The 72,089-nt window shown below is 39.9% G+C and overlaps 1 protein-coding gene across 4 annotated transcripts; it reads right to left on the minus strand.

Moving 5' to 3' along the window:
* Nucleotides 1–16,448: 16,448 nt before the first annotated feature.
* Nucleotides 16,449–47,729, minus strand: LOC148028623 (double-stranded RNA-binding protein 7-like). 4 transcript variants are annotated; one of them, XM_087687423.1, is made up of 6 exons: nt 47,454–47,729; nt 19,863–20,060; nt 18,218–18,479; nt 17,893–18,118; nt 17,315–17,757; nt 16,449–17,159 (listed from the first exon to the last, which is right to left on the minus strand). In XM_087687423.1, exons 3-5 carry the CDS (start codon nt 18,458–18,460, stop codon nt 17,336–17,338), a joined length of 891 nt encoding a protein of 296 aa, XP_087543549.1. In that variant the 5' UTR covers nt 18,461–18,479; nt 19,863–20,060; nt 47,454–47,729; the 3' UTR covers nt 16,449–17,159; nt 17,315–17,335. The 4 variants fall into 4 exon arrangements, with proteins under 4 accessions (XP_087543549.1, XP_087543550.1, XP_087543547.1 ...); XM_087687424.1 differs by lacking the exon at nt 19,863–20,060 and having other exon boundaries at nt 18,218–18,493; XM_087687421.1 differs by lacking the exons at nt 19,863–20,060; nt 47,454–47,729 and adding an exon at nt 19,282–19,851.
* Nucleotides 47,730–72,089: the final 24,360 nt, after the last annotated feature.

Consider the following 72,089-nt stretch of genomic DNA (forward strand, 5'->3'; position numbering starts at 1 on the left):
TCAAGATGATGGTCTCTCTCTTTTTCACTCCCTCTCTAATCAAGCATATTGATTGAGTATTGAATTTATACTTGTTTTCACCAATCAATATCCCTTCTTGCCATCACAATAAATAATCCATAAATGTGTAAGTTTTAATAATGAGTTTTTATTTTTTAACCAATGTTTAATGAGGTTGCTAGAGCAATGTATAAAGAAAAATGTTAGTAACTGTTTGGAATGGATGCAAATGTAAACATGTTTATACACCAACCCATGCTTACCAAAGAGAGCTTGTATATCATAATTGGAAGTAGAATTTTTTCAATATCCCCATAGTGTGACCTAGCAAAGCAAAGAGTATGTTGATTCTTAGAGAACATGCATTTTATTTTGTTGAGAAAATATAGATATACCTCCTTTGGTTAGCTATGATAAAATTTATGATAATCTTTTACTATCAATGTCTCTCAGTTTGTGGAACAATAGTACACTTGTTGCCAAAGGTTAATGTAATACAAATCTAGATCCGGATTACTTGCAAAATTTATTTTTTATTGAGATATATATATATATATATATATCGGTATAAAGAGAGAACTATTTGTTGCAACACCTTTTATAATACAATATAATACAAATTCTATAAATCTAGAGTGCTAGCACAGATTATTTTTGGGTTGGAAGAGAGAGAGAGAGAGAGAGAGAAAGAAAGTGGTGGTGAAGGTAGTGATGGTGGTGGTGGTGGTGGTGGTGGAGCTAGTAGTGGTAGTGGTGGTGGTGGAAGTAGAAGTAGAGATGGATACATCTAAGGATGGAATAAGTGAACTATATGGAACAAGAATAGAGGGGTTGCCAAAAAAAGCTCACTCAAAAAACTAACTTCTTGCCCTTCCCCACTGCCTTAAATGCGGGCAGCACATGACACATTTGATAATCTCTCTCTATCCACTAAAATTGAAAATTTGAAAGGAGTAAAAGCTCGCATAAAAGGAAAGAGTCATGGTATCTAGTGGGATATCTTTTTCTTTGTCATAGATTGGACTCTAAAGCCACATAATAAAATTCAATAGTATGGTAATCGTCTTAACCATTATGGTCTGACCCTTGCATAGCTCTCCCACACCTTTGAGGAGAATAAGGATGATGTCAATACCTGCCAAACCTCTCATCCAGGCACCCTCTTTTCAAAGAACAAGATTAGTATATATGCACACACGCGTGTATGCACACATGTACACACACACACACACACACACTCTCTCTCTCTCTCTCTCTCTCTCTCTCTCTCTCTCTCTCTCTCTCTCTCTCTCTCTCTCTCAAGGTTGGACATGGAAGCGGCTTTGAAGTCCTCACTAAGTCACTTTTTGTGATGCTAATTCATTGCGATGTTGATGTGCTTGTGGCTTTGGCTGCTGCAAATTAGTGTGGATCATGCTTTTTAAACAAGCTTCTTAGAGCATGGGCAAAAGACGGTGAAGCCTCTATTTTTTGGGCATTATCCTCCTCAAGCAAGGCAAGTGTGAAGAGGGGATTCTCTATTGATTAGGCAAGGGGCACTCCATCTAGGCACAGAGGTCCTCAAGTTGGTGGCCGTATCCTAGAGCACACCTCCATCAATAACATCATAGGCTCTATCTTTGATCGAATGTACTCCCTCGATGCATGCAACCAAATGTATTCCATGAGGACCATCATCCGCAGGTCATGATTCAAGAAGGCTTCAATTTCCTTGGCACCTCAAATTGGTCTGACCACCTTTCATGGCTTGGATTCTTTTGACACATAGTGCATTTCCCAGTGCTCCTCTATGCTTATGCTTCAAATCACACAACTAATCCTAAAATTAATTGTTAATGTGCCTAGGAAAATTCACATTGTTGAGAAGCACATGAGTTGATAAAAATTTTTAGGTGTCCTACTATCACTCGATGAGTCAAAGAAGGTGTGACATCTAGATGTGGTTGCAATGATGTCGGTGAGTAACATTGAGTGGCGCTATCATATTTTCTTACTATGTGTTGATCTTGATATTATTAGTGCTTGAAGTGATATTGCATTATTGTAGACGCTTGATGTTAACAAGCATTTTACTTATGCTCCTATGTGTTTGAGAACGATTCCAACTTTTATCCCTCATGAGTCATTGCATGAAATGATCTTTTACAAAGTGGTTGGGACAACCATCCTCATTGAATGGATCTTGGCTGAGTTGATCTAACACCCAAAGCTTCAATCATGCATGCAATAAGAAATGGACGATGTGGTTGGTGATGATAACACAACTATACTAGAGATGGATCAGGCTAGCCTACCCTGCTGGGTTGGGCAGTGGGTTTGTAAGGCCTTGGGCCACATCACGATATAGCTATGGGTGGCCTACCTCTTGCCATTGTTAATATTGTCACTTGAGGAGAAGCAATACTAATGGGTACAATGAAATGTGAATAATGCACTAATTCTAGGGTTGGTTAGATCTAAACCAACACATATTAAGGTTGATGTCATGATTCATACAATGAAATATGTCATAAGAATAATAGAAACATGATAATAATAGAAACATGCTTCATTTAATATAATATGCTTCACATCACAATGTAGCAATGGGTGGCCCTCCACTCTACACGTAGCCACTACAAGTGCAGGCATTGGGACTAGTGGAGGCACAACCACAACAAATGCAACCATTGGAAGCACAACAATTTCAGCCCTAACTATATAGGGAAGAAGAGGGGAAAGTTTGAGAAGAAGGCCACCAACATAAAGCAAGACTTCCAATACATAAGCAAGAGCTTGCTTGATAGTATGGAGTGAAACCAAAAAGAGAGAGCAAAGTAGTAAGAAAGACAAGTTGATGAAATGCTTTCATTGTAGGCACGACAAGTACAATGGGCCAAGGCTTAAGTGCAAGCAACTAAGGTTCAATTGCAAGTTCTGCAGAACTCCATGAAGACTTTCTCAAATACCCTTGGTGCCTTGCTTTTGTAAATAGGCACACCACCTTCCTAGTTAGACCACTTGGCCTCATTTTCTCATATGGTGATTTTTTATTTTCAAGTCCAAATTAGAAAAATCTTTGTAGCTTTTGTCCCCATCAATGTCAAGTTTCTCTACATTATAGTGCAAAAACTTGTCATGATTTTCATTCGATCTTGAATGAGACACCACTTCTTTGCATAACCTTTGACTTTAATCACTAAGTTTGAAACGAGATGCAAAAGCACATTTTTAAGATACCTTGCTTTCCAACCTTCCCATGGTGATCCAAAAATCCATTGTTGTCAGATTAGTTGTTGATAATGCTTAGTACATGTAGACAAGTATCTAATTTTTGTCTATGCTCCTTTAAAGTACAAATTTTGAAATTATGTGATGTAGTTATATTGGTAGCGTTAATTAGAAGAGGCCTTACACAATTAGAATGTTATGTGATATGAAGTTATGCAAGAAAATTATATTGGACATGGACATCTTTTAGAACAACTCAACAAAATTAGAATGTTAAGTACATGTGATAATAAGGACATGATTGCAAAAAATGCTAGCATAAGAATACAATTTTTTGAAAGGCTCAAGGACAAACCTTACATAAGTCCAAAGTGAGGGACCTCTCTGAAAACTTAGAATGAACAAACATCAATGAGGATCATATATCACAAGTGAAGTATAGTTTGATGTTGTAAAAATACATGTGAGTGAAATGTATCTCATCTAGATATAAAGTCACAATTTCAACATTAATAGCATTTAATGGATCTATCCTCTCCAAAAGCTCCGCATTGCAATTAGCCAAGTCTTGATCCACCTCATTCTCAACTTGCATGCCATCTCAATAGCCATGTTGTGCATCCACACTACTATAATCTTAGGTACTTTCGTAACATCTAGGTTTTTAATTTTCCTATTCGATATTCTCTTGCATTCTTGAGTTTTCCAAATACTCTTTCAGTCACCATGTGAGAAAAAGACAAATGACAGTTATACTAAGACCACAATGGAAAACATGGTTCTCAAAGAAGGAATTAATAGCCATGGAAGATGGTAAAAGACACCATCTCTAATTATGTACTATCAAACTTTCTAGCACAGGTTGCAGAAAGAAGCATGCCAAGCGAAAGGAGCTATTTACAAGGCTCTTTTGTCATTAGCAAGGTGAGGAAACTCCAATGAAGATACCCCAATGGAGATAGAGGTTTAATAATAATGATAGCTTTAATAGTTGGTTTTATTGTTGTGCTAATGGTACCTTGTTTTCTTTTTATACTAATGGCACTTGAGAACCCTTAAGTAGAGTGCTTGTGCTTCCTCTTAGACTACAAGTGGATATTTTTCTTTCTTTTTATTTTTGTTCTCTTTCTCTTTTTTCTTTTCCATTACTCTAGTCCTCCTGGACCTTGTCATGAGCAATCTCAAAGACTATTTCATGTAGGCTTTCTCATGAGGTAACTCTTCATGGCTAGTCTAGTTTCTAGTTGAGTACTAGCCAAGAATGGGTGATAACACCTTGTAATTCTCATTCACGTCCTATAACAAGTTAAAGGAAATAAGCCAACAGCATGGTGACACAAAGAATAATTAGCCTAATCATTGCATACTTGTCACTTTGTGCATTCACATAAAAGAATAAGAGGTGGAGACCCTCTTCTTCCAATGCTCATGACTAATTGATAGCATGATGAGCAATCATAGCTAGTTGGCAATGGTGATGAAGGCAAGGTCTAATTCAGTGAACTTGGTCATGAAGCTCTTAAAGGAGGGAACCATGTCCTTATTGAGCTACACATAGGATGATGAGCAATCACAAATAGTTTCCAATGGTGATGAAGGTAGGGTCTACCTTAATGAACTTGGCCATGAAGCTCTTAAAGGACGGAACCATGCCCTTTTCGAGCTACACATACAATGGTTGGGACATTAGACAAACTCTTATCTTTCAAGAGTTTCAACCTCCTTAGTTGACTATCTCTCATATATATAGTCTTTCCATTCTCTCCTCAAAACTAATTGTGCATCCCTTCTTTAACTCCCAAAAGCAAAGAATGCAACTTGAGATATAGTGAACTTATTGTTTCATGTTTCTATGTTGTAGTGAGTGTTAGCTAGGGCTTGGCATAGCATATTTACGTTTGATAGTAATCTTTTGTATTACCCTTGGTTTTTACCTTAATCTTGAGTTGGCGATGTAGTCTCTTTGATGTGAATGGACTTTAAGCTTCATGAGATTAGTGGTTATTGGAAGTTCTTGATCAAGCAGGGCCTGAAGAGGGATAATCATTCTCTCTTTTTTTATCACGCTATAGTGAGATGATGAGATCTTGATAATAAAATCTATCTTGACAATTTGACTCACGTTTTTGCTTCATTTCTATGCTTTACTATAGCAATATTCTTTGTCTTTTGTCTCCATAATGCTATCATAAATACTTAGTGGTATTTTTTCACAGTTCTATGGTGTTATCTTTGAGTTATGCATTTGTTTCTTGAAGCAATAAGATTGTTCTCTACAATGCATGTTGCAGTAGTATGTTGTATTTCCTCATATAGATATGCAATCTTGTTATGTACTCTGTATGGACTAAGCGTTGTAACACTTTGGTGATCTTGCCATTATTTCCATGACCCTCTAGTTTCAAATTCAATTAAAAATATTTTTTAATGGTAGAAATTTGAATTTCTTATGAATCTTGAAGCAAGAAGATGTAGTTCAAAGGGTTAATTTGGCATTTATGTTTGTATTTCAGATAATTACCCCTATTCTTCAAAAATTGTCATCTTGACAAGGAGAAAATATAAAGAATTGCAAGAGTTATTTGCAAGGAATCAATAGTGGGAGCCATTGCAAGATGAAGGAGGAGAAGCAAGAGCGTTTGCAATCCCGGATGAGGCAAGAGATACAATCTATATAGAGGACAATCTCAGGTGCCATATTTATGGTTTGAGCCACCAAAGGCCTAAATTTAGGTTTTAAAATAACTTGATTAGCTATAGAAAGCCTCTTTATCTCCATGACGTATAATATATGTGTTTGATCTCCAATCTTCCTTTATAATGGATAATTAGCATATTAAATAATTATTACGAGAAATGTATGATCATTTTAGGTTTTTCCTGCACACAAATTTTCTATACACAAGACAAAAGACTCAACAAAATTAAGTGGATCTTACACCATATGGGGAACAAAGGGAGAAGCTTACTAGATTTTAGCAAAGCATTTGTGTGATGGAGAAGAAGAGGGAAAGAGCTCAAAGGATTCTAGTAGGGCTTCTACGTGATTACAGAAGAGAGAGGGGGGGACAAGCACCTTTGTCACACTCAACAGGATGGAGTCTTTGTGGGAGTTGTTTGTTTTCAAGGTGTCCCTATCCCTATTTGTATAGTACTCAGGGAGGGAGGGGAAATGGGCTTTGCATTGAGCATTCTAGCTAACATCATCAATCATGTAAGGGTAGGGGCTTCAATGCTAAAAGATGGTCTCACAGGAGACCACAATCCCTTTAGTTCATGGTTGCATATTGAGAGCATGGGGGCTATTTTAGTACAAGCCCACCAGCTTGAGCAGGGGGCAGGTTTGAGAGAAAAAAGCACAAGGCCTACTTGTAAGATAAGCAAGGGCTTTTTTCAACAATGAGATAGAGAAGAGAAAGATGAGTTTTTAATTATTGATTTGGCACAAGCATTAGATCTTTAAGCTCTAAATCAAGTCATAGAGGACGAGAGGATGCATTGGTTGTTGTTGATTTCGTCAATCCACGTATAAGGCCTAAACAAATTTGCATCATTCAAAAGGGGTCTGCTACCAGTCAATAAGCTTTTCTTTCAAAGGCCTTTAATTTTAGGCTTCAATCATTGGTTAGGCTCCCCTACCTCCCCAATTTAACCCAATTCAAACTTGGTACTAAAATATCTGAATATTTTGAAATTGAAGACAAATTGAATTGGTTAAAATGAAACTAGTTTATGAACATTGTGTTCATATTGTAGAACTAGTGAACTAGCAATTTTGAGAAGAAAAAAAGATTGCTTTCCATTCAATTTTCACATGGTTATTTGAAAGCAAAAATTTATCATAAAATTTCTAGAAAGATCATTCTATGTTGACTTGCCTAGGATTTTATTTTCAGCACAAAAAAAAGCAAAAAGATAGTAGGAAAATTGCTCAATTTAAATTCACCTGTTTATGCTTTTTCGACTATACGAGCACCATTTGAGCCCCATTTTCAATGTTTTTTTATGAAAAGTTGATGTATGACATATGAGTATGGGTATATGTGATGGTAATTGAACACATGTATGATAGCCACATCATTGGAACTCAATTTATGTGTATTTTCTTGAGCATTTTTTAATGCTTTCAATTTTGGATTTGAGTGGTTGATGCTTGAGACTTGTTCACGTGCTTGAATAGTGGCTTGGCACACTACATATTGTTGGTTTTTCTGAAAGTGTTGCTATCATAATGTTAAAAATGGCATAGACTAAAATTTTTTGTGACAAGTTGACTGAGGACAACCATAGTGTGTGGTCCTATCACAAAAAATAATAATAATTGGAAAAGGTCCATGAAACCTCATTAAGGTAAAAATGCATTACCTAAACTTCCTAAAGAGCCCATAGAGGAAAAAAAGAAGGCCTTTAAAGACTCGATAGGTAAAAACATTAAGGTTTTACATTGGATATCTATATACATTTTAGAGACATTAATCTTGCATATCAAGAAAGCTAGCACATATAAAGATGCTTGGAAGATCATTGAGAAAATGTATGGCACTTAAATAGAGGTTTTAAAATACAACTAAAGCAAAGATTACATGATGCATGGCATGGGAATCGAAGAATTAGTGATTATGTTGCAAAGTTAAAGCAAACTGTGAAGGATATTGCTTCAATAAATGCACCTATGGATAATGATGAGTTAGATTCTATTACTTTGAATGGACTTGGACTTGCATACAAGTTCCTTAATGCTTGTATTTTTGTGAGAGACAGCTCTATGCCTAACTTTGAGGAGTTGGTTGCTTTATCACTTACAAAAGAAATTAAGTTGGGTCTTAATGCATCTAGCAATGGAAAGAATACTAGTCAAGACAATGTCTTCTAGCATTAGGTCATGGTAGCTCATCCAAAGCTAGAGGATATTCATATGATCATGAAGATAGTTGTGCTTGTGGTTGTAGCTCTTTTGGCCATGGAGACTTTATCCCTAAAGGTAGGGGGAGATCCTTTTCTAGAGGTAGAGGATAGTCTAGTCCTCATAAAGATGGTGCTTGGTCATTATTCTGGACAATTTAGCCATTTAAAAAGGAATGCTATCATAAGAACAATGCTATGTCTAGAGGTCTGGAAGGATACAGTATGGTCACTATGTAGGTGGTTATGGAGTCACATGCTATGGTTCTAAAGGTGGTCCATCACCTAGAGGTCATCTTTTTGCTATGGAGCATGTGCTTGGTAGTATGACACATAGAGAGGATGATTGGTTTTTGGATTCCAGAGCTACAAACCATATGATGCATCATGTAAAATGATTTGATAAGAAGCAACAAATGCAAAGTGAAGAGTATGTGGCTACAAGGGATGATACATTGCATAAGATAACTCACATTGGTATAGTTTCTTTCGTGACTAGTGATAAGATAGAGAATAAGCTCGGAGATGTCTTGTATATACTTACCATCACTAAGAATTTGGCTTCAATTGGATCAAGGGCTATAAGTAAGGTTCAATAAATATTGTTGCTTCATTGAAGAATTTAGAAATGGAAAACCTTGCAGATTGATGGGTCATGGCCAAAAGAAAGGCGGGCTGTTTGCTTTGGATGGAGAAACTCCTATCATACAAAGTTCTATCTATGTGGAGATTGGACATGGACAAGACAAGGATATTGAGTTATGGCATAGAAGAATCGGGCATGTTAACTTGCAAAGGTTGAAACAAATGTAGTCTAGATAGGTTATTAATGGCCTTTCGTAGTTTTGGCTATGTCAACTATGATCATATAAGTGAGGCATGTCAATTTGACAAGCACTCTAGACTCTCATTTCCAACAACTGGGAGAATTAGCACATATCCTTTGGAAATGGCACATTTGGATATTTAAGGTCCATGTTACAATGTTTCTTTGATTAGGGAGATGTACCTTTTACATTACTTTTATTGATTCAGCAAGATGACATGGATTTATTTCTTTTGCAACTAATTGGTTATAAGCAATTTAGTTAGATGTTACACATAAGGATTCAATTTTAAATGAATAGCTATTCATTGTTGGCTATTGTTATTTTCCAACATGAAACTAATAATGGTTTCACTCAAAATAAATATAATTTGTTTTGTTTGATCATTATAGGCTTTAGTTTGGCAAATGCAACTACAATCTTCTTACATACAATCTTTCACAAGGTTAGAATTTGCATTTTCTCCTTTTTTTGTCCTTTCTGTCACATCATCTATAGTAAAGGAAAGAAAAGTGCACATCTTCTTGAAAGATGGGAGAATAATGCCCTCCCTCATAATTGTAAAGTGACAAAGAGACAAGTGCCAACTCTTCTACATACTTGCATACTGCTTGTATAACATGTTTATGTGTTCTTTTTTGTTACCACTATGCTTACATAAAGTTGTCTTAAACAAAATGCATTTACGTGGAAAAACTACACATCTCAAACTTCAATCAAGCAACTTTTTGGAGTTCTTTTTTCTATTTTTCAATATGCTCTTTATCAACGTGATGTTTAAAGTTATATGACAACTTTTTAACCAAATCTAAATAGCTCCAAAAAATTGTGAGTATTGTTCATCTATTGCATAGTTTAAATGAGACATTTCATTTTGCTTACATGTGGTTTAAAACATATTTTGATTTCTTCAAGCATAGAAATTGAGATGTAAAATTATATTCAATCATAGAATGGTATTGTTGTGATGAATACATATACATTTTTATGCTGATAGGATACATAGTAATAGACTCAATGCAAATATCGAATTGCTAGACCTCATTAAGGTCTTCCATAGAAAAGTACTTCCAAAAGAGGAGAGTGTGGGTGAGAACGATAAGATTAGGGAGGTGAACAAAAAAGGCTTGCTAATAATGATGTACTAGTGGATAGTTGGAGACAAGCTTGTGATAGTTGAAAATGATAAGAATATTAAGTGCTAAGAGAGATAAGAATTAGGTGGAGAATGAGAAAACTAAAGTATGGCCAAGATTAATTCTAAGCATGTGAGAGACTAATGATGCAAGCTTAGTTTAGCCAAGTACATTGCTCGCTTTGATACCATGCTGGAAATTTTTTGTATCCACACATGTTCATGAGCTTGATAACATAGCTATTGGGGATGATTCTTTAGATTTCTCATGATTGTGTGAAAGAGAGAATGGGTGTATGGAGAGAAAAGAGAGAGCAAGTCACACATTAGATGCAAAGAAGATGATAATCTTGTTGGTAGATAATGATTGAGTGTACTAAATAAAGATATTACAATGTAGGATAGAGCCTCTTTTATAGGCATAGAGAAGTGGGCTTTGCTTACATAAGAGGTGACTTCACAATTATATGGGAGTCCAACTAGCACCATACATGGGTATTTGTATATTCTCTCATGAGTCCAATACATCTTTCCATTTCCACCATATAGAGGAGGATTCACATGAGCCCATTAGAGGGACATATTTCAACAAGGTGAAATATGTTGTGCTCATGTACTCCTCCTCCTCTCTTCTTATCCTACCCTATTCTTCCTCTTCTTGTCTTCTCGGATGGTGGAAGGATCGATCATAGATATGGTTCTATTGCTCATGGTTGTGCTAGTCTTTACCTCTATTCTCTTTCCTCCTATTCCCTCCTACTTCCTCTAGTCTCCTCTTTGCCTCTCCACTTGCTCTTGAATCCTATTTCTCTAGACTTGCCTCCTTCTCTCTTTCTCTCTCAAGTGCTAAAAGGAGCTTGTTCCCCTTCTCAAGTTGACTCAAGTGCAAATTGCACTCAATTATGGGTGCCATCCAAATGCTAGCTTCCAAGTGAGAATCCAAGTGGTAGCATTTGTGTAAATTTTAGTGCCCCTTTCAAGTTACCTCTCTAAGGGTTGCTTATTTAATGGCCATTGAGTCTCTCTATTTTGAGTGGTGCTGGCTCTAATGGATTACCAAACTTACTTATATTCCCTTTAGCAAAAGTTTAGTTCATTACACTCATAAGGTAGTTTCTCTCCTTGCAAGTATTTACGATGGAATTCCTTTATTAGCTTAATGCACATTCCATCCTTTAATGTTCAATTGAGAAAGATCTCTCTAAATCTTTTTCAAATTTCACTCAAGATCCTTTCGAGTTACCCCCCTTAAGGTTTGCTTATTAATGGCCATCAAGCCTCTCTATTTTCAGTGTTTGCTAACTCTATTGGGTCACTCAATTTTGATTGTATTCCCTTTGACAAGATTTATGTAGTTCATTACACTTGCATGGTAGCTTCTCTCCTTCTAGTTAGTCGCAAGAGATGACATTCCTTTATTACCTTAGTGCACATTCTGTCCTTTACTGTTCAATTGAGAAAGATCTCTCTATCTCCTTTTCATATTTTGCACGGAACCTTTTGTTCTTATGTCTTCTCTCTTCCTCTTGAGTACTTTCAATACTCGAATGCAACCCAACGTGTACTATCTAAAGAGTTACTCAAGTCTCTTCTCTTGCACAAACCAATCCAATTCTTTTCCAAGCATAGACAAAAATGTCTAAGACATAAAGATTAATCATTATGCATAATCAATCTACTATAACAATTGTTAATTATTTAGCATACCCATAATCTTTACAACATTGGATTTATAATAATGTTTTTGGAGGATTTTAAAAATATTTTTCTTGAATATAAAATGTCTATGTAATCTAATCTACTCAAACAATAAACTATCTCTAAATTAGCTCATTTACCAATCCAATTTCTCACTCTAGCCAAGGGATTTCAAGTAAGCATGACAGGAAATTAAGAGATTAGATTCTCATCTCTCGATACCCCAATCTCAAGCGTGCAAGCCTCCCATTTCGCTCCATGTTGGGAATGTGAGCGTCTTAGAGTGCATGTGGTTCCATCTACATCTTGATATTGGAATCAAAATGTCGAGCTTCACACACAACATGCAGAATTCAGACAAAACTTCTATTGTTTCAAGAGCTTAAATGCTCTTAGACTTGACTGCCTTTTACATGTCGGTTCATATTTCAATATCAAAGCCATCTACTCTCTCATCGCTATTCCAAGTAAGCAAGAAAGTGAAGAAGAGTCCATAGTAGATTCACCTTCTCACCCCTCATGTGATGTAGTCCGAATTCTCTCGAAGGTTTGGCAATGGCCTTATGGTCCAAGCATGGTTCCTTTGATTTGTGTTGCTATACTCTATTGCAATTGAACTGCACCTCAAACATAGGATTACATACACTAGAATGAGCTTCTCTATTTCTTTTTTGACTATAATACATGGGTTTGGGAATCAGGGTCCCCTCCATAAGTTGGGCACTATCCTTATTTTTTGAGCTCTTAAATGGTCCCTTTTAATACGTGCATACTCACATTAGTTGGGCCACTTCCAATAGAGGTAAATAAAAGATTAGTGCCCATAATCTCTCAAGGCTATAGGTCTTCATATCAACTCCATGATATTTTTCAGTTTGCAGGGGAGTGAACGAAGCTCTTGGATTAATATTACAAATTGATGATGAAATCAAATTAATTGTATACCGTTGATAATTGTGCCAAGTTAATCCTTCAAAAATATTCCCAACATCTTACCCCTCTACTTGACTTATATCCTTCTTCGTGATTTGGACTTTGCCATTTGTAATTAACAACCCATGATTTGAAAAAGAGTGCTTATATGTGGCTTTTGTGAGGGATGTGTGGTGTCCTTGGGCACAAATTTTAGTGGTCGAGGGGCGCATTTTATGGACCACCTATGTCTTAGGAGATGCCAAACTAGCGACATACTCCTCTTCTCAATATTAATGTGAGGCATTGTGTTTAATCTTTGATTGTGTGAAGACTTGGAGAGAGAGAGAGAGAGAGAGAGAGAGCTAGGAGCACTAGTGGAGGTCCACCATTACAATATTGTCCTCCCATTGTTCATATGCTTTGTAACTCTTGTTTGTTACATCTGCATCTATGAAGTTGCTTGTCTATTGATGTGTCTTTGTTCATGTGTCATTGTGATCATTCTCTAATATGCTTATCACTTCTAATTAGTACATATTCTTGTACAAGCTACTTTGGCTCTAGCTTCTTGTTTTGTGAGAACAAATGTAGGAACTCATTTGTACATGATCCAATGTTGTCTAGTGAGATGGGTATTATAGATATTTTATGTATTTTTAAATTGTTATTATTGTGGGGATTTTGGCATTTAATGCTCACTGACCTAATGCATTTATGGTATTATTTATTACCTATATATTTGGTTCCCTCCTCAATTTGAATCACTGATTAGTTACACGGATTCTAGTGTCCACACAATTGGTGACTCATTCTTGTACATGATTGTCTCGCGTTTGGATATGGATTCCATTTCATGAGCATATCTCTAGGTTCTCCCTTTGCAGTGTTCTTTAGTTTTCTATCTCGCGTTGTGCAATCTATTACAACAATCTTCTATGCTTCCATCGCTACACCCACTACTAACATGATATCAGATGTCCATCTTTGGGCTTTGTGTGTTGTTTATGCTATGGATAGTCTACCCTCACAATTTTCTGGTATCGATATACCTTCATTTGTCCAGTACAGCCTGGGCGACTAGTTTTTATGGCTACTTTTAGCCTGTTTACAACCTTTAATTTTCTATGTTTTCATACCACAATACGCGTTCTCACTTTTTGCAACAACATTTGTGTTTTCAACATTTTGTACTCTTGCAAAATAGGCGACAATGTTTTCATCCTCTATCACTTTGTTAACTTTTCTCACTTTGATTCTCTTGGATTTTGCTAATGTCTTATGATCAACTCCTCTTGAAACTACATGTAAACTTATACTTGTAGTCTGTGTTGTGTTTAGATATTCTCTCTCTCTCTCTCTCTCTCTCTCTCTCTCTCCCTTGTATCTTCTCTTCCTATTCTCTCCAAATGACTCCTCTTTGTTGCTCTACAAATGACAAACTTCATGGCTCTGATTGCTTAACTTGGAATGTTGTTATGGAAGCATGGTTTACACGTTATGGAAGCATGGTTTACACAAAAGCAATTATGATATGAGGTTTCTAGAGATATTGAGTATCCTCAACCTCCCACTCACCTTCCAAATGATTGAGACTAGGACAGCCATGACAAAATTGTGCTTACATGGGATCTCGATGATGCCCATGCATTTTCTATTCTTCAATGTATCTCTAAAGAAGTTCTAGCGGTGTTCACTTGTAGGACAACTTCAATGATATAGGTGAAGCTTCAAATGTTGTATAAGGCTCCCTTGAGTGTGTGTAGTTACCCTCTATGGACATCTCCAACAAATAAAGTTCAAGCATAAGGATACTCAACTGACATTCTTGGTTTGTGCTACACAAGTATAGGATCATCTTTGGCACATGTAGTTCACCATTCCAAAGGCACATCTTGTGGAAAATATGCTTTATAAGCTCTCTCCAAAGTCTAATAGAGTCGCCAATGCTTTGTAGGCTAAGGCATCCTCGACGCTACTGAGCTTTACCCATATGTCTTGATGTTCCTCATGCATGAGACATCATTGTGGTTACAAGGGAGGCTCCCATCTCAATATGGTCCAATGGGGCATTTGCAACTTCTGAGGGGTGACAAGAAGTCAAAGGCCCAGTGCCACCACCGCGATAAGAAGGGATATTTGTGCAAGGATTGTAAAGAGTTAGTGGCTGTAAGGAGAAAGGAGTAGAAGAGGAGGGATACAGACTCCTACATCAAGCCATCCTCCTTCTCTGACTCCAACTCAAATCCTTTAGCTAAGGCTAAGGCCAAGGCACGAAAGTGATCCTCTTCTTCAAATCAAGAGTACTTAGTAGCCCCTCATGTTGCTTTCTAGTACAAGTGATACATGTATACAAGTGCATATGATTGTCCATGATGGGGTGTTACTTGACAAAGAGCAAATTTGGCTCCTTGTCTGAGTCCACATGAGAAAATACTTTGGTGTAGCTGAAGGCAAGGAATCCATGTTTATGTGTGATAGACATTGTTGATAGACACAAAGATTTAGTATGATTCTTTTCTATTTTCAAGAGCTAGTTTAATCAACATCGACAAAAGCTTCTCTCAAAGGCACCTTGGTGGATGCTTGATCATCCATTCCTTGGATATCCATGGTCCTATTCTTGGTCTTTGCCATATAGACTATCATGAGTCCTTACCATTGTACAATGTATTGTATCAAATCACCCATAATCTGAGAGAGGGCGTTATTAGTTTTGTTGACTTATGACTGAGTCTAGGCATGTGGTTTAGTGGGATGGGTTTTATAGATAAGGCATTCTTAATGTCATTATTATGTTGATTTCGGCATTTATGATTGACCAATCAACAATTAATGCTAGCCAACTTGATGCATTTATGACATTATTTATTGCCTATATATTGGCCTCCCTCCTTAGTCTGAATCACTCATCACTTGTATTATTCCAATGCAAGCCTAGTTTAAGAGGAGACGGTGCCAATGTTCACACAACCAATGACTCATACATAACAATCACATGTTTGGTGTATGGATTCCATTTCCTGAGAATATCCTCAAGTTCTCCTTTTTATTTATTTTTTTGTTCTCTCTTTTCTCTCTTGTTGTGCAGTCCATTAGAGGAGTCTTCTATGCTTCCAGCACTTTCCTGACTTCTGACAAAACCAATAACTTTACATCTAATTGAAAGTGTGGCTATGGGAGGATCCACTTCTACACTAGCGTGAACCAACTTTAGGTCTAGTTTCTTGTTATTTGAAAAGAGGTGTAGGAATTAATCTTTACAATGCTAACCAAGTCCACACCATGACAGAACACTAAGTTGACATGGCATGAGCCTTATATTGAAACCACAAATGCAAGTTTCTAAAATTATAATTTGAATATGAGACCGCTCCAATGAGGCTCTTGGGTTTAGGAGAGATTTGTTGTTGCATGTAGTGGAAATTAAGGAGTGATACAACTCACCAAATGGAGCTGTTCCAAGCTGATCCTGCTCTCAGGAGGATCCAACTGGTAACAGTTTTAAGAATTCGTTTGCCATCCTACCAAAACAAAGTGCTGCAATTGTTGAAAGTGCTGGATCAAGGTGCAGTTTCAAATAAGTGACCAGAAAAACACACAGCAATCCAAATGTCACACCATATGACCTAAACTGATTTTAACTGCCTGCTGAAAGGCTATGGGTTCCATAGTCAATTATCAATGTTGCATGTCAAAATTTTTCAACTAATGGCCTGAAGGCTGGCCAACCACAAATTGAGCCACAAAGCTGTCTTGGATAACCGAAGATGGCCCAGTCCAGGACCAAAAAATTGAATCAAATTCTGTGTAGTGTGAACATCTGAAGCACACAATCAACAGTGCATACAAAAAGATGTCCATGAAACATAAGTACCTACATCTTAATTCTCTAGCTGAGTTATAAATTGTAGTTATAAGCCCTGCAAAAAGAAACTAGTATCACAAAGCCCATTAAATGTTCAAGTAAACTAACTCAACTAGAAACCTGCAAAAGCCTCGAGTCCTCTTGTCATATGAAGTGGAATTTGTCCAAAAAATCCATCTTACATGACTGAGATTTCTTAATTGTAGACAACCAGGTAACCAGGTTCCCTAGAACTAAGCTCCTGATAAGTTTCTTCAACAATACAGCCCAGGAAATCCTTTAGCACATGCTTCATGTCGTTGCTTCAGCCAAAAGGTGCTATCTTCTCTAGAACTTACATACCAAATAGTTTCTTTAACAAGAAAATATGCAGATCCTTCACCTCATAGCTTGAGCTAAAAAGTGCTAGATTCTCTGGAACTAAGCTACTGGAATCTTGCTTTGACAGGTATACAAAGAAGCTGCTGTTGGATGTCCTTACTGAGGCCAATGCATGCTAGCCTCAAGTTCCTTCACAGTTGCTTTGACAAAAAAGCAGAAAAATATCTGTGGAACATGTTTCATATGGCCGAGAGCTGTTGTGCTTCCTCAAAATTCAGCTTAGAAACTGCAGAACAACGCAAACATTAAGCCCAAGATTAAGCATATAATCTGCAGCATACACTTAAGCTTTTTGACATGCAGAAGACTTAATAGAGAACATGATCAATATATAATAATCAGCATGCAGCTTATGACACACTAAAGGAAGATGCATCCAACCTTGCAAGGCAATCCAGCTATTTATGAGGGTTGGACAAGATTTTTTTCTTGTTCTACAGAAGATTGAAGCTGTTGTCCAGGTTGATTGTCCAAGCCCAATCCAGGTATCTCAACTGATGATGGAACTATCTCCAAAAATGCTGGCTTAACATCAGAAACATGTAAAGTTTCTTGCATATTAACACCACTTTCACCTGCAGCAGAAATACTGGATGAGGAAACAACATTGTTTCCATTCTTTTCCATGTTTGTGAATTCAAGGTTCTCATCCCTCTTGGTGTCTCCGTCCATTGTCTCTTGCTTGACCTTTAACATTTTTACAGAGGACTCTGCAGGGAGCACCTCACATAGTTTTCTTCTCTTTTTTTCACCTTCAACATCTGTTTCTGCACCTCCCTCCACGGCATCTTTAGTAACAGCAAAAACTGGAACTTCTGGAGCATCTGGAAAGTACAACCCACATATCAGCCAATCATACTAGTTGAAAATTTCGATGCTTTCTAATAGCCAAACATATCAGTATACAAGAAGTCTGCTTTCACTCTAATAATCAAACTTCTCCTCATGTGCATACATACATTGACTGTCTGCTTGAATAGATAGCATTGCAGATTTTGCTGCATTGATTTCTGCTTCTTTTTTACTTTTTGCTGGAGCTCCTTCATAGGACTTTCCAGCAACCTCCACTGTACATGTGAATACCTTTGCATTTGAATCACCAGTATTACATGTTCGATAAATAGGCAATGGAAGACTCAATTTCTGAGTATACTCTTGAAGTAGATTTTTACATAAACCAGAATCCTACAAAACATGAACTTGGTAAGAAAATTTTGGTAATAAAACACCCTCTTGACTAGAACACAAAGTAATGACAATATTATACAAAGGCAGTCTACTTACAATCAAACTGGGGACTACACTTCCATTTTGACCTTTTGCAAGAGATTCTAATGCTAGTTTTGCAGCTGCATGCTCAGCTTTCCTCAAACTTTTAAATCCAGGAGGTGACTCGTACTTGACATTATTAACTGTCAGAATAGCTTTGAACTGTGCCTTGTGAGGTGGCCCTTCTCTTATATACTCGTAAACTGGTGGCAAATAGCCAGCTTTAACAGCAAACTGCTGAAGCTGATTCTTAAACATTAGAGATTTTTGAAAGCACCTGTTTTAAACCACCTAATAAATTGAATCAATAAGGCTGAAATGACACAAAACAAACCCAACACTTTGCATCAAAAGGGCATGAAAGAAAGAAACTCTTATAGACTTAATATATTCTTATTATACATTGGGCACAGATCACTTATTAGTGTAGTGCTTTGTGCCTAGATGAGTGTAGTCCACTTTACTTACAAAGGTGTTTCCACTACTTATGATGGTTAGACTAGTGACTATGGTGAAATAAGAGAATGGTAGTTGTAGAGGGGAACCTGTAGCTAGATGAAAGCTTAAATGAAGGTGCAACCCTTTTTCCTGTTGGTAATATACGAAGAAAAGCAGCTAAAAAGAAATGTCACATCTTTGCATCATAAAGACTTATAAACTCATGTCTTTATTACTTAATGTCATTAAAGGATCCAACTTTGTTATCTAACAGCATACCCATAACCTTATTTCTTTTCAATAATACAAATGCACCCCAAAAAAAGATAAAAATGATCCAACACAGTCATCAGCAAAAGTCATCAAGCATTGCCCATAACCATATTTCTTTTTTAATAAAAAGAGGTAACTAGAGCTTCAATTCACTCAAATTTGCATAAATATGTGAGCATACAAGAAAGGATTGTTCTTTGGCTATATAATATGTACAGCAAGTAATACCAAAATACAAAAAGATCACAAGTCTAAAGTTAAGCCCCAAATCAGCTCTTGTATGCAGCAGCCATCTAAACTGCTGCTAAGACAGGTGGAAGAAGTGCTAGTAGGAAGAGTAGAAAGGTGAGAAGGGTGGAAACTATTACATGACACCCTAATGCAACACCCTGTGGTATATGGAAGCTGTGTAAAATCTGAAGCTTGCTGTCTCCAACCGATGCAGCCAATAACACTTGGTGGGAAGAGGTCTCTTGCTACTGTTGCATGCTCACCTGAGCAGCAAGCAGACTGGCTTCACACGCTTACCTGCCTTCCTTGATGTCACTACCAGATTAAATTTAACAGTTGTTCCAGCATTATAATTTTACTAATGTGCCCACATGCTTGCTTGTCAAGCCACACATATCAATTAACCAACCAAAGCACCCTTTCATCTGATCTTGTTAGCCTGCCTATTTTAGTCATGTCAGTCTGTCATCTCCTGGCTGTGAGCTCCTATTAGAGTCTGATGGACACATAGGAGCTCTAACAGTTTTAGGTGCATTTCCTTCAGTTGTTGCCTTCCTGTGCACATTTCTTGGTCAATTTCTCCTTTTCCCAGTCTGCCTCCACCTGCCAGACATAGTCCTTACCGATTGAGATTTTTCTGTGGTCACCTAACATTTCCTGGCATTTTGTTCAATGTGACCACATTAAATGCTGGTTGGCCAGCATTTAGGGCACTTACAAGTGCAGGTCAGACAGTTTTTGGCATTTATGGCTATTTATAGCCAGTCCCCCCTACTTGCCAGACACTCTCTCTCTCAGGTCTTCATTCCTTCATTTGCAAGTGCACATTCTCTCTCCAGTCTTCATTCCTTCATTTGCAGGTACACACTCTGACACTTCGTGCTTGTTGCTGCCATCATCTGTTAGGTGCCTCTCTCTGACAAAATGATAATGCACCTCAATGTGCTTAGTACGAGCATGAAAAACTGGATTCCTCACAACTGCCACGGCACTCTAAAGAAAATTAATAATCTCAATTTAAAAAAGTTTAAAAATAAAAGATACTTGCTATAGTCTTGCTACAGTTTGCGTGTTAAACACCTCATCAATCTGAGGCTTGCAACGTGCTTATCCAAATGTTAAATATCATTGGGTGAAAACACTATATAGAAGTTAAACTACTCAGTAGAAATCACGTCTAAAAACATGTTTTATTACACGATACTATCTTCAAGAGAGGAACCGTTGATGGACCCATGAACAATGACGAAAATATTGGCGTTAATAGAGATTATGTTAAACGAGTAGTGAGAGGGAAAAACCTACCCACTACGTGACAAAGAGAAGCCAAGGAGAGCTAGTAATGGAGTAAGGCTTGGTACTAGACCTCAAAGAAGTTAGATTTCAGCCACGAGGGCCTTTCTGGCTACCACACCCAATGGAAAAGACAAGACAAGCATGGATTTAGGCAACGCTTTCTTTCAAAGCCTACATACTATCAACTCAAGTTTCATGAACACTCCATCATGCTTGTTACCAAGGACACCACTCAAGTCATCCCCCTCAATGTGATCATTACAAGATTAGTTGTAAAACCATAGTACAACAACATAGTTTTTCCTCAAGGTGACTTGACAGGAATTTTTGGACTAATAACAATAGGCTTGCTAATAGTCTCAAGCAAGAGCCATGTATACGATGATATCATCCTTTACCCGACAACCCAATTTATCAAGGATTCATTAAGCAACATACAATCCTCTAGTAGTGTCTTGGGAATTGTATAGACAAAAATGAAATTAAGTCTCTTGTACGAAAGTGCAATCAAAGCATAAGCTTGGGCATCACGCCTATCCCATCAAACCAAAGAAAACACCAAAAATTCACAATTTTTTGAAAAATTGATAGCGTTGATAAAGAAATTGCAGCTAAAAGGGCTCCAATGTGCACAAATGTTGATGTAGAAGGTATAATTGGCCTCAATGTCGATAAAGTCGCAAAAGCCCCAGATTTAATCGGTGAAATTTGGTGCAATTGAAGCTTGAATGTGAAAAGCCCCACATTTTGGCACAAAATTGAGCAATTTCTATGCACGGAATGCAAAATCCCCAAAATTTTTATGAGATTTGGAATTTTCAAGCAAAAGCCCCAAAATTTTTGAAGAAATTTGGGGAAATTTGAGGTTTGATGTTAAATCCCCAAAACTTATGCTTGACAAGGGCACTGCACATGAACTGGAGCAATTTTAAGTGGTTTAATGTTGATTAAGGCTTGGAAAACAATAATAATTAAATATGTGACTATCGGGGGCGTTAGACATCAGATCTATGCAAGCTATCGGTTGACGATGACAAGGCATAGCTGTCAATGGGCTCTCGGGCATGGACAGGTTCATGACTAGAGGCATGACATGGCAAACTGTCAGGCAAAGGCAACATATGCAACGAATCGAATATCAAGCGGATTGTCTAGATCACAACACAAATAGGAACTGCCATCTACTAACTAAGCTATCGGGCAAAAGTAACGTGGTTGTACTTGGCAGAGACTATTCAATGCCTCGTCTAGCATGATGAACACTCGCAATTTGGTTTCTAGTTAGTGCAACGTGTTGAGCAACAGGCAAGAGTCGACAACGGTCAGTGCAAGCCTAAGCTAGTGCTATTGAGGCAAACGGATGGCACGCAATACAAGGAACGTAGTAGGTAGCCGAGCTCAAATGCAGACTTAGAAGAGGGAAAACAACCAAGCTCAAGGCTCAATGGTAGCTATGGTGGCACGTGAGCAAGATTGGTGGCGGCTAAGAGATATGGCTCTGATATCACTCTTTAGGGTTCAACAACACGCGTGCACACACAGCAAACCAATGAACAAGTGAACAGCAAGAGAGAAGAGTGCTGGAAGGTCACATCCACTATGTGAGAATGAATGAAAGTACAATCCCTAAGATACTAAATACCACACCCTTTGATAGATGTTCACACAAGGGAAAAAACCCTTCTCTAGCTAGAAGGTAAAAAGTGCCCGTGATATAAGGGATTGTTCACACCAAAACATAGGGGGAACACGATAAGTGTAACATCATCATCAACCTGATCTGATGCCCTCACTGACGTTGTGGGCTACATGCACGGACTAATCAATCCATCCCCTTTGTATTAGCATTCTTCTTCAATTAGTACAATATCCTTCCTTCATCTCTTGCTCTCTCTCTCTCTTGTCATCAACTGACCCTCCCCCACCCTCCATCCCTCTTCTCCCCTCTAGGTTGCCTCTTCACACCCCTTCTTCATCTTTGGCTCCTCCCCCTCCTCCTCCTCCTCCTTCCTCTACTCCAACATCCCTACCACCACTAACGGATGCGAATACATCTACTCCGTCGCATACTTCCACCCCTTTTACTTCCCCTCCGGAGTCTTCTCGAGATGCTAAGCCATCAATAGGGAAGCCTTCTTCAGATGAGGAGGATCTACCTTACCTTGGTAAGGGGGAGTCCCTACCCTAGACAGGTGCATTACAATGCTGCAGACTAGACAGTCTCCCTCGCAACAAGATGAGCCTATTCAAATTCCCCACTGGTACTAATAGCTCTCCTGCCTAAAAATTATCATCCATAGCAGAAAGCTATCGCCAAGGTGGAGAAAGTTGTCAACTGCAGAAATATGCTAACGCTTGTAGCAAGGATTGAACAGCAGCAAAAATGCAAGTTTGCATTTTGGTCAAAACGCAAAAGTTGATGCTGCCTGATGTAGAAAAGCTGCCGCCTGGTCCTTGGAGACTATCACCTAGGTGCCTAGGGGTGAAGACGGACAATGGACCACTTGTTTGGGCTATAAATGCAGTAAGCACAGGCTGAAAATCTACGTTTTGGAAATCTAGGCTGCTCCTCCAAGATGAAAACTTGCTCTTCTGCAACAAGAAATCTCCAAACTATGTTTTCACTTAGGCAATGATACCATGTGTGAGTGCGCAATAGAAGAGAAACACAAACACAGAAGAAGTAGAGAGAGAGAGAGAGAGAGAGAGAGAGAGAGGAAGCAGAAGATGAGGAAAGAATGCTGCACTAACTGAAGAAGAATGCTGATATTATGATGATGGACTGATCAGCCCCTGCATGCAGCCCAAAGCATTAGTGAGGGCACCAGATCAAGCTAATGAAGATGACAGCACCAAGCACAAAGAGTTAAAGTGTTGCAGTGTGCACCTGCAAAGGCAAGATTGAAGACTAAAGAGTGTGTCTACCAAGTGGGGGTGGAGCTATAAGTAGTCGGAGTACCAAAAAACTGGCCGACCTGATCTAGGAGAGACCATAAATGCTGGTCACATAGAAAGAAATGCCAAAAAAAAAAGGGAACACCCCATTAAAATCCCATATGGCAATGACAATGTCTGCCAAGTGTAGCCATACTATGAAAGGCAGTAATTGGCCTAAGAATGCACATAGGAAGTGTGATAAATAAAGAAAATATACCTAAACTGCCATAGCTCCTATGTCTCCGTCACGCTCTAAAAGGAGCTCACAACCAGGAGATGACAGCAGACTAACATGACTAACACAGGCAAGCTAACTCAATTAAGCAAGATTGTCCCTTTCATAGATTTGGGAGTGTCACGAGAATGTGAAATTTTGAGATGCTTTAATCTTGTTGATAATATTTGATTAAGTTATTAATCAAATGTGCAAGGTTGTTTGAGCACATGTGATGCACATGGCAAATATTCCATGGTAACAGGCCAACGACCTCGAGGATGCAATGGGTGTCAAAGGAAAAAGTTATGATAAGCTATGCTGAATGGGTTTTGTTGGTACCCTAGGGCAGTGACTTGGCCAATAAGAACAAGAGGCAATGTACCAAGCCGTCGCTAGGAGGACCTGGTTAACCACCAGGGCTCAGCCCGCTAGGCAAAGGCGAGCAATACTCCAATAGGTCAGCTTCCGCCGAATAGAGTCGAGGACTGGAAGAAGCTGCTGGGTAGGAGTGATGTCGAGTCCCACCTAGAACCCTAGGTAACGGACGGTCTGCCCTCTGCACACCCATCTAAATTCCAAGTGGACGCCCCACTCCGTGCTAGAGTCCGCGTCCATAAGGAAACCAACTGACTTTTGCCAATTGATTTTTGCTCCTGTTGCAATGCAAAACACCTCGAGAGCTAGTCTCACTCTCTCCAGCATCAACTCATCGTCCTCTATGTAGAGTGTTGTATCATCTACATACTCTGAGTCTAACAGCTTCGTCTCCTCTCTCACCGAAAGTCAGAGACCACGTAACCCGCTCACATGTGACCTGAGGAAGTGAGACATCGCCTTTGCAAAGAGTAGGAATAGATATGGTGCCAGAGGGTAACCCTGCTGGACCGATCTCGCCAGCCGAAACTCCTCCCCTCACCTACCACCTATGAGAACCCTACTGGTAGCCGATCTATAAAGTGCGGAGACCCCGCGGATCCATGCCTGGGGGAAGCCCAACCTCACCATGGCCCTCTAAGAAGTCCCAGTCAACCCTGTCATAGGCTTTCTTGAAATCCAAGAGTAGTACCGCCAATCCCTAACCATTGTGCTAGGCCCACTCTGTTGCCTCAAAGAAGGTGAAGACATTGTCTAGGATGCTCCTATCCTGGACAAAGCCTGTCTATGTGTCATGAATAATGTCTGGAAGCACAAGGCGGAGTCGCCTACCAATCATCTTGGCCAGTACCTTATAGGCCACTGACAATAGGGTGATCGGTCTCCACTCGGATAGCTCCAACTGGTCTCCTCCTTTGGGGAGGAGACTGATAAGACTTGCCGATAGACTCCCTAGCATCCGTCTTGAGCTGAAAATCTCGTGGAAGGCCAGCAGTAGGGGGTCCTTCACCACCTCCCAGTAGGTAGTGAAAAAAGCCTTAGAAAGGCCATCCTCTCTCGGGCATTTCTGCCCATCTTGTGCATTGAAAGTCTCCTCTAATTCCTTCTTTGTGAAGGGAGGGAGCGTCCCATCTCCTCTGTGACGAGGGACAGAATGTGATCTTAGACCTGCTGTCTACATCGTTGTCCTCTCGCTAAGGCTATCTCCTGTTGGAAAAGGTGTCTGTAGTAGTCAGTGGCAAATCTCCATCAGCTCATCTGGGCTAGAGCGAATCCTCCCATACTGATCTCAAAGGCTGCGTATCTCCTCTCCTGAGGTGCAGAGCTGATGCACTTGGAAAAACTCACTGCACATCCTATCCCCCTTCCACGCCCCAAAGGCTGCTAAGGTGCGGAATGAAAACTCCGAGTGTCTATCCTCTAGGCCAGCGAGGGCTGCTTGTATGCGCACCTCCTGTGCATGGAGGATAGGATCCCCTAGTGCCTCCTCTAGTAGTCCCTGCGTGGCTGCAAGGTCCCGCCGAAGTGCTCTCCCCTTCTCCCAGCACCGTTGCCTATCCTGTAGGGCTGTCTCCTAGTAGATACTGCTCGACTCGGCTAAGACCTCTACAACCTCCTCTGCGATCCAATCCCTCCTAAACCACTCCCTAGTCCAAATCTACTCAATCTGTCTCTTCACCTCCTCCCTCCTGTAGATCGAGTCAGGGATCTGACAGGATCATATGTCTAGGGCAAAGGCTAGGGCATCGAGTGTCAGAAGAACCGGACAATGATCAAACAAAGTGGTACCAGCCAACTGCCCTACCTTGCCTCCGCAAGAGCATCGCCATATCCCCCAAGAGAAGTCCAGTGACCTCTCCCTCCTGTGGAAAGCTAGGTCTCTCCAAGCATCACATACTCCTATTGCCAGTAGGAAGACCTCCCATGCCTCCTGCTCCTCCCCAGCCATGCCCTAATAGTTTCTGCCTCTACCTTGCTAGTCCTCTAAGGCCTCCAAGTTATTGAAGTCTCCTCCAACAATCTAGGAGTCCAATTCTGGGAGTCCTACTGCGATCTCCACCCAGAACCTACTACATGCCCTAACCTCAATAGGGGCATAGACATTGAGGATTCCAAGCATAAGCCCCCAATATCCAATCTAATCCATAGAACCCTCCCTGCCACAATCGTCCCGTGGTCCTGTACACAGGCGGTGAGGCTCGGACCAATAGAGGTACATACGCCTTCACTCCTACTGTGGGCACCGATGGTGTACTCCTAGTAAGTGTGTGAACCGCCTAGAAGTACCTTCCCTACCCAATGGGCCTGGGCGAGAGTGAGCTTGTGCTCCTGCAAAAGTAAGATCTCGATCCGTCCAGCAAGGACAGGGTGCAGTTCCTGCCGAACAATCAACTTAATGGAACCGCGTGCCCCACTATAGTGGAGGCCGTTCACATTCCAAGATGCAAGATGTAAACTCATGGGGAAACCTGTGACTGACCGAACAGGTATCTGGCGTGGAAGCTGTTGATGAAGAAGAAGAGCTATGGGGCATGTGGATACGCTTTGCTGCAGGCCTAGACGGTAAACTCCATTCCCCCATGGTAGCCCTCGAGTGGACCATGGGGATGATGGATGCACCTGGTGGTACCACCAGGGCATCTATCAGCTAGGCTGAGAGATGTGACTTTGTACACTGGTAGAATGGGCCGCCTGTGCCAAGGGCCACTCGATCACATCCATTGGAGCTCTCCATTGCAGAGGGGCTCGAAAGATAATACTCAGATGTGGGACCTCAGCCCCAAACCACCAATTAATGTCCATCATGCAACCTGGCCACTGTTGGGAAAAGAGTGCTAGTCCTTCCATTCACTAGGAGATGTGGTCTGCCACCTGACTCTTCACCTCCTCTTGTATCTATGCCATCCAGTCTCTTGTATGAGAGATCTGAAGGAAGAAAGAATAGTTCGGTCCATCCAGTGGTGCTAGTAGATGGACCTTGCCACTCCTTAACTTGTGTACCACGAAGATTTCCACCTCCAGAGGTAGTGGAAACTCTCCATGCTCCGCAACTCTCAGGTAAGACCACAAACCACTCCGAAAAAACTCTTGTGGAAGCAGCTACACCTGTCTCGGGAAAGTATGATGGGCAACATGGACAGATGAGCTAGTGGCTGTGTGGGGAGGGGAGGGGCTAGGCTGCTGGTGAGTGAAGGATGTCGGCATATGGGGCTAGGGTAGGGGGGGGGCAGGGGGGAAGGGGGGGGGGGGACCATGAGCAGGGGTGGGGGGGATTGGGGTGGGTGGGATGTGGGCCCTCGGGTGAAGTTGGCCAGTGACACCTCCGCTGGAAGTGGATGTGGAGGCCTGTGGTCCTATCGAGTGGGATGAGAAGGGGAGGACCGCGTGGTGCTTTGCCGAGGGGGCGACGCTTGCCCTCCTGCTCCTTGCTGCCATGGCTGTGTCTGAGGGGCTAACTGCGGGGCTCCCCTGCCATCTCCCTCTTTATCGTCTCTCGACCCGTGTAAAGCCATCAGCATCCACCTGTGGGCCTATCGTCGGCAAATCCGCCTTGGCTCCGAAGCACATGAAATCTGTTGCATAATACCCAAAGTCATATCAATGCAAACACTATCTTGGCTGCCCAATCACAATAACCTGTTGCTTAAAAGAGTATCCACCTGCCTCAATCTCCAAAAACTGTGGTTTATTCTGTCTCTTTCACTGCCACCCGTACCTTTGGGACTCCTGTGCAGCTGTCACTACGTCCACGAAGGAGGCGGGGAGGATAGTGCCAAAGAGCCGTCCAAAGTCCTCCACTAACTAGCGATACTCTACCGCCAATCCTGGAAAGAGTAGGGTGACCGGATGTCTAAGGAACCTGTTGTGGAGTGCGAATGCCTCCACTGTGAAGCCACCGTACTAGGGAACCATGTAGATAACCCCCTTCGTGGAAGCATAAGGTGAGCTATCCACTAGCTCACAAGTTGCATCTACCGAGGTGAGTCGTACCATGAAGATCCCTTGACCCATGAGAACCGCCTCCACGATTTGCACTGTGCCAATGCGTAGCGTGGAGTGAAGGAAATCCCAAAGTTGGGCCCTGGATGGAGAGTGTCCTATGACCTGACCAAAGGCCGTTGTTTCTTTTAGCTCCAGCTCTGTGGCACGAACGGCTAAGAGCTGTTCCTTAGAGAGGACGACGTGCAGGGTGTTTGACTGGGGGCCACTCGCAGAATGCATGCTTTTTCATACACTTGTACGTGCGTTTCTGCGTTAGGGTATTTCTTTGCAGCTCCATCATGGCAATATGTAGGCCAATAGTACAAGCCCTGCAAGACATATGCAGAGAAGTAAGAGGAGGAGAAGGGGGCTCCAAGCTTATCAGCCTAATAAAGGGAGAACGAGACCTTGAAGGTCAATCTTTGCACCAATCTTTGCGACAAGATGACTGGTAAAACTACCAATCAAGAGAAGAAGAAAGAAGCTCCTCTTCAGAATCGTCAAAAGCATTGAGCCAGTAATAATCCATACCTATAAGCCTACAAACACACTAAGAAAAATTGTGTTTTGGTGTTGGGGAACCCGAACGGAGGGAAAATCAGCTATACCTTGCAAGACAAAGTTACAGATGCCCCGCATACTTCGTAGAGGGCTTGAACAATGCAAAAAAATATGCATTCTTCGTTACAAATGTTGGGAATAAAGGCCCTCATCCTGAGCACTTGTACTTACATATATATATCTATCTAAAAACCTAAAGAGGTACACTCGTCATTGTACCCACTAATCGTGCACACTCTCTACTCAGCTCTCTCACTCTCTCTGTCTCTCTGCGCATAACGAACACCGACTGTCTCGATCTTCCTACCTCCCAATCACTACAAATTGGTATCAAAGCTGGCAAGAGACAGCTCAAGTGTTGTGGGAGTCCCAAGTGGACTCGATGAGCAGGAGTTGTCACAATCGAGCAGTCCGCTGCAGCAGGCAAGCTCGTGAGCAAAGGAGACAGTCGACTGTTGTTTGCAGAAGTGTGAAGGAAAGCAGCAGTCATAACGGGCCACGCGACTAGTCAAGTACAGGCATAATGGACGTCTGACGCACGGACGACTCTAGGCGACTGCTGTGTAACACTGACGGCAGACGGCAATTGGTTGCAGCAAACGGCAAACGAAGCTATCTACAAACTAACAGTAGACGGTAGCCGGTTGCAACAAATGGCAAACGGGGGTATCTACAAACGATCAGACGGCAGTTGGTTGCAGCAACTAACGAACGACAGGTTCTTCCGCACGACGGGACTACAGATCTTCCACGTGATGGGAGTCTGGCTAGGGTCAACGGCCTTTTTTTATATTTACTTCTTTTTTTCTTTTTTTTTACCCCTTTTGCTAGGTGTTTACACCTACAAGCACAAAGTGCAAATCTATGTCTTGAAATTTGGGGGTTTTTGCAAATTTGTGCCCGACACACATTGCAGTGTTCTCTGGACTAAAAATCGAAGACATTGAATGCACAAGCCTTAGAAATTTTTTGGGGATTCTCAAATGTAAGTGAAATTTTTCTTGGATGACTCAATTTCACTAAAATTTGTGCAATCTTGGCCCGAAAATTTGGGGCTTTTTCCGGATTTGGAAATTGTGATGCAGGACAAGACAATTTGTCTCAGTAGTTGCAGGAATTTTGTGACATCTTGCCTCCGACATTTGGGGCTTTTCATGAACATGCACAAATTGGGCTGAAATTTACTCAATTTCTCGACATTGATGCACATTCGACCCCGTGAAATTTGGGGCTTTTGCAGTTTGGGCAAAATATGTGCACCATTTGGTCATTTTATGTACATGCAAGTTCAATTCCATAAAATTTGGACATCCAACACTTGGAAAATTTGGGGAATTTGCTGAAATTGCTGTATTTTGGCAAAATTGGCATATTCTATGCATGGTAGAGACAATGTAGATGTGTGGTTGATGCTTTGAGCGAAAAATTTTGGGGCTTTTGACCGTGCGTGTCAAATTTTATGCCTGTGGGTACATGTACAACAGAAATTGCAGCTAAAATTTGGGATTTCTCATGTAATGTGATGTATATGCCCTTGGAATAGCTGTAATCAGTTGCGGAATGCTGTAGCACATGGTTTGGTGCTTCTGAAAATTTCATTACAGATCTGAAATCTCTGCTTCTACGTGGTCCTTTATTACTGGTTGGTACTTGTTTGTACCTTGGTCACTTGTGTGACAGTTTGGGCTTGCATTTGCTGATTTTTTTGTCACATCTAGGCTGAAAATCATGGCTGGCAGCAATGACAGCAGTAATCGCATGCACATAAAGAAGCTTGAAGGAGCACATAACTTTGCAGTTTGGCAAAAACAATGCTACAATATCCTTTTGCAAAAGAAGCAGGCAAAGCCGATTAAAACCAAAGGGGCAAAGCCCGCAGACATAGAACAGGAAGATTGGGATGAGTTAAATGAGCTTGCACGCTCAACCATCAAGCTATCAATTTCTAATGCCTTGTTGTTCAACATTGAAGGTTTGGATTTTGCATATGCTATATGGACTCGACTGGAAGAACTGTATGCCCAAAAGAGTGCCGCAAGCAAAGTGTATTGGCTGAAAAAGCTTATGGATTTGCGTATGAAAGAGGGTACAGCAATGTCTACTCACTTGAGTGAGTTTAACTCCATTTTCAGCCAACTGGTTGCCTTGAAATTCTTGATTGATGAAGAATTTAAGGCTACATTCTTGCTTTGCACTCTTCCATAGAGTTGGGATACATTCAGGACTGCTATGAGCAACCCTAATGCAATTCTCTTGTATGCTGATGTAGAGAATGCTCTACTCATGGAAGAAATGAATCGACAGAACAATGCATCCAGTAAGTCTTCTAGTGCTTTGCATACTAGGGGCAGATCACAGCAGAAATGTAAATTTGATAGCAAGGGACGCAATAAATTACGTGGCAAAGATGTTGAATGCCATCATTGTGGCAATAAGGGCCACTTTAAACGTGGCTGCTACAAATGGAAGAAAGAGAAAGGAACGGACAAGAAGACAGATGATAGCAAGAAAGAGAAGAAAGAGGGTCAACCCAAGAAGAGCAGTGTCAAAATTGAAGAGGTAAATATAGTCACTCATGACAGTGACAGTGGGAATGACGTCCTTTTAGTCTCTTCACACTTCGATGTACATGCTTTACTTGCAGATACAGATGATGACATGCATACTTGGATTCTCGATTCAGGTGCTTCCTTTCATGTCACCCCTCATCGTAAGTGGTTCTCTACCTATACAGGGGGTCGCAATGGTGTTGTCCATCTTGGGAACAACTATGCATGTGACATTGCAAGTATTGGCAGTGTGCAGCATGTACGGCATGTAACTCAGCTCAAGAAGAGCTTGATTAGCACTGGTGGGCAACTAGATAATGATGGATTTTATACCACCTTTGGTGATGGGAAATGGAAGATCTGTAAGGGAACTAGAGTAATTGCCAAAAGTTGTAAAAGTGATACCTTGTATCCTCTCCATGTATCTAGTGTGAGTGATCATATTGTTGCCATGACCGAGAAGCCAAGCATTTCTTTGTGGCATGGCCGGTTGGGACACATGAGTCAAACAGGAATGAAAGTGCTTTCTCGTTTGGGTTACTCACCTTGTCTTCGTTATGTTGGATTTGAGCATTGTGATCATTGAATTTATGGTAAACATGCACAGACATCTCACAAAAAGTCTCTTTCATTGAAATCTTCTCCTCTAGAGTTAGTACATTCAAATGTATGTCAGATGCCAAGATTATCTTTAGGGGGAAAGAAATATTTTGTTACCTTTGTCCATGATACAACACGGAAGGTATGGGTTTATCCTATTCATAGCAAGGATAAAATGCTAGACAAGTTTAAAAGGCATTGGTTGGAAATCAAATTGATAAGACACTTAAGTGTCTTCGCTCTAATAATGGTGGGGAATATGTGTCCAAGGCCTTTTAGGCATTTTGTAACAACAAAGGGATAAAGAGGGAGATCACTGCCCCTCATAATCCACCCCAAAATGGAGTTGCAAAGCGTATGAATTGGACCATACAAGATAAGGTCTGTACGATGTTGTCTCATACTGCATTACCCCATGGTTTTTGGGCAGAGGCTATTATGACAGCCGTACACTTGATTAATCGGTCACCGAACAGGTCTTTGGGGGAGGGGAGTTCCCCAAGAAATGTGGTTGGGCAAGCCACCTTCATATGCTCACCAGAAAGTGTTTGGCTGCGAGGCTTTTGTACACATTCATAAAGAAAAACGCAACAAACTTCAGCCAAAGTCCTGTAAATGAATTTTCCCAGAATATGGTGACGAGAGTAAAATGGGGTATAGATTATGGGATCCCAAGAAAAGGAAAGTAGTGCGCATCAATGATGTTATCTTCCGGGATGATTGCATACATAAACAGTCTGAAAAGACTGAGGAGGTCCGTAGGGTTGTATTCTGGGAAGAAATACATTTTGGACAGTAAAATGTGCCCATTGTACAGCAACAAATACCTGCTATAAATGAACCTGTAAATGCAGAAAATAATGCTAGAAATGATCAGCCAGCTATCGCCCATAATAAAGAGCCACTACATGTGCAAGAATAGCTAGGATAGCAAGCTGTTAATGCCGATTTGCAAGCTGAAATGCCAAGACAGCAAGCTGAAAATGCTCAACAGCCAACAAACAATGATCATTGGGTTAGGAGATCGTCTAGGGCTACTAGACAACGTGATAGATTCATTCTTGGTGCAAATAATGTGGCTGATCATGTCATGTTGACAGACTGTGGTGAACCATTTTGCTTCAAGGAAGCAATGGACAGACAGGACAGCAAGAAATGGTATAAAGTCATGTTGTTAGAGATGGAATCTCTTGAGAAAAATGGCACTTGGAACTTGGTGCAGTTGCCTAAAGGATAGAAAACACTTCCATGCAAATGGGTTTACAAGATGAAGGTCACTTCTGGTTCCTCACCAAAGTACAAAGTAAGATTGGTTGCAAAGGGATACAAGGAAGAGCATGGCATTGACTTTGATGAGATTCTCTCTCCTGTAGTCAAGATGACTACGTTGAGAACCATTTTGGGCTTGGTTGCAACTGAAGATATGGAGCTCATGCAGATGGATGTAAAGACTGCATTCTTACATGGTGATCTACATGAAGATATATATATGCAGCAGCCTGAAGTGTTTGTGAAAAAAGGGAAAGAGAAGATGATATGTAAACTCAAAAGGAGTTTGTATGGGCTGAAACAAGCACCAAGAGAATGGTATCATAAGTTTAATACATTCGTACAGTCTCAAGGTTTCCATAGAAGTCAAGTGGATCACTGCTTGTACACTAAGAAGGCAGTAGATGGCAGCCTGATTATCTTGGTTTTGTATATGTTGATGACATGCTGATTGCTGGCAGGGATACTCATGCCTTGGACTCAATGAAGCAAAGTCTTAATGGCAGCTTTGGCATGAAGGATCTTGGTGATGCAAATCACATTCTTGGCATGCGAATACTCAGAGATAGGTCAAAAGAATTACTCTATCTATCTCAGCAGGAGTATATCTCCAAGATTTTCCAGCGTTTCAATATAGAGGGGGAAAAAACAATTGGGGTTCCATTGCCTCCATATGTGAAACTTGGTGCAGAGGACAGCCCTACATCTGATGATGAGAAGGCTGAAATGGCCAAGATACTATCTGCTTCAACTGTTAGCAGTTTGATGTATGCCATGGTTGCTACATGTCCTGACATTGCCTTTGCAATGGAAGTGGTTAGCAAATACATGGCAAACCCTAGCAAAAAGCATTGGGAAGCAGTGAAAGGTATTATGAGATACCTCAAAGCACAAAGGAGTTGTGCATCTGCTTTGGAAAGCAGAAGGCATCTGTTGTTGGCTTTACGGATGCAGACTATGCTGGTCATGCGGATTGCAGAAAGTCCACTTCTGGATATGTGTTTAATTTCACAAGAGGAGTAGTCTCTTGTATATCTAGGCTACAAAAGTGTGTTGCATTGTCTACTACAGAGGTAGAGTATGTGGCTGCCACTGAGGCATGCAAGGAGGCTTTATGGCTTTCACGCTTGGTGGGACAGCTTGGCGTCACAGAGTTACCTGTTCTCCATTGTGATAGTCAAAGTGCTATTATGCTAGCACAGAATCCCGTCTTTCATACAAATTCAAAGCACATACAAGTGAAGTACCAATTCATTAGAGATATACTTGACAGCAAGAGCATTGAGCTTATCAAAGTGCATACAAATGATAATCTTGCAAACCTTCTCACAAAGGGTCTTCCAGCAGAGTAGTTTGCTCATTGCCAACAGATGATAGGAGTTAGATAGATATTTGTATTTCAACTTTACCATACCTAGACTTAGCTAATTCTTTTCTCCTCTTAAGGCACATTGCCTTTAGGTGGGAGGTTGTTGGGAATAAAGGCCCTCGTGCCTTTTAATGTGCTCAGGTGTGAACACACCCTTAGCACTTGTACTTACATATATATATATCTATCTAAAAACCTAAAGAGATGCACTCATCATTGTACCCACTAATTGTGCGCACTCTCTACTTTGCTCTCTCACTCTCTCTCTGTCTCTCCGCGCATAACGAACACCGACTATCTCGGTCTTCATGCCTCCCGGTCACTACAACAAATTTGCTCCACATAGCAACCTAAGTGTGGTCTTCTCTTCATAGAACCTCCAAGTCCTCACTTTGGCAATGATTCCATGTGAGTGCGCAATAGAAGAGGAAACACAAATACAAAGAGAGAATGGAAGAGGAAAGTCTACATTAGACAATGGAAAAAATGTTGAATACAATGAAGATTGATCAACCTCTGCATGCATCCCAAGGTGTCAATGAGGGCACCAGATCAAGCTGATGGAGAATGGTAGCATCAGAAGACGTAGGAATGTCCAAATGTCAGAGTGTGCTCGAACCTGCAAAACAGAATAATCACCAGCAAAATAGAAGGCAACTATATATAGCCAAAATATGCCAAATCTGGCCAACCAGCAAAAAAATGTCCTAAAAATAGCAGTTGGCCAACTAAAACTAGCCGGCCAGCATCATCTAATGGCAAAAATCTTGAATGGCAATATGATATATCTAAGCTAATCATTGGCAAACAAGCTAATACATAAATCAGCCAATGTAAACGCACTTAGATCCTGACTAAAATAAGAAATGCATGCTCTAAAATGAGCCGCCTCCTCCGTCAAAACACAGGATAGACATGTCAAAGCTCCTGATGTCCCCATTTGACTCACACTGAGGCTCACAGGTAGGAGACGACAAAGTATGACAAACATGACTACTAACATGCACAACATTGTGTGTTTCTTTCGGTATCGGATACTCCCCATCTACATTGCCTACATCGGTCTTCTTCTTCTCCCCATGTTTACTTTCCTTTCCGTTGCACACTCCCACATGTCAACACCACTAGTAGGCACCATAGAAAGGTCATCAACAGAGCCTAAACCCTTGTATGGACGAAGATCCTATAGCATATCTCCTTGGGGAGTCATATGACATGAAGCACCATTGTCAATGAGCCAAGGGCTCTTTGAAGACAAGTCAACCACTAAAGAAGACTCCTCCAACACATGGATATGAAGACACAGACTCATGGGTAACAGTGGGTGCGGAGGTAGGTAGAGGAAGACTCAGATATTGTAACATCATTCTTCGCTCCTCAACAAGGGTGAGGGTATTTCTTCCAACACTTCTCCTTGGGATGAGTGCCCTTCCCACAAATAGGGGCATTTAGGCTTCTTTGAATTTGTCAAAGCCCAAGGAAGACTCCGAATGATGAACCCACTTCTACTTCTTGTTCTTGGCCTTCTTGTGCTTCTTGTTTTCTCCTCCCAAACTTGCAATAAAAGCCTTCGTGGAGCTAGATCCACTAGCTCTAACATTTCTGAGACGCTTGTCATGCTTGAAGACAAGTGGGGATAATTCTATTAGCAATCATGTGTGTCTTGTGTAGTCATCTTCTACCTGTGAGTCTCAGTTTGAGTTAGATGAGGATGTTAGGAGCTCTTACATTGTATTTATCCATTATTTTATGTGCTTTAAGCACTTTACATGGAGGGCACATTAGTGCATTTCTAGTTGGGCACTTTTGGCTATCCTAGGCACCCATATTTTGGGCTTCACCACTCTATTACCAGTTGTGGCCCCCGTTTGCAAATATATAAGCGGCCTACCCTCCCACACTCATTACCCATCATTGATCCTTCATGATCAGCTAGCCCTCCTCATTCTCTCATCCCCCTACTACCATCTAGCACCCACGATGACACATAGAGCTGCATGTTGGGGCTGACTGTTGCAGTCACATTGTTCCTTCTCTCACCCGCATTCTCTTTTTGTCTTCTTCACTCTGTGTTCACTTTCCTTTCCATTGCAACTATTACATCGTGTCAAAGCCACGCCTAAGATCCAGCATCTACACAGAGTAGTAGTCTGTCCATCGTTCCAGTCAACAGGTGTCATCTACAGGGGATCGTCTTAGTGCTGGGCCGCCTGCATACTGCCCTTTCCACCCTGTGTTTTGCAACGGCAGCTCCCTATTAGGCTGTGTTTTGTGCAGTCCTAACTCTGCCTGCTGCAATTAAGGTTTGCTTGTGTTAACTGCTTAGGGCGGTACCTCCTGTTCAGGGATTGCTGCTATCCCACCTGCGTTGCTGCAAGGACCACTCAGCTCCTTGGGTGACCATCTTTCCAGCTAGAGTGGCCACTATTCATACCTGGGCAGCCATCTTTCCAGCCAGGGCAGCCACTATTCATACATGGGCAGAACATTTATTGCAGGAACTGGTCTTCTCCTACCTGCATTTTATCCAGGCAGCTCAGTATCATCTGCATTTTGTTTCAAGGCTGTAGACAGACCCTTGTGTCCTGCTGCGTTATGTCCAGGAGAGGCTGCATATCAGTTAGGCGGCCTGTTTTCTGTGCTGGACAGCCATTATTTGGACCAGACGGTCATATTACAAACCTGGGTGGCATATTTCAGACTAGGGTGGCAGCTTACAGGCTGGACATGTGGGCAGCTTTGCTGCGTTTCACATCGGACAGGTTGTTTTGACCTAGAAGACATTGTATTTCGTCTAGGCAGCCTCCATTTCAGGCCAGCAGCAAGGCAAATTTGCGCTTATTGCAAGGACTCCATTTCTGGGCACTCCTAGTCCTTTACCAGCCCCTGGATTGGCTGCATTTACAGGTTGAAGACCTATTTTCCTCTACCTTTACGACTCCATCTCTCTACCCTGCATTGTGTGTTCCTTTCAGCATCAGACACTCCCCGTCTACCTTGCCTAAGTCAACCTTTTTCTGTACCGTGGCCCAACGGACCCCTATTACTCCACGACATCTATTATTGGTTGCTTGCATTCCAGTGGTAGCATCTTCTTTGTTTTCTTGTAGGCACTTATTGAAGGACATCTATGGCCGATGTGTATGATTTGGGGGATCGTGTGGTTCAAGACATTTCTGACCAACTACCACCCTATCACACTTTCCATCTATATTCTTCCAGGGCTTCCAACCCCCGATTGGCATTGATAGCATCTCCTAAACACATGCCAATCCTACCCTCTCTACCTACATCCAACAAGTTGGATGGGATGCACTACCCTCTATGGTTGTGCCGAATGGAGTGCCTCCTCGAGACCTATGACTTTTGGGGATTTGTATGTTGTCCCTATACCTTGACCTACCGTCAATCTCCATGATGGTGTGACCACGGATTCAATAGCTTTATGGGATTGGTTGAATGCTAGAACCCACTCGTTTCTCTTTTGGAGTTGTGCAAATTCTATGCTCATGTATGTAAGACATATCCACACCACTACAAAGGTTTGGCAAAGATTGGTATCTGATCCAAACATTTGGGCATCAATTATCTCTTGAGTTGAAGCTACCATAGCTTTTTGTCACAGATTCTCCTACAATGAGGGATCATATACATAGGATGGAGGTGCTTCCTGATGAACTTGCATTCCTTGGTACAAACATTTCTTCAAAGGACCTAGCTACAACACTCCTCTCACATCTTCTGTCACCAATATATGATGTGTTCTACACCAGCTTTCTCACTTCTCGTAGCCGGGAGAGACTCGCCTGGGAGGAGCTAGTCCCATTGATGCTTGATAGGGATGCATGTCACAATGAGACTGATTCTTGTACAAGACAAGCCAAGCAAAAAAAAGGGAAGAGAAAGAAGTTGGAGTCATCTTCCAACTCTTGTATAGATTTTGTGGGGAAGCGTCGAGGATATCCCATGAATCCTCAATGTGGAAAGACCTCACACCCCACAAAGGAGTGCTGGAGAAAATACCCTCACCTTCATCTAAGAGCAAAGGGTGGATCTACATTGGAGCCTTCGTCTATCTCTACTTCATCACCCACTATTACCACCAAGTCTGTGTATAAGATCGCCTGTCATAAGGTCTTCAATGCCATTCGCGGTGACCACTCTGTCTTGGTCTTTTTCTGGAATAGCACGAGAGAGCTCCTTTGATTCACCACCCAGCCTCGCCTAGAAGATTGCTGGCTCCTCCCCCTAATTCGACTGCTAGCCATCCGCTTCAAGTGAGTCCTACTATTCTTAGACTCACTTACTCTCTAGGCTCCCCTTGACCCCGTTCGGGTGCCCAAGGCCTGCGCACGGTCATCCCTTGCGCCTATCTCCCCTAAGTTACATTTATTAATGTAACATTTCCTTCCCCTTAAGAATCGGTTTCATCCTCGAAAACAATACTTGAAAGGTCCAACTGTAAATTGGGAAACCTTTTCGTTAAAGTACTTACTCGCTCCCATGTTGAGCTTTCTTCTGAACAATCTTTCCATCTGACCAAATATTCTTGATAAATAGTATTCCTTGTTCGTCTGTTACGGACATTTAATATTCTTTATGGTTCATGTGGATTAGATTGGTCATCTAATAGCTCCTCAATGTTATCATTTAAGATTAGATTATCCAAATCACCCAGCTTCTTCCTTAGCTTACTTACATGAAAAACTGGATGTGTTTTACTACCAGCAGGTAGTTGGAGCTTGTAAGCCTGTTCTACCACCCTTTTAAGTATTGTGAAAGGACCACATTACCTGGGTGACAACTTTGGACATCGTCTTGTTTTCATGGTTTTAGTTTGTTCAGGCACTTTAAGATAGACCAATTCCCCTTCTTCAAAGGAGATGTCTCTTCGGTGAGGATCTGCATAAGCTCTAGCTCAATTTTGAGCTTTCTTAATATTTTCTTGAGCAAATTTTAACATATTATTCATATCCTCCAAAAAGTTATTGGCTGCCTGAACCTTTTCCTTATGCAATCCTACTACATGAGGAGCTCTGGGCTGAAATCCATACATTAGCATAAATGGACTATATCCAGTGGAAGAGTGCTTGGCACTATTATATGCAAACTCTGCTATCGGTAGATACTCTTCCCAATTAGTTTGCCTTTTACTTACATATGCCCTGAGCATATCTTCAAGGATTTGGTTAACCCTTTCAGTTTTCCCATCAGTTTGAGAGGGGTCCGCTGTACTCATGCTAAGATTAGTATCCAACTTCCTAAATACAGCATGCCAAAATTAACTATCAAATTTTCTATCTCGATTAGAAACTATATTTGCCGGAAGGCCATACAATTGGTATATGTTCTCTACAAACAATCTAGCCAATACTGGTCTTTTAACATCAGTTGAAGTTCGAATAAACCTAGCCATTTTGGTTAACCTATCCACAATCACCTACACAGAGTCGTGCCCCCTCTGCGTTCTGGGTAACGCAACAATAAAGTCCATGGAGATACTCTCCCATTTTCCCGAAGAAATCTCTAATGGGTGGAAAAGTCCTCCCATTTTCAATCTTTCAGCTTTATTAACTTGGCATTTATTACATTTGACCACATAGTCAAGGACGTCCTTATTCATTCCAGGCCAATAGAGCTGCCTTTTAATAAGACTATAAGTCTTATTAACTCCTAGATGTCCCGCACTAGGGGTATCATGACACTCAAAGAGTATCTGGCGCCTTATTTCTTCATCTTTCGAGACACATACCCTACCCTTGTAGAGTAAATAACCATTATCAATGGTAAAGTTCTTCCACTTGAATCCCATTTAAGCACCCCCTGATGCTCCATTTCCTTGTTGAACATCCTCAAATATTCCTTCCTCGGTGGAGGCTCTTCCATTTGGATCCCCATTTTATATTGCTTCCCATATGTTGGAATATGCCGGATCAACCTGGCATTTCCCTTTTAAGGATTCAAGCAAATCGGAAGTGAACTGAGTAAAACTCAATTCATTTATGATGGGCATTCTGCTGAGTGTATCAGCTACTATATTATACTTTCATTTTCTATATCTTATCTCATAGTCGAACTCTAAGTAAACTGAGTAAAACTCAATTCATTTATGATGGGCGTTCTGCTGAGTGCATCAGCCACTATATTATACTTTCATTTTCTATATCTTATCTCATAGTCGAACTCTTGGAGGAGCTTTACGCACTTGTAGATCCGGTTGGTCATTAAGCCACTTAATGCTTTCATGATCCGACAAGATCAAAAGTTTGCCACCGTACAGATAGTGCCTCCATTTCTTCATTGCATGTACTATTGCATACAGCTCCCTCTCATAAACAGAATAATTCTGTTTTACACGGTCTAATTTCTTGCTTTCAAAAGCAACTGGTCGACCTTCTTGTAATAAGATTACGCCTATCGCCTTATCATTGGCATCGGCTTCAACCACAAATGGTTTATTGGGATCCACAATTAATAGTACTGGAGCTGTAACAATAGCTACCTTAAGTTTTTGAAAACTTTCATTTTGGTCTGTTCCCCAATTAAAGCTCTTCCCTTTCCCTTTAAGTTGGTCTATCATTGGAACAACTATTTTGGCATAATCTCGAATGAATCTACAATAAAATCCAGATAAACCTAGGAAGATCTGCAGCTCTTCCAGGTTCCTTGGAGATAGCCATTCAATAATTGCCCTTACTTATCTGAATCCATCTTGATTCCCTCTTACGAGATAATATGCCCCAAATATTTGACCTCTTGTGTGAAGAATTCACATTTAGTTTTCTTCACATAAAGAGAATGTGTTCTTAACAATTGGAATACTAGTCGTAAGTGTTCCAAATGTTCTTCTCTTGATTTACTAAAGATCAAGATACCATCCAAGAAGACTACTACAAAGTGTCCTAGATAGAGACGTAACACACTATTCATCAACTTTATAAAAGTAGCTGGTGCATTAGTGAGACCAAAAAGCATCACCAAAAAATCATAATGCCCATATCTAGTACAAAATGCTGTCTTAGAAACATCCTGTGCCTTAATTCTTACTTGGTGATAGCCTGGATCTTAAGTATATCTTTGTGAAGAATTTTGCCCCTTGTAATTGATCAAAAAGATCTTCCATTCTGGGCATAGAAAATTTATTATTCACCGTTATCTTATTAAGTGCTCTATAATCAACACAAAGTCGCATAGAACCATCTTTTTTCTTTACCAATAAAATTGGCGAAGCCCAAGGTGAATTGCTAGGTTGTATAAACCCTTTATCAAGATAATCTTTAATTTGTCTTTCAACTTCTTGGTGTTGTGTTTCACTTAGCTTATAAGGTAGTTTAGAAATAGGGTGTGTATCCCTATCTATGTCAATTGGGTGATTTACATCACCCCTATCTGGTGGAAGGCCACTTGGTAAATCAGAAGGAAACACGTCTTTAAATTCATCTAGCAAACCACTTAATTCATTACTTACATTCAACTCACAAACATAAGAAAATTGTTGCTTTATATTCCAGAAAGTAAAAGTGTCCTGTACAAAGAGGGACCATAATATATATACCTCACAAGCTTCCTTCTTTATCAGCTTCTGAACTTCAGTGGAACACAACAAAGGGTTATCAGATACTTCATGTTCACCTTGAATCACAAAAGTCTTACCATCGCTTTCAAATTCCAATGTATTATGATGATAACTACGCTTTAAGGATGGTTCCAATCCCCATAGCCACTCCCTCCCTAAAGCAATATCGGCTCTTTTCATATTCATAATTTGGAAATCAAGTTTATCTTTATATCCTTGGATCTCAATTTCCAAATTGGATACCATTGTATCCCATATTTTATTATCCTGACCTTGCATCATACGAGCAACATATTGATGCCCACTCTTTTGTTGGGGAAGTTTCAATTTTTTGACAAGTGCATAATTTATGAAATTGTGGGTGGCAGAGTCATCAATCATGACTCTCACCCTCTTTCCAGCTATCAATCCATGCACTCTAACTAAATCAAGTGGCCCAAAAGTAGGCCACCACATAGAAGTTGACATACAACACCTGTGTTGTACATCCTTGTGCAAGACCTCTAAAGATTTATACTTTCCATGCCCCTTTAATTCCAGGGTCTGCACTACATGGATTTGTTTTTCTTTTCCCTTGCCCTTGTCCTTATCCTTTCCTTTATCTTCCCCCTTTTTCCTTTGAAAGCAATTCCAAGCAGCATGGTTAGGGGATAGGCAATTGAAACACAACCTTTCTTTTTTGGCCTTATCAAAGTCATCTTGACTTAACTTTGGCCTTACATATTGTTTCTTTTCAAAGGGTTGTTTCTTGCCCTTAAGAAATGGCATTTTCCTTTTAAATTTGCCTACAAATTTTGAGGTTTCAAATTCCTTAGTCTTGGGCTCCGTATTAGTGAGACTAGTGAGTGTACCTGGACACGTATTATCTTCATTGATTAATGCAAATTTAATTGCCTCTTCAAGCATCTTAGGTGAACTCCTTTTCACTTCCTTTTTACAAGCCTTATCTAGTCCCCTTATGAATCCTTGTCTTTTGAAATTCATCTATTCCTTCCAATTTGAGGATTATCTCACGATACTCCTCCAGATATGTCAACAGGGGTCTTCCCTTTTGTCTGACATAATCCCAATCTTCCCAATTTCTTTCCATTTCATTTTCAGAAAGGAATTCTTTCAAAACGACCGATTCAAATTGAGCCCAAGTTTCAGGTATTTTATTTGCCTCCTTTAAAGTTCTCCACCATATATATGCCTTTGGCCCCAAGGTTAGATTGGCCTCCAGCGCTTGAAGATGTGGTGGAGTATTCTTAAGTTTGTGCAAATCCTCCCATTTTTGGAGAAAATTAAAGATAGTGTCTTTATTTCTATCTTTTCCAGTATAAGATCACCTGTCATAAGGTCTTCAATATCATTCGGTGACCACTCTGTCTCGGTTTTTTTTTCTGGAATAGCACGAGAGAGCTCCTTTGATTCACCACCCACCCTCGCCTAGAAGATTGTTGGCTCCTCCCTCTAATTCGACTGCCAACCGTCCGCTTCAAGTGAGTCCTACTATTCTTAGACTCACTTACTCTCTAGGCTCCTCTTGACCCCGTTCGGGTGCGTAAGGCCCCCGGACGGTCATCCCTCACGCCTGTCTCCCCTAAGTTACATTTATTAATGTAACATTGTGTTTCCACACATTCATCAACTGGAGGAGCCTTCTTCAATTCTCGCCTTCTGAGGAGCCTTTGCTCATTGATAGTGGTGCATGGAATCATGTTACTCGTCGAGGTGATTTGTTGCAAGATCTCCATCTGTCTAAGGTTATCGTCAGTGCTAGTGACATCTCTTCAGTGCCTCTTAGTGGTGTTAGCACCTTGCCTCTATTGTCTCTCTGTCCATTGAACTCCGTTTCTAAGGCCCCACATGTTGCAGACTTGGGCTTCCATCTTTTCTCAGTTCATGGCCTTCCTAGACTTAATACTTGCAGTGTCTTCACCGAGCTGGTTGTCTTTGTTGAGGATTCTTCTCCAGGGGTCACTCTTGTGATAGGTTGGCAAGAGGGGGAAACTATCCATGCTCCATTTCCCTTTCAATGTGCAAGGCCCTCTAAGGCAGCTTTTTGTAGCCACACTTGTTTCTAATTGTATACCATTTATCCCACAAGTTCCATCCCATCCCCCACCATCTCCTTTGGTAGTTCCCTCGTACCTCCCATCCCTTTCAAAGGGAGACAATATCCATGATGCAGTTGTGGATTTCCTAGCCCTTTTGTGTTTCAATGAGGTCTTCCCATGATCATGAGGAGTTTCTTTAGGGATTGTAGTCTACTTTGGGCCTTTCTTTCATGCAGCAACCTCTTTTCCTCGTCATCAAGCCATCATCCCCTACCGCTTGGCCTTTGGTCCCTATTGTTTCTATGTAGCTTATGGCACCTTTGATAGTTTCTCACTATTGTCTCTTAGTTGGGTCTGAGGCTCAACTCACCCTTCCCTAACTGGAGTTTTTAAGAGTGATCCATTCAAGGCCTCTCCATTTCTAATGGCCTTTGGTGCCATTCCGTTGGATCAGCTTTGTATACAAAGAGGGGGTCTTGCTCCTTGGCTGGAATTTTTCATTGATGGACTTCATGGGCATTGGCACTCTTCTTGCCACCCACAGATCCGCATCTCCTTTGGCTTTCTACCACATCTAGGATCTGAGAGGGGGTATTAGCAGTCGTATGTCTTGTATGGTCATGTCATGCTTGTGAGCCTCAATTTGAGTTAGACGAGGACATTAGGAGCTCTGACCGTGTAATTGTATGTCATGTTATGTGCTTTAGGCACTTTAGATAGAGGGCATATTGGTGCATTTTTTTTAGCACTTTTGACTGTCATGGGCATCCACATTTTAGGCTTGGCCACTCTATTACCAGTTGTCACCCTAGTTTGCCTGTATATAGATGGCTTACCCTTCCTTTCTCATTCTCATTATCCATTATTGATCCTTCGTGATAAGCTAGCCCTCCTTATTCTCTCATTCCCTTGCTACCGTTTCGTGCCCACATTGACACAAAGAGCTGCATGTTGGGGCTGACTGTTTTGCAACCATGTACATACATTCAGCCATTACAATCACATTGTTCCTTCTATCACATGCATTTTCTTTTTGTCTTCTTTTCCTCTCCATATTCACTTTTCCTTTCCGTTGTGTGCTCTCAAAAATTCCTCCCATAGAAGTCTCTCTCGAGTCCTTGATGTAAGGAGGCTAGTATAGAAACATCGTATTTCAGCAATGGCGACTAAGTCAAAAGAATCATGGCAATATCCCCCAAAGAGATGATCCTATTGAGGGAAGAAAGCTCATTCCTCACATCCTCAAGCTTGTTGATTGTTGATATGATCCTTCATAGAAGGAGAGTCATTAATGAGAAGCATCCGTAATTTCTCAAAAGTAATCCAATGGGCAAATGTCTTTTGATCATACAAAGAAGCAAGCTTTATCCACACTTCCATTGCTTGTTGCAACTTACACACAGCACTAGGACAAAATCCTGTAAGCTTATAAAAAGAAAAGACCACGCTCTTGAGTTGAGCTGATCCCGTAAGGGGTGCACGATCCATTGTTGTTCCCTTGTGGGGATCCTCCACAGGACAGGGCATAGGTAGTGTAACAAGCTCCCAAAGATCAAAGGTATTAAGTACGCATTCCACCTTACAAGACTAAAGTAAATGGTTGGAACCATCTAGACGGTCCTCTTTGGGTAAAGAAGGGAGAACAGGCACCTAGACAGGTGGTGCCATGTGAGGCAATTTAAAGCCAGTAGAACAGCTCTATGAAAAACATGGAGAGAGAGAGGGGAGAAGAAGGAGAAGGCTGATCCGAACTATAAGACCATATAAAAGGGCTTGGTGACCTCCAATAATCACGCCGCCATATAAAGAAATGGAGAGAAACCTCCTTGTCGGAATCATCAAAGCCTATAAACCAAGGATCAAACATCTTCGTATAACCTGCAAACACACAAAGGCGACTATGTTTTGCTGTAGGAACCCAAACGAAGGAAAAAATCAGCAACACCTACAATTAAAGAGTTGTGGATGTCTCATCTTTGTTGAATGTCACCTCAAAAATGCAAAAATTTTGCATTTACAACATTGAATAGCAGGCTAAAATTTGAGTTTTCAACAACAGTGCGGTCTCTTCTTTGGTTGGACGGGTTGGCTAGTTTGCTGATTTTCAGCTATATTATAGCTGGTCACTTAGTTGGGGCATCCATTCACTATTCTATCTCACAAGTGCTCTATTAGGTGGCTGCAGTCTTCTCCTTCTCTGTCGTGGACAGCAGGTTGCATACTCTCTGTCTCCGTCACTATTGAAGGTGCTGCCATCATAATGCAGCCTGATCCGATGCCCTCATTGATGCCTTGGGCTGCGTGTAGGGACTGATCATTCCTTGTTGAATTTAGCCTTCTTTGTTCAGTGTAGATAATTCTTTGTTGTAATCCGTTGCGGCACTCCCACATGGTATCATTGCCTATGTGAGGATATGGAGACTGACTGCAATAAAATAATCCAAAAATGCTAAGCTAGCATCCAGACAGCTAAGAAAAAGCACATAATCACCTTGGGAGGCCAGAAATCATCTAGCAAGATAGTATAACTGACAAACACACCAAGACTAGGAAGAAAGACACAGTTAAGAGTTCAAATGTCCTTGTTAGAGTCCGACTAGGGCTCACAACTAGGAGATGATAGACTGACAAAATGAGGCAAGCTAACACTCACAACTTTCAAGATTGGTTCAAAGGGAACCTAGGAATCGATAATATTCACTTTTGTTGCGCCTAGCTAAGATCTTCGCTGGTCTTGGACCCTACACTCTCATGGCATTAACCCTTTGCAAGGCTACGAGGCAAGTGGCCATAAAAAGACTTGACCCATGGCTGTGATTACAAAACCGAACTACTCCACACTACCACTATGGGATTAAAATCTGTTGATTCTCACATTCTAATAAGAACCAAACAACAATGCCTCAAAAGTAGAATAGAGCTCGCATAAATATAATTCTCAAAGGCCCAAACCAATCACACATTTTTCTTCATAGAGTCCGTAAGGCCATCCTCAAATTCAATCTTGGTCTAGTTTCCTCCATAAGATATTGACAGTCCTCAAACACATTTCACAATTCCATGTTTGTGACTCGCATGGTCCTAAAAACTGCACGATCTCTTTGACAAGATTTTCCATTTTCATCCTATCACATTATGATCTCTTTTATGAGTTTCCGTCTAAACTGTCAAGTCGTTGGAATTTTCGAGATGCATAGATTTTTGAAGTAACTCTCTTCGTTGGTTGAGCAGGAGGTAGGATGGGGGACTAGGCAGAGCACTGGCATAAAAGACATGTGATTACGTGCCAATGGGGCTTAGTAGATGCTAGAGGTTTACCAACATGCCACAGGTATAGGCAAGGGGCGTCCCAAGGATGGCAGTATGATGTTCGAGAACGGAAGATGGCCATGCCAGAGGCATGTGCAAGGGGCGTCCCAAGAATGGCATATGGGGATGGAAGCTTGAATTTTGAGGCAGTGCAAGTGCAGGACATGGTGGGAGGGGTATGATGAGAAGCGGCAACAACGTATTCCAAGGAAAAACTGACGCTTGGCTTACCAGGTAAGGCGGACTCTGGTCGTTTTCGCTGGTGACGTTCTTAATCTTCCTCCTTCCCCTTCTTCTCCTCCTCTTTCTTCTGCTGCTGCCGCTTCTTCTTCGTCGGTGCTTCTTCAATTAGCTCTCCTCCATTTCTTCTCCACCTGGCATACGTCCCCTTCGCTGCAGAGGAGAACCGCGAGTCCTCCGATGTACGGCTGCCTAAGGGCTCGTTTACATCACGGGACGTTTTGGATAACGGCGCAAGGGCACCTTCACACAGAGCTGTATCAAGGTAATTAACTTTCATTCACGAGAAGTTTGACACACATTTCCTACATTGTACATCACAATAACATCATAAGCTTCTACAAGGGAAGAGACTGCATACCTAGCTGTGCATTATTAGGGGTAGATAGTTGTTAGCCCACGGCGCCACACACCTAGCTAGCTAGGTGCAATTGTAGACAAGGGGCTACTAGACCCCACCCAAGCCCTTGTCAGTAACCACACCTAGGTAGTAAATTATGACATCATGAGCTTCACCTCATGAGTCACTACATACTTAGCTAGGTGTAGCCGGGATCAAGGGGATGTCGACCATCAAATCACGTTACCAAAAGAAGAAGATGTAACCACAAGGGTTTGCCAAGGTAAGAATAGAAGCAACTTAATGGGGGTGTATGACTTCCACCATGAGATAATTGGTTCAATTTCCCTCAACGAGCAATTAGCTCCACGATGCTTAATGCTTCAAGATGAATATGAGTCTTTGAGTAATTGGGTAGCATCCCAAGTTATCAAATAAGATTGTCATAATGGCTTTTCTTTTTTCTATTTTTTTAAGGAAGACATTGCGTTTAAAGCCTTACTAAAGGTGAAGAAATTGTACAAAAGTGAAAAAACATATGAGGAATTTACATTAAAATGTATAAAGCCTAAAGTATCTAGGATTAAATTTCAATTTATATGTAAAAACTTTGTTACAACTTAAACAATGGGACATTTGTTAAGATACTTTAAAATTTTCTCTCTTATATCGTATTATTTATGTCTAGTTTATCGATTTACTCAACAAGTTACATTTGTGTATGAATAAACATGCAAGTGATGGATATAGGTTTTTGTGTGTGTGTGTGTGTGTGTGTGTGTGTGTGTGTGTGTGTGTGTGTGTGTAAATACACATGTATGCATGCATGTCAAAACCTATGTAAATTAGACATACTAGGCATTCTATGCCTAAATTCTTCCGATGCTTCACACTGGTATTAGCAAGGTGCTTCACACCACTTTGCTACCATAATTGATTGAGTGAGTCTACACACACACACGAAATGATTTAGGTAAGGTCCAAAAATTAGACACCATATCTTGATTGATTTGTTGGAGGGTGCACAAGGAGCATTTGGAAGTCATGCACACTTGAGGGGGCTAAGAGTAATGGTACACTTTCTTTGTCTAGAAAACATGTATACAATTTTTGGGAACTCATTCTCTCTCACACACTCCCTAAGTAAAATGATTTGGGTAAGCATTAAAGTGGTGATATCAACATATCTATTATTTCTATAAACAAATCCTTTGTGGTAATCCTTACATAAAATGATACTAGTGTTCCTTGCGCGTGAAGCAAGAATGCTATTCTACTTCGCGACAACTTCGCTACCACTAAGTGGATAAGAGGGAAGCAAAGTTATATCGCATGGCAATGGCAACTTTGCTTCCTTATCGCACGATAGGATCACTTCTCTCTCTCTCTCTCTCTCTCTCTCTTTCCTTCTCTCTCTCCCTCCTCTTTTTTTCCTCTCTCTCCCTCTCCTCTTTTTCTTTTTTCTCCTCTCTTTCGTGTTTTTCCTTATCTCTTTTATTCCTTAATTGTTATTGTGTAAGCCCTCTCTCTCTCTCTCTCTCTCTCAACCTTGATAGCCCCTCAATGAATAGCAAGTATGACACTATCATATATACACATTGTTTAAACATTATGTTTAGCCTCTACCCTGTATTATCTTAAGGCGCTTATCTTAAGGCGCATGACAGATGGCTTTATCGAGAGAGAGAGAGAGAGAGAGAGAGAGAGAGAGAGATCGATCGATCTCGGGATCTACTCAATTTGGAGTAGCCTGGTCACCTTGCTCAGCTGAAGCTTGCGCACCGCGCCATGGCACATGTAGCTTTTATGGAAAATGGGGGGAAGATGAATGGGGATTGATGTTTGCAGCGAGAAAGCTCTCAAGTTAAGCCGATCCTGTAGAGGTGCAGGATCCATTGTTCACTTGCAGGGCTCCTCCACAGGATGGAGTATAAGTAGTATACTAACCCAATCTATGCGTGAAGGGGGGGTTAAATTAAATCTTTTAAAAAAAGAAGAAAAATATAAAATAGGAATCGTAACCGCCAGCATGCCAGCGCGTCATCGTTGTCTTTTCACCGAGTGCATTGCCACCTACCTCGCTAGCATGCGATCCAATCGAGGCCTCCATGCCACCACTACTTCAAACTGGCACTACTCTCAACACTCAGCATTCGCAAGATGAGAGGAGCGTAAGAAATCGAATGATTGACGGAAGCCATGATACCTTAAACACTAAGCCTATATAAACTAGAGATAGATAGCCAATGGCAAGGCTAATACCATTGTGCGCGCCCATTGCTAGTATATATATATATATATATATATATATATATATATATATATATAGAGAGAGAGAGAGAGAGAGAGAGAGAGAGGAGAAGGAAGAGAGAAGTGGAAGGATAGGAAGAAGTGAAGGGAGTGAAGAGAAGAGAAAGAGGGGAGAGGGAGAGGGAGAGGGAGAGAAGAAGAAGTAAAAAGGAGAGGAGAAGGGAGAAGAGAAGAGAAGAGAAGAGAGGAAGAAGTGAAGGAAAGAGAAGAAGAGGTATAGAGAAGACGAAAAGGAGGGAAGTAGAAGAGGTGAGGAGAGGAGGAGGGGAATTGAAGAAGTGAAAAAGGATAAAGAGAGAGGGGAAATGAGAATAAGCAAAACATAAGCACGAGAGGAGTGCCACCCCCATACCTTCAAGAAAAGTCCTTCCTACCTAGCATGAGTGAGACCCACAAGGAACACCAAATATCCTTCCGAGTTCAAGACCCTTAAAGTCGGAGCTAGTGCCACAAATGCCTTCTCGCAATGGCCCCCAAGAGGAGATATTTGGGAGCAAGGAGCACGGGAGCTACTAACATGATCACAAACATGGTGGACATGCCACTTTAGGTGACACAAGATTAGGTTTCTTCGTAAATTTATGCTCATTCAATACATGATTAGAAATGTATAAACATGACACAAAGGGAATTATTAAAAATGATATAAATTTGAAGCTAGAGTAAATTATATGATATTGCATTGGATAATTATCTTAAGATACTTATAAACGAATAGTTGCATCGTGAATAAAACTTTTTTTCATATTTATAAATCATGGAAAGACAAAGTTTGCATTAAAAATAATTCTTTTTGCATGAAAATGTAGAAAGATAAACAAAATTGCACTGAGAATAATTATTTTTATATGAAAATGTTAGAAAAATGAAAAGTTACATGGAGAAAAAATTCTTTTTGAAAATGATAAAAGCTGCATTGAGAAATAAATTCTTTATACATTTATAAATCATGTAAAAAGTTAGGATAACTGACTAAAGTTGAATTAATAATAGTACTTTAGTTTTACAAATCATATGGACGTAAAGAATGGTAAAAAAAAATCATATCAAGGATAATTCTCTTTGTGCTTACGAACTACTTAAATATTCCCTTAGTGTTTATAAACAAAGAAGAATAACTTGAACTTGTAACAAGCGAGGGAAGGATAAAATAGATGATCAAGATCATTGATTAGGGGTACTTCTTGAGGAAGAAGAATCTCACTATTTTTTTTAAAAAAATCGATAAATTTCTCCCAATATAGGATAATCTCTCGAATTCTTGATGGGATTAATAACCAATTCCTTGACAAGAAATATAAATGAAAGATTGTACTCAAAGACCTACGATAATAAGTTTGCTAGCATGGCTGAAAATTAGTTAGGATGCAGTGGGCACTCTTTGTTTAAATCAAGGAGAGGGAGTATAATGTTTAAAGAAACTAATTTACATAATAATGGTTGAATGTGGAATAAAGCACCAATGTATAATGCCATTTATACCATAGCAAAATGGCATAGTTGAGAGAAAAAATAGACCACTCATGGAGATGGCATGATGCATGATTAAGAGTCAAGCTTTGCCATTGTTTCTAGCTTGAGGATATTTTATGTGCAACCTATGTACTTAACAAGTGTCTTGCCAAGGCTTTGTGAATTGTCACTTCTTGTGAGGCTTGGATTGATAAAAAGCCATTTGTGGCTCACTTGCATGTTTTTATTTGCTTGGCTTATGCTTTGATACTAGTGCAACAATGAAAGAAGTTGGATGACAAATATGTAAGATGCATTTTTGTTGTAATTAAAGCAAAGGCTATAAGTTATACGATCCAAACAGTAAGCACATCTTGGTTAGATGTGATAATGTCTATGGAGATGTTGTTTAGCTTTTATGTTCATATACAAAAGAGACATATGTATGCTCACAAGATATCTATGACATTGTCTTAAGTGGTGTGCAATCATGTGTAGTGCCAAATGAGGCAATTTTTTAGCCTATGTAGGTTTTTCATGATAATGTAGATTAGCCTATTTATAATGTAGATGTGAATGATGCACTTCTTAATGAGAGAGCAGAGATTGAGCAATCTATGACTATGCCAAATTGGCTAGGCCAAAATTGTGCAATCCTAAGTTGGATGATGCACCATTGGCTACTTATACTTGTTTAGATTCTCATAGTGCCTCATCAGACTGTTATGCATTAGCTATTTCTAGTGTGTGATGAGGATGAGGCCATGTCTTTTGAAGAGGCACAAAATTCTTAAAATTGGATGACTACTATACAATATGAGTATGATGCTATTCTCAAAAATGAGACTTGGTTCTTATGTGATTTGCCCCATGGCAAGAAGGCAATTGGTATATTTACAAGTTAAAGTGCAAGCCAAATGGTAGCATTGATTGCTACAAAGCTAGGCTTGTGGCAAAGGGTTATGCTTAGCAAAAGGGCAATTTTGATGAGACCTTTGCTTTCACTTGCCATATGACAACTATTCATAACATTTTTGCATTAGGAACCCATAACAGTTCAAATGTACATAAGTTGGATATCAAAGTTGCATTCGTGCATGGTAGTTTACATGAGAAAGTGTATGTTTCTTAGCATCATGGTTTTGTGTAGAAAGGGAAAGAAAACAAAGTATGCAAATTGAAAAATAATTTATATGGTTTGAAGCAAGCACTTAGGCTTGGTATGAAAAGATACATGTATAGTTGAATGGATGTGGTTCTTAGAATAGCCAAACTAAATATGTCCAACTAAAAGTACCTTATGTGTCCAATTGAACATGTGGTTTTTAGAATAGTCCAACAGAAAGTACCTTCTATGTCAGACATGAGGATGATGTGCCTTTGATCATTATGGTTTACATTGATGGCATGTTGCTCACTGCTCTTAATGAGACACATGTTGTTGAGTCTAAGGCTAGGTTGAATTCAACTTTTGACATGTTGGATTTGGGCCTATTACATCATTATTTGGGAATTCCAGTAGTATGATGGAGGTATTGCTTTGTACAAACAAAGTATGTTGAGTCATTATTGTAGAGATTTTGTCTTGAAGACTACAAGCCTATTGTTATTCCTATGGAGATAGGTTTAAAGTTGAACATTCATGATGCTAGAGAGACTGCTTTGATTATCTTTCTTTCTTATCAAGCTATTGAATGTTTGATTTATGTATGCATTACAAGGCTTGACATATAGTTTGTAGTCTCATGTATAAGTAAGTTTATGCATGACCCAAGCACTAAGCATTGGTAAGTAGTGAAGTAGATCTTTCACTACTAGAATGGGACTTAATGCATTGGGCTACTTTATACCAAGGGGGATCATTATCACCAAATTTACATTCTTTTTCAAATTTTGATAGGGTTAATTGTTACAATACTTCCTTATCTACAAATGCTTTTTGCTACATGCTTGGCAGATCATGCATATCATGGTTGAGCAAGAAGCAACCCACTATGGCCTATTCCAGTTGTGAAGCTCAGTATAGGCAACTTTCACAAAACAATTGAGTATCCTTAGCTTAGATGCCTTGGTTGATTTGGGTATTAAAAAGCCATCTATTCACCACCATCTTTATTGATAGTCAAAGAGTGCATTGTTAATTGCACAAAATCTAGTATTCCATGCATGTGCTAAGCACATTGAGATGCACTATCATTATATGAGGGCGAGACTCTCTACTTGTATAGATCAACTTGGTATATGTGCCAACACAAGATGTGCCACGCTGGACTACATGAGTCTTAAAAACTTATGATACCATCTTCTTTGTTTTTGTGATCATTGACTTGGATGTGCCTGGTTGCAATACATGAGTGTTGATCATGATGAAAAATTAGTATTGTCATATTGGCATCATATGGCATGACATAGTACACCACACTGTTGTAAGCGTCTATGAAAATGGCTACAATAGTGACACACAATGGAATTGTTTGCCATTGTCAGCATGATGTGCGAGATCTATATTAATAGTAGATCCTTGAGGAAAACACTATTAAATTTGTGATTGGTGGTATAGTGAGAGTAGTTTACCTTGTGGCATTCTATGGCATCTACATAGTAAACCAACTTGTATAGTGCAAGGGATTGTCATGTTAGATGTCATTGGTTTGGTCCAAAGCTTACCATTGTACTTTTTTTCCATGTCATCCATTCTTGAGACCTTTCCATAGGTGAAGGGTAGCTCAAATATTTGATTGCCATCATACATTTTAGGAATCCTTGTCACCATGACCCTATTCTTGATTACTTGTACTTTTGATTTGAAAATAGTATTGTCTTACTCTATCAAGTGTCATTTTAATAGTACTCACTACAATGACACGGACCTCCTTTGATGGTCTAAGTTCATGGATATCTATTCTTATTGGCATCTTGTCCAAGTCAACTACATTGACAATATCCTTACCAAATGAGTCAGCACCCCAAAATGAAGGATATATTTTCAATGCTTGTGCCAACACATTTGTCCATCATGTCTTGTCCCTAAGTAAAGTTTCCATCCTTGATTTTTGTTAGTGTCTCATGGACAACTTTATATTCAATAGAAAAGAAGGTGTTGAGCATGTAACCCACATTTCCCTCAAAATCCCACTCCATCATCAAGTTGGAACCTCCATCAAATGCAACATTGAGCTTGGTAGACCTCATAGTTGGTGGTAGTAGGCCCTATAATAATGAACTTGTGAGAATAGGCTTGCCTCCTTGCAAAGCCACTTGTTTCTTGCACTTTTCTTAATTCAAAAATATGCATAGAGTGGTAGACATTGCCTAGATGTGAGGGATTCAGGAGAACAATGTGCGATTAATAGTAGGAGATATTAACAAAATAATAGAATGGGCACAAGAAATGGCAACACTATAGTATAAAACTTCAATTCCTTAGGCTTTCTCGAGTCCACTTCATAATGGAAGGTTCTGACCATAACTCGTAAGGACTAACCTGAATCTGGATTTTTAAAGTAAGGTATGATCACGTATCGATTCATCTAGCATCTTGTCTACTTGCACTAGAATACTCGACAATCCATGTCACACTTGGTTCAAGGAGAGTGAGAAAAGAGGGGGAGTATAGGTATGTTGACCTGTTCACCCGTAGGGTATAGTCTTACTCTAGTCCCCTAAAATGATACAGACTCTAGTCCCCTAAAATGATACAGATTCAAAGTTCTAGCTAATCTCAACTTGGTCAATGTTTATTGAAGAGAGAAGACTGAGTGGGGGACACAAGCAAGCAAAAGCAAGGGAGATATAAACTATGGAGGATGGAGTAAAAGAGCAAGTGAGAGAGAGACACATGATATGGGAACTCCAATAGTCACAAAGTGTGACTAGCCTTCCCTTATTCATTAGTCATTGAAAGAATAAAAAATGAAGTGATAGTGATGGCACCCGCTACCTGTAGTGTACATGTGTGTAGGTACTATAAGTGTAGTGAATATAAGAGTAGTGTAAGCACATGCATCTTTGCCTCCCTACAACCTCCCACTTAAACAAATGTGCCTTTAGTGAGGAGAAAACAAGAAAAAAGTGACAAAGTACAAATGTATATTTAGTATAATAGGATGAGGAAAGACATGATCTCATTCTATGCCAATCATCCTCTTATTAAGGGAAGGAAAAATGTTCCACTGAGAGACTTTTAGTGAGAAAATTTGTAGGATTTCAGTTAGTTGAGATCTTCACAAGCTTAATGGACTTGTCCTCAATGCCCTTTCTAATAAAGTGATAACACATCTCAATGTGCTTTGTCTTAGCATAGAAGGCTGGATTCTTGGCTAACTAAATAGCACTCATAGAATCCAAATGCAATGCATTAGTAATACTAAGGTCTATAACCAAACGGCCTAACCAAAGAGCCTCTTTACAAGCCTTAGTGGCTACAACATACTCTCACAAGCTCAATGGACTTGTCCTCAATGCCCTCTCTAATAAAGTGATAACACATTGCAATGTGCTTTGTCTTAGCATAGAAGGCTGGATTCTTGGCTAGCTAAATAGCGCTCATAGAATCCAAATGCAACACATTAGTAATACTAAGGTCTATAACCAAATGGCCTAACCAAAGAGCCTCTTTACAAGCCTTGGTGGCTACAATATACTCTACCTTTGTAGTAGATAGGGTTGTGCATTTTTGTATTCTGGATATCCAAGAAACAATACCTCTAGCGGCAAAGGTGAAAACATAGCCAGAGGTGGACTTTCTACTATCTACATGTCCTGTATAATCAGAGTCAATGTGTCCCACAACTTCTATATCTTAGCCACCATAACATATGCACATATTTGCAGTGCTCTCAAGGTACCTCATGATATCCTTTATAGCATGGCAATGCTGCTAGCCAGCTGTAGCCATATAGTGTTGTCGAAGGGGTTTTAGTCGAAAGGTCATATCCAATGGGGATTAGAGAGAGAAGGAAGTAGAGAATAGGAGATAGAAGAGAAGAAAAAGAATAGACAAGAGGTACACAAGATAAAGATAAATCTCAATGAATCAAAGTACTATGTATTGATAAAACCTGAGAAGATAAACAAAATCCTTGTTTGGGACTACTCAAAAGCAATCTCCAAACATTAGATCTCTTGGAGCTTCCTTGTAGTCCAAAAACATGCATCAAACATTAGCTTCTTCTCTGATGCTCAGACTGCAAATTTGATGGTTCCATTGGCTTCGAAAAGGGGGTAAAACCTTGGGACACCTACTCAAAATTCTTCCAAATCACTCCTTCTTTTTCCTATTCTTTGGAGTGCTGTTTGCTCCCTGTAAACTGCGATCGTGCACTGCATGATTTTGGAAGCCCTTCTTTTTGCATGAGATCTCCAAAACTGGTTGAAAAAGAAACTTACTTTTAGCATGTCACCCTATTTTAGAAGTTTTCTATACATTTTTTGAATATTTACAAAAAAAATATCCAAAATATCAAAAATAGACTAAAATTATCCAAAAATATTATATTTTTGAACCATCTATTAGTGACATGATAGCATATCCCAACTCCCACTGCAAAAGCTATGTCAAGATGAGTGACTATCATAGCATACATCAAACTACCCACCATTATGGATGCATAAGGGATGTTGGCCATCTTAGCTTTTTAATCAGAATATGAACTATCGACATGACTAACCTCCACATGAGAAGGTAAGGGACAACCAATAGGCTTAACATCTTGCATATAAAATCGCTCAAGGACCTTGTGGATGTACTCCTGTGACAAGTAAAGGAGCCTCTTGGAGTGATCACGCATGATGCATATCCCAATAATATATTTCTAATGCAATTCTACAAGTTTTTTTCCATGGCCTTGAAGGTCATAGTTAAGACATCAAAGTTGGAAACATGCCCAAAAACATCAATGGTTGTTTACAAGTTATTGAGATGGCAAGCTCAACATATGGAGACATTAATGATGGGCTGCTTGTTTAGATGGGTCTGCATGTCTACATTGCATATCAATGGTCTTTATGACTCTTACATGGTCACTAACTTATCACTTATTATATTTGGTTTGTTACACCTATCTATAATTGGCATGGTTATATTACCAGTCGATTAGTATTGTCTGTTATGCACTGTTTGACTTAGCAGGTCACTTCTTTATATTGTATCTTTTCTATACTTTATGTACATTGAAAAGTGTATAAAAGAAAAAGAAAAAACTAGAAAGAAAACATTTTTGGCCTCCATATCTCTTATTGTGTTCTTGAATGAGCTTTCTTTTTGTGCGTATGGTATGTGTTTGGGACAATAGCTCAAGCAAGACTACCCACCATATGATTTGTGATGTGATATCGGAGATGTACCATTGATAGAGGCTGGTTTTGAAGACTGAAGTGAAGGAGAAGAAGCAATGATTCGAGCAAGCAACCAATAGGTGAGAAGCTCTCCCATTCTCCCACTCTTTCTATTGGTGGATGGTGCATGTGGAGACACTGGAAGCAAGTTAGAGCAAAAATCACATATTGCTGTGAGATTTGGTGTACAAGAAAAGCACTGTATATTTTGCAATTCAACTCTTTAGGGCTCATCTGCTATTTTTTTGGCTATTTGAGGCCATTTTAGACCTTGTTTTATACTCTCAAGGTTGCAGATAACATTGTCAAGGTATGCTACAATTTCAATTGTTTCAACCAAAAGTGGATGCACGAATTACAAATTTCGAATTTGTAAATTTTGAGGTATTTTCTAAGAAGCAAACACAAGTTTTATTTGTAAACAAGTTATTATATGTACTATTGAGCAATCAATAAAAAAGACTACTTAATGTATCACTGTGCACTTGTTAAAGATTGCAGAAGGCAAACTTACTATTTTGTATCAATTTTGTGATAATAGAATAGAACAATGGAAACCCCATCATTGAGAAGTTAGACAAGAGCAACTACCCATCATGAAGTTTTGTGTGATAAACTTCCTTATTGGAAAAAGCCTCTTCAAGTTTGTTTCAAGTGAAGAAAATGAGCTAGAGGTGAGTGACCCTTTGACTACAAATGAAATAAAGTTGTGGAAAGAATAAAATGCAAAAGACAAAAAGGTGATGTATTGGCTATCTATAATCATTGATAACACTATGATGGGGCATATTAAAAATGCAAAAAGTTCACATGTAGCATGGACCACAGCTTGTCAATGATTATGTTTTGAAGGTGAGGAGCATTGTAGATACTTTGGCAGGTGATTGATGCTTTGGTATCATCTACTTTGGGTGGTCTTAATAATAAAAAGGATCAAAAATCATTTGTTACTTTTGTATATGTATACGAAAGCCATTTCTAGATTTTGATGAGTTGGTCTCTCCCATGATCATTGAAGAGATCAACATGTAGGGTGAATCAAAGAAAAAAGTGGTAAATAGGTCCAAGCATTCTACTCTAGTTCAAGAAGGGGACATGGAAGTTCCTCTTCAAGAGGTTATGGTATGGGATGTGCTAGTGATAATTGGTAAAACAAGTTAAATCAATAGTTTGGTGATATGCATATTTTAGGAGGCCGTGGCAACTTTAGAGATGGGGGAGCTCTAGAAGAAGAGGTGGATAGTAGAACAGAGGTTCTAGCAAATCTAGCATTGTCTATCATAATTATGGCAAAATAGATCATATTGTATCTAATTGTTATGCTAAGAAGGATGATATCCACAATGGTAAATTGTAGCAAGGAAACTATGCATTGTCTTATACAAATGCTACATCCAACTTTTAAATAATCTTACAATTAATTGTATGACTATGGACTTTGATATAAAAGTATTGTACACCTTGCACCCTTTGCTTGATTTGCACTTCTCTTTACTTTTTTCACCTTTGTTTGCCTTTTGCGCAATCATTCTTACCATTTTATCATTAACATACAAATTTATTGATATGGGGCAATTATAACAATGGGATGTTTAAGCCTACGTGGATGCTAAGTGCACTATGATGTGCAAGATGGTGAGCATTGAGCAAATGGGTGGGTGTGGGTGTCTGTGCCCCAATATGCAAGGTGCAATGTAAGGACTAGTGCAGTATGAGGGGCTAGTGCATAGTAGTGTATAAGGATGCAGTGAATGTGTACACTATGCATCATGCATTATGCACGAGTGTGGTGTGTAAGGTTAGTGTTTAAGAACGTGTGAATGCATTAACTATCAAACACTGCTAGGTAGCACCTTTCTTCCATTTTCCCTTGGTCCCCCCTTGAAAACAGGATGGGAATTGAGAGAGAGAGAGAGAGAGAGAGAGAGAGAGAGAGAGAGAGAGAGAGAGAGAGAGAGAGAGAGAGAGAGAGAGAGAGAGAGAGAGAGAGAGAGAGATCCAACAAGTGTATGCGTATTATTATTCCAACTGCAAGATGTTGTGTGTGTGCATGCAATATATGCACTAGGATAATTCCAGTGCATAGTGGTGTGTACTTGAGTGTATGCTATGTGTGATGTGCACTATGCATGTGTGGATGCACATGTGCACTATGCACTTTGTGAATACACATATACATTGTATAATGTATACTATGCACATATACATGTGCACATGTACAATATGCACTATGTGTTTGATGACAATCATAGATAGCCAAGAATTCAATGAGCCAAAAAATTTAAAGCACCATAATCAATCAAGAATATTGACCTTCATTAGTGTCAAATAGTATCTTTGGCCATCCCCTCCCATGAGTCAAATCTTCTCTCTCCTTCCCCTTGCAAAACATAGGAGTCATAGAAGCCATGTCAAGTGGCCATCCCTCCCCACTCTCTCTATTTTCAATGTTGCACACCCACACATGAGTGCACACCCTCAATTAGTTAATGAAGACAACCTCATAGCTTTCAATAGTGGGAATCATATGACCGTAAAACCTTGCTAGTGGCTATGACAACTGTAGCTCCTCCTTGGCTTCCTTTTAGTAGTGGCTCCTCCTCTCACTTGGCAATACTTCCTCTCTCTTGACAACTTTTCTTCCTTGTAGTGTTGGTGCAAGGCATTGATGACTGGTGGTTCCTTTGACTACCTCTTGCCATGGTTGAGTTGCAATAGCCCCCTCTTCTTACGACACAACTTTTCCTAGACATGGTGGTTGCATGAGAATTGGTATGTACATATGGGAGAGAGAGAGAGAGAGAGAGAGAGAGAGAGAGAGAGAGAGAGAGAGAGAGAGAGGGGGGGGGGATAATTATCAAAGGAGGATATGGTGGGAAAAAGAGAAGATGTGGTGGCTTTGGTGGTGGGTGGAGAATAGATTGTAGAAAGGAAGTAGTGGTTCAAGATAGGTGCCATCAAAGAAGAAAGGGGTATGGTGTTCTGGTGAAAGATATTGAGAGCTTATAGAAGATGCTAGAAGAGTTAGGGTTGGGTGTATTCCTAGTCTATAATGTCCCCATTACTCAATTTACCTTAATACACAATGTCTCCATTACTCAATTCATCTTAATAAACAATGTGTATGCGCATTTTCTTGCTAAGTACAATGAAGTTGCACACTCCCCTCTCTCTTTTGTAACCATGTAGAAGCCCTGTCGGAATCCTTTGAGCTCTTTCTCTCTTCTTCTACATTACATAGAAGCTCTGTTGCGATCCACCGATCTTCTCTCTCTCTCTCTTCCCCATAGTGTGCAAAAGCTTTTCGGATTTTGCCAAGTCTTCCGTGGTTCTTAAGAGATGTAGAGATACTATGCAGGTTTCCATGTACCAGAAAGGGGTCATTGGTGTTGACATTCAACCTTAAGCTAAAGCACACCCTAAAGTTGTCCCTAAACCTTTCCAACCTATAGAATGGATCGTCATACTACAACTCAAAGTTACAATCATACACCGTAACAATGACGGTTAGCCTATGGAGGATAATTAGGTTTAGTGAAGGAAAACAAAAGAGCTATTAAAATCCTTAAATTTATCCAAAAGAATTTCATAAATTCTTTAAATGGGGTTACTTCATCATAATTAAAGAAAGAAGCTCAGAATATTAGAAAAGCATGCAGCATAAGTCTTTTGCTTCATAAATTGTGTACACCTAGAATTACTCAAATTTAGTGTGGGGAAATAGAGAAACATACTAGAAGAATGGCATACATTTAGAAAAGGATATGGGAAGTGATGAAGGGATTTTATGCATTGCATATGCTAAGAAGTGTATTAAAAATGATGTTTCTATGGTTATGCTTGATTTTAGATTTGAAAATGATAAGATAGGTATCTTATGGGTTCCTGCTTGTTATATTAGATGTATTATAGAATATGGTAGTTTGGGACATTGAGATTCTCAGCCAAATACTCCTTAATACTTTGTAGAGTGTGCAAAAACTCACCCACGGGTGGGGTCCTACTCTCCCGAGGGAGGTAGGCATTTATATTATTTTCATTACTCAAGGATCTGATAGGGCAGAGGATTGACTAATAAGTACCCCTATTATGTATGATAGCTCTTTAGGATCAATGAAGCCTTGGGGGCCTCTCAGCTAGTAGATTCATTGGTGTGATCATATGTAGCCAAATCCTACAAAATTGGAAGATCCTATCCTAGGACAATGTATTTGTGCAAAAAGAAGGATTTTTACCACTTCACAGAGTGAAGGTTTTGATTACTTTTATGAAATAAAGTATTCAATTTTTGAATTGTTTGTTATGTGCTAACGATTGAGTTTAATGAACCTTGTTTAATATAGTGATAAAAGAAAGCTATGTTTATATGTTCTAATAGTGTGGTAGTATTCTCTACTGATTAGAAAACTAAAGGAAACACAATTGACTAAAATAAGAGGATCTGATCCCAATGATTAAACAACTATGGATAGGTGGACCTAATAAGTCAGGACTTTCCAACATTGTGACCCCCATATGTTGTTAGGACTAGTTCTCGATCTAGCATCATTTTAGGGGTTTGAAATTGAGATTTTACCTTATGGGTAGGGGGATCTAGTTACACTCTCTAGCATCTCTCGCTCTCTTTGAACTGAGTGTGTTGTTAATTCTATTGTCACCTTTGATTGATTACAAAGTTATCTTTCTTGGGTGGGAGCTAGATTGTTGTTAGGGGTGATTTGTTCATGCTTCTCTTGTATAGTAGAACTAGGACTTCCATGCTCAACTAAGCTTGATGTTTCCTATGGGGAGATGGGGCAACATTGTGCATGGACATGAATTTAGACTGACTACCAGAGGACTCCTTTGGACCTAATGGGGGAAGTATCTCACACACGGTATTAGAGCCAAGGTTCCAAAGACCTAAGGCTGTAGGATTAAGCAATCAATAGAGAATTAATGAAGTAACCATACCTATTTGAATGAACTCTTATTGATTGTTTTTGCACTAACATAGCATACATACTATGCCTATAGGAAATCGAGATTGAGAAAGTTGTATGTTTGCACAATATTTTCCGCTTGATGTGTCATAACTTTTCACATTGTGAGGCCATCTTTGAAATAATGGAAATGATGTTTATTTCTTGAAATGTACTAGGACCTTGTCTTGACGCATGGTATATGAGTAACCTTTGACCAAGGAATAGATTACACATGGGGATTTATGTTGGTAGGAACTTTTTTCTCTACTATGAATTATGGAGAATTCATTGGCCCAAACAACTAAGATTAGTTGAGATATATCTTTTGCTTGTAGTCTTTAATTAATGGATTTTGATTATTGAAAATGAGCCTATACTTGTCAAGACATTATAATCTATTGACAAGTATTATAGATAGTACCATCTAAAAGAGTTATTGTAGTTCCAAGAAGGCCTCCTTTTGGAACTAGATGTTGAGGCTATCACTAGGGACCATCAAAGTGTGTTATCTCTCATAAAAACCAGTAAGATATGAGGATGTAAATCATGACAATGGATGTTTTGAATAATTGTAATATGACCTTGAGGGGTTGGAAGTCCTTGTCGAAATTAAGATAGCTTTGCAAAATACCATGATGCAAGTGTGAGAAGAGTTGGAGCCAATAGTGCAGAGCAGATAGCTCACACACACACCTTCATTATTGGTCAGTCATAACTAAAGAGAGTACTACAACCTAAGGTCACAATAGGACCATTCACACCAAAGATAGCTAAGTAGAGCTTGAAGTCTAACAAGGTAAACACCATGATTGGGCAACCTGGGGAGTGCACTTTATGTGAAGAGATCAAAAGAGGATCCATTCATGTTGTCATGGAAAATAAAGCAACTAATTTCCAATGTTCAATGATCCAATCTCTAGTTACTTACAAGGGTATGTTATTCAAAATCTTAATTGATTGTGGTAGCACTCATTCCTTTCTTACACAAAAAATAATTAAAATATTGCATTTAGAATCCGTGCAAACAAGAAAATAAAGCTATATATGATGGATTGAAATATATGTCCTTTATAGGTCAATCACTTTGAATGCTATTACAAGTAAAGCTGACATACATGTCCAGCTCAATATAGGACTCAAAAAGACACTTGGAGAGAGCAATGCCTCATTAAAGATAGAAAAGACAAAAAAAAAGTAATAGCGAATGCTTCATTAGAGATGCAAAAGAGACAAAATATCACTACAAAGTAGTAGCCAATGTTTCATTAAGAATATAATGCAAGGTTGAAAAAGACTAGCGCATCATTAAAGACACGAAAGATCACTACAAAAATAGTAGCCAAAGGAAAGAAGCATGGAAAAATATTCAAGCTTGATGGATTATCTTTAGGATTTGCAACTATATTGGGTGAAATAATGTCCCCTCTTTGTCCTACTGAACTATGGTATAAAAGGTATGGGCACTTAAATTTCAAAAGCATGTGTATGTTGAACTCTTATGGCATGGTCTTGGAAATGCTATCACTTCAAAGGATTGGCAAAGTTTCTGAAGGATGTTGCATTGGAAAGCAAACAAGAACTAGATTCACAAGAAGTACAAATAGATTAGAAGGAGTTCTTGATCTTTTAGATGTATGTGAATCATCCCATACACCTTTAATAGGTGGGCATACGTATTATGTCAATTCTATTGATGATTTGTCTAGGTATACTTGGGTATTATTCATGAAATCCAAGGTTGAAGTATTAGACATCTTCAAGCACTTTCATATTATGGTTGAGATTATGATAAGTAGAAGAATCAAGATATTTAGGTTAGATAATGGAGGAGAGTTCTTATCAAAACAATTCAATCAATACCTTCTGAAACACGGGATAAGAAGAATCACTTACTTGCAACTATACACCTCAATAGAATGGTGCTATAGAGAGGAAGAATAGAATCCTGTTTGAGGTAGCCAAATGCATGCTAAAATAGAAGCAACTTGTGAATTGCTATTGGATTGAAGCAATCATAACATTGCTTGCTACTTGATAGACCAATCACCTACTAAAGTACTAAGAGTTATTACAATATGTGAGGCCTTCTATGGATCCAAATATCAAGCATCTCATCTCAAAGTGTTTAAATGCTTAGCTTTTCCTCATATTCTTGATAAGAAAAGAAAGAAAATTGATGAAGAGTCTAGAAATTGTATATTTATTGGATATATTGATGTAAGTAAAGCTTACAAGCATTATGATCCAATAAAAAAAGAATATTTTATATCAAGGGATACAATATTTTATAAGAATTAAAATTGGAAATTAGCTTAGTCCTCAGATTTTGACACATGCTCTTCCACACCTTTAAAGTGCAAGTATCAATAGCCATAAAAAATATACTATTGGAGAATTGAAGGAAGAAGATAAAGAGCACTAAGCAGCCTTAAGAGCCACCTTAAGGAGATTTGCAAGGCATAGAAAGACACCCCAAAGACTAACATATCAAATAGGTAATCATTTAGATTTCAAGCAATCCAATCTTACTCTTCTCACCTCAATCTTACAGCATGATGAATCTACAACATACAAGGATGAATGTGGTAAAAAGGAATGGAAGGATACTATTGAGAAAAAAAAATATGCATTGTATGTGAATGATACTTGGGATTTATGTCAACTCCCGCCCAACAATCCATGAGAAAGAAAAAACCTTCAGAATCAACTGGACAAGAAAGAAGTGCTATGTGATGAGAAGCTGAAAGCTGCTTTTGGACATGACAAATTTACAATCAGTGAAGTGTTTACCCTGATGAATCCTCACCTCACAAAGAAGAGCTGAACCCTTAACTTTGCATCTGGCTCTAGTATACAGTTTACTATCTATGAGCCTTCACCTGCACTATATAACTAGGCAACACTGGAAGGGGAATCCTTACTGTGCTATTTCTTGATGTATCTAGATAGGAAATTTAATTCGTGTCCAATGAATGTGGAAGCCATCTTCAAGCCTTTTGGCGGAATGTCACAAACACTGGACTTCACATTGTTTGGGATCCATTCTACAAAGTAAGAGGAGTTTTTGTTTTGGACATTAATCATCTGCTCATCAACTTCCTTGGTACTCATACAACCTTGAAACATAGCAGAAGCAGTCAGGTAATGGCCATGATGAGGATCAGCTGCACACATCATGTTCTTGGCATCCCACATCTATTGAGTAAGTTCTGGAACAGTAAGAGCTTTATACTGTTGTGAACCTCTTGAAGTGAGAGGTGCAAATCCCACAAGGAGTGGTAGATTTTGCAAATTCAGGCTGTTGTTTAACAGATGGAGAGATCTGGACATCTTGCTCTGCAGTATTTTGGATGTTTAGGAATCCTCCACCAGACATTGCTTGTGCGGTCGGCCTGCTTTGTGCAGCTCCAGCATCAAATGAGGGAAAAGGACAACCACTACTCGCCATCAACATGATTGTTTGTGCCTTCTTTGCAAGAATGTCATTGTAAACATTAACATTACCATTATAGAATATGGTGAGTTGTGCACTACTATGCTTTCTTTGAGGGTCAGATGTAAGCATCCTTGTTTGAGCCCTCGATTGCACACCAAGCATAGGACATGCCATATTTGAGCTATAAAAGGGCATTGAGCTGGCAGTTTTGGTATCCGTAATGTTCTTGTTGCAAACAGTTGAGCTCGTGGAGTCGCAAGAGATGGAAGTTGCTCATTAGTGGTTGACAAAGGCAAAGAGGGATTTGTGCTGGTCTGATAAAAGTCCTTTGTGAAAATGCAATGAATGTATAATGAAATCTATTTCAGCCCTACATTTTTGTACTTTGGAGTATGCAGTGGTATTGACAGGGCATACATGTTCATTGGCACTCTTATGGTCAAAGAGTTTCTCTATTGCTCTCTCCTACTCATTTGAGTGTCTCGGTATTGGGGGTATTGACTCAAGTTGGATAAGAAGTACTCAAAACACTTGGAACAGGGCCAAAACAGTGTGCTGTAATAATAGAACAGAATTGGTAATTTTGCTACTGGAATTTGCCAACTCATTCTAATGAGAAAAGAACAATTGGAGTGGATACTAGACATCACAAGCTTCGAGTGGAGCTTTCAAACGCTTCATTTGGACACATATTTCTCAAGCTAGAGCCTATTTAGTACTGCCAGTTCACTGTGGATAGTTCTGGAAATTCTTAAATAGAGAGGGGTATTGCTACTCCTAAATTCAAACCAAGATTTCTACTTGATACTAGACATTTTAAGCTTTGAGTCAAGCTATCATACACCTTATTTGGACTCATATTTTTCAAGATAGGGCTGATTTTGTACCAGTAGGTCACTATGGACAGCATGTATAATAGGGGGTACAGACATGTAAGTGTGAGACCTATGCTCAGTCAAAGGCAACAACCTAATCATCAGAATTCCTATAGACATCAAGTGCATGAAGGGCATTGTTCTTATGATGATAGGTCTCATAAGTATTCTCCTTATGGTCAGCAAGAGTATGCAGGGAATTACCATATGGGGCAGCATTCATATGATCATAATCATGGTTATTTTCATGAGACTGATGGGCAGCATCAACCTTATGCAAATGAGAAAAATATGGGAGCAAATGATGCCTATGGAATACACTATGCAGAGTACCAAGGTCAGCCAGCATACGTTATGGATAATCATTTTGAAGAAGAAGAACCCATCCATCCTTTCTCATTCAACAATGTACATGGTACCTATGTGTCAAGTCGCATGTTTGAGGATATCACTTCAAAAGGGTTTTGTTATAAATGCGGTGAGAAGGATATTTGTGGTCATATAAAGGTATGCATGGCAAAGCATGCTAAAGTATCAGCTGTCCTAGAATTTCGTACTCCCTATGGCATTCAACGAAGGCTTATACCTCACCAAGAGTTGAAGGAAATGTGTCGGCAATTCATATGCTATAAATGTAAAGAACGATGGTCTCATAGTCATGAAAACTACTGCAGAAACAAACATTTTGCTACAGCCATTGTTTTGGAGGATTCAAGTGAATATGAAGAAGGGGATTACCAAGTTCAACAACAAGAGTTTTATGGAGTTGAAGTTGAAGACAAAGTTGAAAATAAAGCTGAAGATAAAGATGAAGATGAAAATGAAGATGAAGATGAAGATGAAGACGAAGACGAAGAAAGGATTGATGTTAATGCAGACAATCTAGTCAAAGAGCAAGGTAACGTGGATTACCAAGAAAAAGAAGACAACTATGATGATGATGACATACAAGAGGACAGCATTGGGTATAATGAAAGTTTTCATGAGTCCATTCATTCCCAAGAAGAGTGTGATCATGACAGTTTTAGCAATGCATTTCAGCTTATATCTCATGAGGATTTTACTGATCTTGATTATGATAGTATTTCAGTGGACATAGATCATGCTTACTTGGATGATATTATGCAAATTGAGGATATCTATGCTCATGATGATGATCTTTATTTTCCCTATGATCCGGGAGCCTATGAGGGTGGTTATGTGGATCATGGGCAGGATTGGTCATACCCATTTGACCCGGGTAATGATACCTATTCTCATGATGATTATCTCATTTATGACAGTTTCTATGATGGATTTCCTGTCGATCCGGGTGAGGGCAGCAGTGACTTGATGGATGATGACCATTATTTGGGTATCCCATATGATCCGGGATAACATTTTGCCTCTTTCCTATGTCATGGAGCAAGGGACAGCCTACTGCCATAATTTTCTGTCAGAGAAATAATGCATATAACTTCATCAAACGGAGAAAATTTTGTATGAGTTGATAGTTTATGTTATGAACTTTATTTCTAGAGTTCACACGCCCCAATCAGATGATTCTACTGAAAGTTATGGTAATTTTTGTTCAGCTCCTTGTTTTAGGCATGTTCACTATTTCATGGCAGTTTCTTGTACAAGTTGAAGACTATCCTTTGAAGATTTTTTCTTGGAGTTACATTTGGGTTTCAACTGCTACCATCCTTGTAATATCCATGGCTTCTTCAAGAAGATACTTAGCTCATTACACAGTGGATAGCTTGCTGTTATAAATTTATGTCATGAAAATAATTGACCTATCGACATCAAAATTGGATTTTGATGACATGGATGGATACCTTATGAAGTAAACTTCATTTCTATACCTCATATGCGTCATTCCGACATTTCTATCCAAAGTTATGGGTCATTTACTATCACTACCCTGTTCAGGATAGCATTCCAAATTTCCACTGTTTTGACTTTATTTTCAAGATTCTTTTCATGGAAGAGTATCTTCTTCAAAGGACAAATTCAACAAGGATATTCAGCATTGGTCTCTCGTTCCTTTACATTTACCATCCACTTGTCATTTCAGTCTTCAAAGTTTTGAGGACAAAACTTTTGGGCAGGGATAGATTGTAATAAAGTAATTTTCATGCTACTTTAATTAGGCCAATTAGTCCATTTTAGGTTAGAGTATAAAAGGCAAGAGAATGCCAATGTAACATATCTTTGTCAATTCATTTCTTGAAACTCCACTTCTTGGAGCTAGAAGGTTTCTTCCTTCCCACCATTGCAAAGGTTGTGTACCTTGCAACAAAGATATGTTACATTGGCACTCTCTTGCCTTTTATACTCTAGCCTAAAATAGACTAATTGGCCTAATTAAAGTAGCATGAAAATTGCTTTATTACATAGCAAATATGTGTATTTGCTATGGCAGCCAGGATACTGGAGTTGTGGGGTACATAGACTCCAATTATGCAGGACATGCAGATAGTAGGAAGTCCACATCTGGCTATGTATTCACCTATGCTGGAGGTGTTGTCTCTTGGATGTCCGGGGTTTAGAAGTATACAGCTCTCTCTACCACTGAGGCCAAGTATGTTGTAGTCACTGAGGCTTGCAAGGAGGCCATATGGTTGGGCTGTTTGGTTCATGACCTTGGGATTGATACTATACCTACGATGCATTCAGATTCTATGAGTGCTATTCAGCTAGCCAAGAATCTGGTCTTCCGTGTGAAGATGAAACACATTGAGGCGAGGTATCACTTCATACGCGGGGTCATGGAGGACAAGTCTATTGACCTTGTCAAGATCTCCACTGATGAAAATCGTGCAGATCTGCTCACGAAAAGCCTCACTACTACGTGCTTTGCCTTCCTCAAGAGATTGATGGGCATTGGATGAGATGATGTTTTTCCTCATCTTGTTGTACATGTGTACATTGTACTATCTTTTCTTTTTCTTTTCACTCCTCACTTGGACATATTTGCCTTTAAGTGGGAGGTTGTTGGGGGTAAAGGCACCTCCGCCTAGTCGCCCATGTATTACTACACTGACAATACCCACCATTGCACACTGCAGGTGGTGGGTGCCCACAATCGTCACTTTATTATTTATTCTTTCAGTGACATTTTGAATAAAGGAAGGCCCGGTCACACATTGTTACTATTGGAGTTTCCATTTGGTCTCTCTCTCTTTCTTGCTCGTGCTCTCCCTTCATACCTCTTCCAAAAGCAAGCTTCGATCCTTCTCACCTTTCATAATGTGTTTGCTTCTTAAATGTGCATCCTAAAGACGATTCCTTACTAGCATCCTTTGTGTTTGGAAACACATAAAAGACCATGGGTATGCTCTCAGACTCGATAGAGACTACGACTTTGCACTTTCCTAAAAGCATGTATGATTGACCCCCAAATGGGTTGAGTTTAGCGTTGGTTGATTGTAGTTGCAATTAACCAAGTTGAGTCCAATGATTTTGTAAGTTAAGATATTAAAATTAGCTCCCTCATCAATCAAGGCATTGAAGGTATGTGCATGTTGGGCAGTGACCATTATGCATAGGTAAGTAGGTGCTACTGCTTCCTTATATTCGTCCTCAATCTTTGTGATTGTGGCAACTCGTACATTCACAGGGAACTCTAGCATTGGAGGCTCGTGCGATGGATACTTGGGAGGCTAGTACTTCTTTATGCGGCTACCATTGAAGGAGCCAATGCCATTGCCATCTAGGGTCTCAAGCTCTACATTGTTGGTTTGATTGATGGTGTGAACTCTGAAAGGCCCTAATCCCCTAAACTTCATCTTTTGTGATGGCCTTTCATTGAGTATAATAGCACTAGGTCACCCTAGTCAAAATACCGTTGCTTGATGTGCTTGTCAAACTAGCTCTTACGTCGTCTCTTTTCACAAATCAGCACGTGAATGGCTAGAATTCGAGTCTCTAATAGGTGTTCTAGCTCAACTAGCATTGCGTCCATGTCTCCTTTCCATCCCATCTCTCTTGGATGGCCACTCTCATAATAGGGACAAAGAATTCTACAAGTAGAATGGCTTCAGTTCTGTAGGTCAGCTTAAAGGAAGTCTACCCTAGAGCCGTTTTATAGGTTGTTTGATAGGCCTTTAAAGCTGCCATCGGCTTGTTGTCCTAGTTGTTATGAGATGGTCAGGACATTCATTAAGATCTTATTTGTGGATTTAGCCTGGCCATTAGCTTGAGGGTAGTAGGGTGAAGATTTCCTATGGATGATCAGGAAGGTAGAGAGGAGGTGGGCAATCACTTCATTGATGAAGTGTGTGCCTTAACCACTGACTAGTTCAATGGGACAACCGAATTGTGAGATTACTTGCTCCGAAAGGAACTTGGCTGTGGTCCTAAAATCATTTTTCCTAGTGGCTTGTGCTTCTATCCACTTTGTGAGATAGTCTGTGATGACTATGATGTACTTGGCCCTCACTTGGCCTACAAGTATTGTGCTATTGGACTAATTGATCCAATGAAGTCAATCCCCCATTTTTTGAATGTCTGTCTTGCAATGATTGGGGTGAGCTCCATCTTGTCCTTGCAAACAGGGACCTTGGTTCATTGGCACTCATCACAATGCTTCAAGAATCATGTTGTGTGGGCCACCATAGTTGAGATTGCAGTACCTTAAATGCTATCGTATCTCCATTCAAGTGTCCTCCCATGATTCCGTTGTATGCCTTTGCAAGTACGTCATGCATCTCATGTTTGCATGCACATCTTGGCCAACATGTTTGCATGCACATCGTGTGCCTTCTCGATAGGTCTTTCGGGTGGTATGTGCTCTAGTACTTGGACTATGTCATCTGCCCAATATGGCATCAAGTTAGCTTTAAATAGGTCCTTTTCGCTAGATAGGTTGAAAAGATGCGCATTTGGTATGTCATCTACTATAACCTATCCAGCGGCTTCTCTCATGGG

This window comes from Lygodium microphyllum, chromosome 11 (assembly GCF_053477565.2).
Source record: "Lygodium microphyllum isolate KBCC chromosome 11, Lygodium_microphyllum_v1.1.10, whole genome shotgun sequence".
In the NCBI taxonomy this organism is placed as follows: Eukaryota; Viridiplantae; Streptophyta; class Polypodiopsida; order Schizaeales; family Lygodiaceae; genus Lygodium; species Lygodium microphyllum.

Coding starts and splice junctions, on each gene's coding strand:
- LOC148028623 (XM_087687421.1), bottom strand. Junction 18,119..18,217: donor GTGTAGTCCCCAGTTTGATT/GTAAGTAGACTG, acceptor CATGTTTTGTAG/GATTCTGGTTTATGTAAAAA. Junction 17,758..17,892: donor TATTCAAGCAGACAGTCAAT/GTATGTATGCAC, acceptor TGTACTTTCCAG/ATGCTCCAGAAGTTCCAGTT.